The 72,089-nt window shown below is 41.4% G+C and overlaps 2 protein-coding genes across 2 annotated transcripts; one reads left to right on the top strand and one right to left on the bottom strand.

The window, feature by feature from the left end:
• Nucleotides 1-19,621: 19,621 nt before the first annotated feature.
• efhb (EF-hand domain family, member B) lies at nt 19,622-42,479 on the bottom strand. Its single transcript, XM_061956559.2, has 13 exons — nt 41,919-42,479; nt 41,426-41,485; nt 38,386-38,529; nt 38,137-38,314; nt 37,946-38,056; nt 37,702-37,831; nt 32,834-32,884; nt 32,705-32,772; nt 32,474-32,628; nt 32,153-32,360; nt 29,007-29,222; nt 28,761-28,942; nt 19,622-20,304 (listed from the first exon to the last, which is right to left on the bottom strand). The coding sequence occupies exons 1-13, from the start codon at nt 41,964-41,966 to the stop codon at nt 20,158-20,160; spliced, it is 1,698 nt and encodes a 565-aa protein (XP_061812543.2). The 5' UTR covers nt 41,967-42,479; the 3' UTR covers nt 19,622-20,157.
• Nucleotides 42,480-42,569: 90 nt separating this feature from the next.
• LOC133603386 (ras-related protein Rab-5A) lies at nt 42,570-69,215 on the top strand. The gene is made up of 6 exons (XM_061956569.2): nt 42,570-42,719; nt 50,565-50,761; nt 50,911-51,062; nt 54,617-54,739; nt 60,820-60,913; nt 68,120-69,215. The coding sequence occupies exons 2-6, from the start codon at nt 50,596-50,598 to the stop codon at nt 68,233-68,235; spliced, it is 651 nt and encodes a 216-aa protein (XP_061812553.1). The 5' UTR covers nt 42,570-42,719; nt 50,565-50,595; the 3' UTR covers nt 68,236-69,215.
• Nucleotides 69,216-72,089: the final 2,874 nt, after the last annotated feature.

Genomic DNA, 72,089 nt, shown 5'->3' with positions numbered 1-72,089 from the left:
CCCAGAGTGTCTACTGTGTAGTTAAAATTAGGAGGTCAGCCGTTACAGCCGACCTCCAGTCCCTATTGATGTGTGTACTGTAGCGTGAGTGAGATATGTATGCTTGTGGGAACTAATAATGCGATTAAAATTGGGGGACATCAAGGTCATGGTGGGTCCCAACCAAACCAAGCCCCCCAAATCCTAAGTGTCTAATATGCAGCTAAGATTGAGGGATGGACGAGCAGGGGACAAGACAGGAGGACTGGAGCCCCATTGGAGGCATCCTCAACCCCCCGCCATGCCTCCCCGCAGGACAATCCCCAAAGTCCTATATATGTGTGACTGTGTGCGCTATAAGTAGGAGGAGTAGAGGGCCCGGACATCCCCCCAGTCCACGCGGCCGACAACCAGGAACTACGGCCAGGAGGCCGCCACCCCCCGCCACAGCCCGTGACCCACACCAGACCACTTTAACGTGACGCCACGCGAGCCCCTCCCCCCGCCAAACAAAGCCAGCCCCCGCCCGCCCCAACCCAACCCTGCAGAGCCCATACCGGCAACCAAACGCAGAGAAACCGCACAGCCCCCACGCCCAATGCAAACACCGCATCCCGGCCATCCACACAGCAACGTGCCCATACGAGTCCCGGCCAGGGGAAGGAGCCCCCCAACGGGGGAAGAAGCCAATGCATCCCGTCCGCCCGCCAGCCCCCAAACCAGCCGGCAAGACAATGCCAGCCAGCCCCACAAGCGCACAGACACCAGCCACAGTCCCCCAACCACTCCAACCCAACACAGCGATGCCAACCGCTGGTATCACCGCAGCAACCATCACCACCACCGCCCGTCTGCAGCGTAAACACCCGCGGCCGCCGAAACCAAAACAAAAAAGCGACCGACCCCGTAAACCACAACAACGCACACCCCCGGCTACCACCGAGGCCACCAACCCACCTACCCCAACTCATCCACAGCCAGGCCAATTGAGCCACCGGACATCCACACCCATGCACACACCTACACATTCATATACACATACATACACACATACATATATGCATATACATATACATACACATACACACATATACACACGCATGCATATACATATAAACATACACATACACACATATATACACATTAATACACCCACACACATATACATAAGCCCACATATACACAAACACATACATACACAACACACACACACAAAAAATAAAATAAAATAAAATAAATAAATAAATAAATTAAAAATTAAAAAAAATAGAAAGAAAATAAAAAAATAAAAATAAAATAAAAATAAACCCTTTAAATAAAATAAAATAAATAAAAATAAACAAGAGGCCTGGTCGCCAACAGTGCCCAACGCCACCAAACCCCGCAGCCCCTCCCGCACGTCCAGGCCCCCCCCGCCCACCACCCACCACCCACCAGGCATCCCATCCGGCAAAAAGCCATAAGGGCCCAGCCCTGCGCCCACAGCCGGCATGCCACGGCACCTCAGCAGACCCGGCGCCGCGATCAGCAATGCACACCGGGGCAGCGACACATACATATGTACCTACATACATACACACAGATTTCACCATACATATATACAAACGTACACACACCCACATACACGCGTACCCATATATAATTTAACAGAATAAGTTAAATATATTAAATAGATTAAAAAAAATAAAATAAAAAAATAAATAATAATAATAATAATATATATATATATATATATATATATATACATACACACATACATATATATATATACACATACATACATACATTCATACATACATACATATATACATACATACATATACATATATACACATACATACATATATATATATATATATATATACACATAAAATAAATAAATAAAATTAATAAAAAAATAAGGGCAGAGTAAAACACAGGAGGGGGACTCCCGCAGGGCAGTCGGGCAGCACCGCCGGGGCCCCAACAAGGGAGGCAAGCAGTCCCCCCAACCCGGCACCAGGCAGGCCCACACAGCCGCAGCGCAGGGCGACCCCGCCCCGCGCCCCAGGGGAAGGAGGAAGCCCACGGACACCCGGAGCCAGAGGGGCACGAGCCGACCCCCGCCCGACAGCGGCAAGACCCCAGCCCCACGGGCGCAACCCCCCGCCCAACCACCCACGGGAGGGACAGCTCCCCCAACCAACCCAAGGCGGCCGCCCACAGCCCCACCCGCACCCCAACACCCGCCCAGGCACCTCCACCCACCCCCAGCCACCAGACCACCCACGGATCGGCCCGCCAGGCCGGAACCAGGAAACACACCCCAGGCCCACCCGACCCCGCGGCACACGGCCCCCCCGGCACCCAGGACCCCCCACCCACGGAGCAAGACCCCCGGGACAGAGCCCCAGCCCCGGCCCCCAAGGGAGTCAGGTCAGAAAATTAATTTGCGGTGCCCAAAGAGATCGGAATTCTGTCAGTTGTTGGTTTGATTCAGCAGACATTCTTTCCATAACTACATAATCTAATAAAATGTTTTTGTAAAGGTTTATACATAAATTATTTTTTGATTTCCAATTTATGAGAATAGTTTTCTTGGCGATGCCTAACGCATTTATAAGGAGGTATGTTTTGTTTATATCAAGATCAGTTGCGGAGAGATCACCCAACAGGCAGAGTGCGGGGGAGATGGGAATAGGAATCTCTAACGCTAATGATAGGTTCTCGCACACTCCAAGCCAAAAGTTACTCACGGGAGCACAGGACCACATTGAATGCAAGTAATTATCTATCTTATTATCTGAGCAGTGTACACAGATGTTAGAGTCAGCTAAACCCATTTTATACATTCTTAGACCGGTGTAATGTATTCTGTAAAGTATTTTGAGCTGAATCAGTCGTACATTTGGATTCTTAATCAAACGAGTAGTATTGAGGCATATTTGTTTCCAGAATTCTGGGTCACAGCTTGTTGATACGTCTGAGTGCCATTTAGAAGTTGGAATACTTATTGTGTTATCTATTTTTGATAAGAGAGCATATAATTTGGATAAAGCTTTGGGGGCAGATGTTTTGAAGAATTTAACGGTCGTAGGATTACTTTCCCATGTTGTTTTGTTGAATCTTGCGCTGATTACAGATTTGATTTGTATATATTCTAGAAATTTATTAGGATTGATTGCATATTGTGTTATTAAACTTTTAAAAGAGATAAAACTGTTTGCATTGATGATATCCCCAAGGCATCCGACTCCCTTATCATACCATGTTGGAAAGTTCAATGGCTTCTTGTTTAAAAGAAAATCAGGATTATTCCAAATAGGCGTAAATTGGCATGGAGTGAGCGGGGACCCAGTTATTTTCAAAAACTCCCACCAAGCTGTTAAGGTAGTGTGTATATTAATACTTTTAAAGCAGTTGTGTTTTCGGAGAATTTGGCTAATAAAGGGCAAGTTAGAAATTGGGATCTCCTGGCTAAGTGATTGTTCAATCTCTAACCATAAACTATCTAATAAAGTGGGATTGATCCATTTTAATATATATTGTAGTTTATTTGCAAGGAAATAATAGGAAAAGTTTGGGAGTTCTAGACCCCCATGTTCTTTGGGTTTTTGTAAAGTTTTAAGGCTGATTCGTGCTGGTTTACTCTTCCAAAGAAACTGATTGATGTGTGAGTCTAGTGACTTAAACCAGATTTGAGAAGGTTTGGTTGGAATCATTGAAAATAGATAATTAACCCTAGGCAAGACCATCATTTTCACGGTAGAAACCCTTCCCATAAGTGAGATTGGCAGTGTTTTCCAACGCGCCAGATCATCCTCAATCGATTTTAAGATTGGGGAGTAATTCAAGCGATTCAGATCTGACAATGTGGAGGAAATATTGATTCCCAGGTATTTAATGTTCCCTTTATGCAGTGGAATCGATGAGGTGCTCTGAAAGTCAAAATTAATTGGTAACACAGTAGATTTGGACCAGTTGATGGAGTAATCTGAAATAGAACTGAATTTATTGATAAGTGAGATTGTATCTTGAAGAGAAGAATGTGGATTTTGTAAGAAAAGTAATACATCATCAGCATAAAGGCTTATTTTATGATGAACGGTTGCGGTATGGATGCCTTTAATATTTGCATGCTGTCGAATAGCGGTTGCAAGAGGTTCAATAAATATAGCAAACAGTGACGGAGAAAGTGGACACCCTTGCCTTGTGCCCCTCATAAGATTAAACCTTGGAGATATTTGGCTGTTCGTTCTAACCGAAGCTGTAGGAAAACTATATAGGACCTTAATCCATTCTATAAATGAGTCTCCAAATCCAAATTTCTGTAGAGTAGCTAGAAGAAAATTCCAGTTCACTCTATCAAATGCTTTTTCAGCATCTAATGAAACAACAGCTGTTTTTAGATTATGAATAACAGAATAGTCTATCACATTGAGTAGACGGCGAACATTGTTGGACGATTGTCTCTCTTTGATGAAACCTGTTTGATCAGGATGTACTATATATGGAGTGACTTTTTCTAATCTTTGAGCTAATACTTTGCAGATAATTTTAAGATCAGCATTAATCAGGGAGATTGGCCGGTAACTGGATGGAAGTGTTGGGTCTTTATCAGGTTTTAGCAAGAGACTGATCGTGGCAGAGTTCATATTTGGAGGAAGGAATTAGTTTTCTTTAATCTCTAAAGCCATTTTCGTAAATATCGGAGCTAGCAGTGACCAGAATGTTTTGTAGAACTCCACAGGGAACCCATCAGGCCCTGGTGCTTTATTGTTTGGCATCTGTTGAAGAGCATCGTGTAGTTCGCCTACAGAAATAGCAAGATCTAAATTTGATACCTGCCTTGTATTCAATTTAGGTAAGTCTATACCATTGAGAAATGTCTCAATGTCTGAAAGAGATGGGTCAATCTGGGGTGTATACAAGTTTCTGTAAAAGTCTCTAAAGATGGAGTTAATTTCCTCAGGAACGTGTGTAATGTTCCCAGCTGAATCCTTGATGGATGGTATAGAGTTTTTTTCTTTGTTTAATTTTAGTTGGTTAGCCAAATATTTGCTTGGTTTATTGTCATGTTCAAATTTTTCTAAGCGTAACCTCTGGAGCAGGAATTGACTTTTCTTATCAATTATTTCTCTTAAATCTAATTTGAGTTTTCTCAGTTTGTTCAGAGTGTGATCATGTTGTGAATTCGCATAAGCTAATTCTAATATTTTTATTTCATTTTCAAGTTCCTGCTCTAGTAAACGTTCCTTTTTTTTCTTGTATGATGAATAAGAAATAATTTTTCCTCGCATAACTACTTTTGCCGTCTCCCAGAGAACGCACGCCGTGATTTCTGGTTGATCATTAAAATCTAAAAAATCTGTCCATTCTTTCTCAAAATAGTTTAGGAAGTCTGGGTCCTTTAGTAATGATGTATTAAGTCTCCATTGTTTGATAGGTGCAGTGATAGTTTTGTTGGTGAGGGAAAGTGAGACAGGTGCATGGTCACTGATGATGATAGGATGGATGTGAATGTTTGAGATGTCAGATAAAATTGAGCTACTAGTTAAAAAGTAATCAATGCGAGAGAATGGACAGGACTATTAATTTTAATGAAGTTAGCTTACCATGTTTACAGTATGATAATTGTGATAGAAATGTGAATTTTAGGCACAGAATATTTTTTACAATTGAACAAGGCAGTAGATTATACAAGCTTGGACAGAAAACTAATAATGACACCAATTTTTTTTTAAATGGAATTGTTTAGTACTGTTTTACCATTTGTTTACTGTAAAAGTGTTTATACTGTTTATACTTTCAATTAACAAATTGAAGTCTTGTGAGAGGTTGACAGGATAACTGGCATTAACTGTCAAAATAATTTCAAACTATTGAAGTTAGTTTACAGAATAAACATGTCAATCAACCCATATGATTTTTGCTGTAATATTTTTGTTATGAAAAGTCACTGTGACTGATAGAAAAGTGATGGTTTTAGCAACATTTTAACCTGTCTGAATGCTAATAATCATTTTGCGTCGGGGGGGTGAACCCCCCACCAGGACTTTGTCCTGGACCTACCTGGACCCTGGCTACTAGGTTTTTCTGATTTCAAAAGTTGGCAGGTATGTGGATGCATTAAACAATGTAACTTTACCATAAATTGATTAACGTGGACCCCGACTTAAACAGGTTGCAAAACTTATTGGGGTGTTACCATTTAGTGATCAATTGTACGGAATATGTACTGTACAGTGCAATCTACTAATACAAGTTTCAATCAATCAATCAAAAACAAGGTTTCAACTCCAGTTATGGAAAAAAATGCCAACAGGGCACTGCCATATTTATTATTGAAGTCACAAAGTACATTTTTTTTTTTTAACATGCCTCAAAACAGCAGCTTGGAATTTGGGACATGCTCTCCCTGAGATAATCCTGATACCCACTACAACTATGGGAAATACTATACTTTGACTTTTACAAAGTGCATTATTTTTTATTTTCTTTAAACATGCCTCAAAACGACAGCTACAAAAACAATGAAGGCACACAGTGTCATGTCTGTGCGATCACGTTTTGTTTTAGTCATGTTTTGTTTTGTTTGGTTATTGGACTCTTTAGTTTCTGTTTACGCTCCATTGTTTTTGTTTCCATGACTACCCATTAGTTTCCACCTGTCCTCGTCACGCACCTGTCTCACGCTTTGCACTCGCACACCTGTCACTAATCATGTCACTGCTATTTAAGCCTGTCTGTTTCTGTTGTTCGTCCTGGTGACATTACCTATCCATCCATGCTACTGCTACCCATGATATTCATGTCCACTATAGTTCATGCTTCATGCCATGCCACAGTAAGTGTTTTTGTTTCGTGTTCTTAGTTAATTGCCTTTGTGCTAGTCTTTTGGTTTCATAGTTTGTTCTCCGCCATTGTGCGCGCCTTTTGTTTGCTTCTTTTTTTGTAGTTTGTTAGTGTTAAAATAAAAGATGTCACTACCTTCACGCCATGTCCGATCCAAGTTCACTTGCATCTCGGGAAAACAACCACTCCATAGTCCACATTCTGACACACAGCTTCAGTCCAGAGTATACTAGAGCATACTTGCCAACCTTGAGACCTCCAAATTCGGGAGATGGAGAATAGGGCGGGGTTGAGGGGGTTGGGTGGTAGCGGGGGTGTATATTGTAGCGTCCCGGAAGAGTTAGTGCTGCAAGGGGTTCTGGGTATTTGTTCTGTTGTGTTTATGTTGTGTTACGGTGCGGATGTTCTCCCGAAATGTGTTTGTCATTCTTGTTTGGTGTGGGTTGACAGTGTGGCGCATATTTGTAACAGTGTTAAAGTTTTTTTATACGGCCACCCTCAGTGTGACCTGTATGGCTGTTGATCAAGTATGCTTGCATTCACTTATGTGTGTGTGAAAAGCCGCATATACAAACCCCGTATCCATATGAGTTGGGAAATTGTGTTAGATGTAAATATAAACGGAATACAATGATTTGCAAATAATTTTCAACCCATATTCAGTTGAATATGCAACAAGGACAAACTGAAGCATTTTTTTTTTTGCAAATAATCATTAACTTTAGAAATTGATGCCAGCAACACGTGACAAAGAAGTTGGGAAAGGTGGCAATAAATACTGATGAAGTTGAGGAATGCTCATCAAACACTTATTTGAAACATCCCACAGGCGAACAGGCAAATTGGGAACAGGTGGGTGCCATGATTGGGTATAAAAGTAGATTCCATGAAATGCTCAGTCATTCACAAACAAGGATGGGGCGAGGGTCACCACTTTGTCAACAAATGCGTGAGCAAATTGTTGAACAGTTTAAGAACAACATTTCTCAACCAGCTATTGCAAGGAAATTAGGGATTTCACCATATACGGTCCGTAATATCATCAAAGGGTTCAGAGAATCTGGAGAAATCACTGCACGTAAGCAGCTAAGCCCGTGACCTTCGATCCCTCAGGCTGTACTGCATCAACAAGCGACATCAGTGTGTAAAGGATATCACCACATGGGCTCAGGAACACTTCAGAAACCCACTGTCAGTAACTACAGTTGGTCGCTATATCTGTAAGTGCAAGTTAAAACTCTCCTATGCAAGGCAAAAACCGTTTATCAACAACACCCAGAAACGCCGTCGGCTTCGCTGGGCCTGAGCTCATCTAAGATGGACTGATACAAAGCGGAAAAGTGTTCTGTGGTCTGACGAATCCACATTTCAAATTGTTTTTGGAAACTGTGGACGTTGTGTCCTCCGGACCAAAGAGGAAAAGAACCATGCGGATTGTTATAGGCGCAAAGTTGAAAAGCCAGCATCTGTGATAGTATGGGGGTGTATTAGTGCCCAAGACATGGGTAACTTACACATCTGTGAAGGCGCCATTAATGCTGAAAGGTACATACAGAATTTGGAGCAACATATGTTGCCATCCAAGCAACGTTACCATGGACGCCCCTGCTTATTTCAGCAAGACAATGCCAAGCCACGTGTTACATCAACGTGGCTTCATAGCAAAAGAGTGCGGGTACTAGACTGGCCTGCCTGTAGTCCAGACCTGTCTCCCATTGAAAATGTGTGGCGCATTATGAAGCCTAAAATACCACAACGGAGACCCCCGGACTGTTGAACAACTTAAGCTGTACATCAAGCAAGAATGGGAAAGAATTCCACCTGAGAAGCTTAAAAAATGTGTCTCCTCAGTTCCCAAACGTTTACTGAGTGTTGTTAAAAGGAAAGGCCATGTAACACAGTGGTGAACATGCCCTTTCCCAACTACTTTGGCACGTGTTGCAGCCATGAAATTCTTAGTTAATTATTATTTGCAAAAAAAAATAAAGTTTCTGAGTTTGAACATCAAATATCTTGTCTTTGTAGTACATTCAATTGAATATGGGTTGAAAAAGATTTGCAAATCATTGTATTCCGTTTATATTTACAGCTAACACAATTTCCCAACTCATATGGAAATGGGGTTTGTATAATGTGACTGGGCCGGCACGCTCTTTTTATGGAGGAAAAGCGGACGTGACGACATGTTGTTGAGGACGCAAAAGGCAGTGCCTTTAAGGCACGCCCCCAATATTGTTGTCCGGGTGGAAATCGGGAGAATGGTTGCCCCGGGAGATTTTCGGGAGGGGCACTGAAATTCGGGGGTCTCCCGGGAATATCGGGAGGTTGAAACCGATACCGATAATTTCCGATATTACATTTTAAAGCATTTATCGGCCGTTATCGGACATCTCTAAAAAAAACTAAATATAAAAAAAAAAAATATTGAAGAAAAACACACATATGCTGGACATGAAATATTCCCATCGTAGCAAAGACAGTGAATGCAATCACTGCGTAGCCGACTCACAATTAGGGTTGCAAAGGGGTAGAAATTTACCAAGGGAAGTTAAGCTCGGGAACTTTGGAAATATTGACCATTTTTTGATTATTCAAAGTTGGACACCATCCATGGGAATGAATGGGAATATATGGGAATTAATGGGGAATTACAATAATGATATATTATTGGCCACTTGTCTATATGCTGCTGCATCTTTGTGGCATTTTTTACGTAGCCCTTTGCCCAGTATTTCCAAATGTACACAGCCTTTCCGCCTACATTGGTTGGGGTGAAATGTCTCCACACATCATACGTGGCATTATTCTGTTTGTATTTATTTATTCTAGTAAAACACTAATGCAATGCCACACACAGATATAAATAGTCAGCTAAGCAATTGGAGTAGTCTTTAAAAATATTTTACTGATGGACAAATGAATAAAAATAGGCTCGATGAATAAATGAACACTCAATCAGCATGCTAAATCAAACTATAACCTACATTCTTGTATGACAACAGAATGGCTAGCAGAACAGAAGGCAGAGGAAACTACACGTTTTGATTTAGTATTTGCTAGTTGAACTTTACAGATCACAAAAAAGGTAAATTTGGATCGCTAACGTTGTTAGCATAAATGAATGGGATTTAACATTGAGAAAATTAGCATCACGGCTAACGAAGAAGTACTTTCGGTTCATTATGAGACTGTGGTGGTAAATAAACCTAGCTAGCTAGAGATATTTGCTCCAAAATCATTTAACACATACAGAAACAGCTAGTGGAAGAGTGTAAGTCTGCTGGAGTAGTCTACAGTCATACAGTAAGAAGCAATTACACCTCTATTTAACTTAAATACCATAGATCAAATATATTTACCCCAGTAATATCATCAAAACTTACCTGACCGGATGAAGTCCTTGGGCTCAAATACTAGTGTGGCCTCAATATCCCTGCTGTAGTGTGTAGCATACTGGGAATTATCTGTGCTAGTGATGGAATAATGCATTGCACATGTGATGGAGGAATGCACAGTGGGGGGTTGAAATTCTACTGAATTTGCATTAAATCAGGTTGCTTTAGCTAATAATCATGCTGAAAGATCTAGCATGTTGCATTCAATGTTTAATCCCATTAATGTCCCATACATCCCTGTTAATTCCCATAGAAAGTTTCCTACTTTGAATATTCTGAGAATTTTGCAACCCTACCCACAATGCTATTGCTTTGTTGTGAAAGTGAGTAGCGCCATAGTAAAACTTTAAAGGCCTACTGAAACCCACTACTACCGACCACGCTGTCTGATAGTTTATATATCAATGATGAAATCTTAACATTGCAACACATGCCAATACGGCCGGGTTAGCTTACTAAAGTGCAATTTTAAATTTCGCGCGGAATATCCTGCTGAAAACGTCTCGGTATGATGACGTCAGCGCGTGACGTCACGGATTGTAGAGGACATTTTGGGACAGCATGATGGCCAGCTATTAAGTCGTCTGTTTTCATCGCAAAATTCCACAGTATTCTGGACATCTCTGTTGGTGAATCTTTTGCAATTTGTTCAATGAACAATGTAGACAGCAAAGAAGAAAGCTGTAGGTGGGAAGCGGTGTATTGCGGCCGACTGCAGCAACACAAACACGGCCGGTGTTTCATTGTTTACATTCCCGAAAGATGACAGTCGAGCTTTACCATTGGCCTGTGGAGAACTGGGACAACAAAGACTCTTACCAGGAGGACTTTGAGTTGGGTGCGCAGACGCAGTACCGTGAGTACGCATGCAGCTGCGGCTTCCAAACATTTGATCGCTTGCCCGTACGTGCGTGCCGCTATGTGCATGTCATGTACGTAACTTTGGGGACTTTGGGGAAATATATGTGCTGTATGAACTTTGGGGAGGTGAACAGTACTTTGGGCTGTGGGATTGAGTGTGTTGTGCAGGTGTTTGAGTTGTATTGGCGGATTATATGGACGGGAGGGGGGAGGTGTTTGTTATGCGGGATTAATTTGTGGCTTATTAAATATAAGCCTGGTTGTGTTGTGGCTAATAGAGTATATATATGTCTTGTGTTTATTTACTGTTTTAGTCATTCCCAGCTGAATATCAGGTCCCACCCGCCTCTCACAGCATCTCCCACTGCCCTCTAGTCCTTCACTCTCACTTTCCTCATCCACAAATCTTTCATCCTCGCTCAAATTAATGGGGAAATCGTCGCTTTCTCGGTCCGAATCGCTCTCGCTGCTGGTGGCCATGACTGTAAACAATGTGCAGATGTGAGGAGCTCCACAACCTGTGACGTCACGCGCATATTGTCTGCTACTTCCGGTACAGGCAAGGCTTTTTTATCAGAGACCAAAAGTTGCAAACTTTATCGTCGATGTTCTCTACTAAATATTTTCAGCAAAAATATGGCAATATCGCGAAATGATCAAGTATGACACATAGAATGGACCTGCTATCCCCGTTTAAATAAGAAAATCGCATTTCAGTTGGCCTTTAAACCGTGTCTCACGTCGACCCAAAAACGCAAAATAGACGATGAAAATCGATGTTTTTTATTCCGACTTGGACTGACTAAAAATACTTTTGTATTTTAGGGATAGGCGTTATGGCCTAATATCTATATGGCAATATACTGTACATTGTACTAGTGTACAGCTCCACTAATGGACATTGGAGTGTTACTTTAAAAGGCAAAATTAAATTATTGCTAGAAACATAATTTTATATGGGACTTTATTGTATTATATGTATAGTACATGTTCCAAAAAGAAAAAAAGCATAAAACACCACCAGAATTAGAGATATTACAAGTCAAAATGATGAAGCTTAGTGTTACGCTCATGACTTGGTGTAACTAAACATTACCCTATAAGATGAAGGCAACTGCATTTTATTGATATTTGAAATGTATTCAATGTTTATAAATGAATATTTAAATGTAGTGAATTATATTTATTTATATAGCGCTTTTCTCTAGTGACTCAAAGCGCTTTACATAGTGAAAACCCAATATGTAAGTTACATTTGAAAGTGTCTTGCCCAAGGACACAACGGCAGTGACTAGGATGGCGGAAGCGGGGATCGAACCTGGAACCCTCAGGTTGATGGCACGGCCACTCTACCAACCGAGCTATATCGCCCCCATGTAAAAAAGGGAATAAATATTCAAAATAAGATCATTAAATGAAATCTAGTTTGGTTACGCCATCATGAGCGCAACACAAGGTTGCAAAAGTTTCAACTACAATTCTAAATAAGATGTCAAAAGCAAACTGAAATCAAATACACACAGCTTAAAGATTGATCAATACCTATTTAAATTTATACATCCATCCATCCATTTTCTACCGCTTATTCCCTTTTGGGGCCACGGGGGGCGCTGGAGCCTATCTCAGCTACAATCGGGCGGAAGGCGGGGTACACCCTGGACAAGTCGCCAGCTCATCGCAGGGCCAACACAGATAGACAGACAACATTCACACACTAGGGCCAATTTTAGTGTTGCCAATCAACATATCCCCAGGTGCATGTCTTTGGAGGTGGGAGGAAGCCGGAGTACCCAGAGGGAACCCACGCAGTTACGGGGAGAACATGCAAACTCCACACAGAAAGATCCCGAGCCCGGGATTGAACCCAAGACTACTCAGGACCTTCGTATTGTGAGGCAGATGCACTAACCCCTCTCACACCGTGCTGCCCGAGCTCGGCAGAGTAACCATGTAATACTCTTCCATATCAGTAGGTGGCAGCAGGTAGCTAATTGCTTTGTAGATGTGGGAAACAGCGGGAGGCAGTGTGCAGGTAAAAAGATATCTAATGCGTAAACCAAAAATAAAAAAAAAGGTGAGTGCCCCTAAGAAAAGGCTTTGAAGCTTAGGGAAGGCTATGCAGAACGAAACTAAAACTGAACTGGCTACAAAGTAAACAAAAACAGGATGCAGGACAACAGCAAATACTCCTTTTTATTATCGTTGATTTTAAATGGTCAAACTAGTCCATATTATATATGCATGCCCTAGTAAACCAAAAAAAAAGTCATATTTATTTTGATTGTTACATTTTGAAGTACATTTGTGCAGGTGGGTGCGAATGTACCCATTACCAGAGCTGTACACAATAACAATATACATCACAATATATAAAAACATTTCAAAATAAGTTACAAAGGCTCCTAATTTAGCTGCTGACGTATGCAATACAATTATGGCATTAGGTCCGGTTGAATTATTTTCTCAAAACTATTAATAATCTACTAGTTACCGGAATTTACTGTTAATAACTGGTTACTTTCTGTTGTGACATGGTTCTATCTACACTTCTCTTAAAATGTAATAATGACTTATTCTTCTGTTGTTTGATGCTTTACATTTGTTTTGGACGATACTACAAATCTGGATATCGATCCAATACCAAGTAGTTACAGGAGCAGTATCGGTCATACCAACGTTGATACGTCAAATTTTCAGGATCATTGAATGTGTACATATTTTTGTCACAACTGCATTATTTATTTGTATCTATTCCTTATTTATTACATAAACAATTGCATCAAAATCAATAGTGCAAACATAACTAAACAAAAGCAAAAAAAAAAAATATTTTGTGATGGTAAAAATATTGATCTCTGTAGTTTTGACCATATAGGCCTTCTGATACTATACTATACTAGTTATCACTACTGTCGTTATTTGTATCGATCCACCCACCTGTTTCCCTCTCTGTTTACCTCACGTTCAAGAACTTAGCTATACTTTTTTGGTATCCTCCTAAAGTGTGTAAAAGCTATTTTTCGTCCTCTAGTCATCCAGTGATTGATTGAAACTTTTATTAGTAGATTGCACAGTAGAGTACATATTCCGTACAATTGACCACTAAATGGTAACACCCAAATAAGTTTTTCAACTTGTCCGCGTAAATCAATTCAGTGATAATGATACTTGTAGAAACGTTTTTTTCCCGCCATAGCGGCGTGGATTGGTAATCTAAAATCTTAGCCGCTAGCGTGGACACCTTCATTCGTTTTTCACCGTCAAATTTGCGAGACACAGCTAGAACCCGTTGTAACCATAGTATTAAAAGCTCTATCGGCGGACACATTTGTTTCATTTCAACATTTCTTAACCATAGTTGCAACGCTAGCGCCCCTTAGCGGGCCGCCAAAAAATATCTGTTCCTCAGCTGTGGTCCGTATGGGCCGCAGCCGTACTCGGTTGTAATACGCTTTTCCACCACTTGTGGCAGTAATGACAATATCAGACAAACAGAAGAAGTCTGGAGCTAAAGTCATGGAGAAGTTTCTTAAGCGCAAAAATGATGACTAAATAAGTGAAGCTTTAATTTCATTTTCACTTACATTTTATTGAAAGCTTATTATTATTTATTATTCGGTAAATTAGATTTATTTTAGCACTAATTAAGTATATTTTTCATCAGTTTTTATGAGTGCCTTCTTTTGCAGTACATTTGATTCGTATTTATTTTGTAATCAGTCTGACCTAAGCCTTGATAATAATCTTTGTGATTAACACATGCTTTCATATCATTTGACAAGGTGTATTCTGTTGAACTGTAAGTAGGTTACATGTAATTATTGAGTATGATTTAAATCAAGAGTAAGAATATTAATTCAGTGTTAATATTTGAGTGGGCCCCTCCGTAATGGAAAAGTTGGGCCCCGGGGTCCAAAAAATTAAGAACCCCAAATTGTGTATAAAATATGGTCAATATTGCGCAACCAGACACCAAAGCAATGTGTATAATTAGCAATGAGTGTGTTGCCGTACAAAAAGATCTCAACTTCCAGAGAATTTAAGAAACACCTGACTTTTAGACCTGGTTTTGAAATGTTTTATCCATTTATTTGAAAAGTAAAAAGTACTGCTATAACCTAATGTGCTGTTGGATTACAGCTGTTATTCTGTGTTAATATGCAGTCTTTGATATCCCTGTGTCAAATGTAAGCTCTTGGAGGTTAATTTGTGTCTTTATTTACTTATGCTGACATTTTAATTGGAAAAAAAGTGTGTTTAAAATTTCAGTGAAAAAAAAATTCACTGTATAAATTATTATGAGTTATGATGTGACACCGGGTGGCAGGTGCGAGTGTGTGTAACTGCACACCTGGTGGTCAGGTGCGAGTGTGTGTGACTGCACACCTGGTGGTCAGGTGCGAGTGTATCTGATGTAACACTTGGTCAGGTGCGAGTGCGTGACTGCACACCTGGTGGTCAGGTGCGAGTGTGTGTGACTGCACACCTGGTGGTCAAGTGCGAGTGTGTGTGACTCACACCTGGTGGTCAGGTGCGAGTGTGTGTGACTGCACACCTGGTGGTCAAGTGCGAGTGTGTGTGACTCACACCTGGTGGTCAGGTGCGAGTGTGTGTGACTGCACACCTGGTGGTCAGGTGCGAGTGTGTGTGACTGCACACCTGGTCGTCATGTGCGAGTGTGTGTGACTGCACACCTTGTGGTCAGGTGCTAGTGTGTGTGACTGCACACCTGGTGGTCAGGTGTTAGTGTATCTGATGTAGCAATTGGTGGTCAGGTGCGAGTGTGTGTGACTGCACACCTGGTGGTCAGGTGCGAGTGTGTGTGACTGCACACCTGGTCGTCACGTGCGAGTGTGTGTGACTGCACACCTTGTGGTCAGGTGCTAGTGTGTGTGACTGCACACCTGGTGGTCAGGTGCTAGTGTATCTGATGTAGCAATTGGTGGTCAGGTGCGAGTGTGTGTGAATGCACGCCTGGTGGTCAGGGGCTAGTGTATCTGATGTAACAATTGTTGGTCAGGTGCGAGTGTGTGTGACTGCACACCTGGTGGTCAGGTGCAAGTGTGTGTGACTGCGCACCTGGTGGTCAGGTGCGAGTGTATCTGATGTAACGCCTTGTGGTCAGGTGCTAGTGTGTGTGACTGCACACCTGGTGGTCAGGTGCGAGTGTGTGTGACTGCACACCGGTGCGAGTGTGTGTGACTGCACACCTGGTGGTCAGGTGCGAGTGTGTGTGACTGAACACCTGGTGGTCAGGTGCGAGTGTGTGTGACTGCACACCTGGTGGTCAGGTGCAAGAGTGTGTTACTGCGCACCTGGTTGTCAGGTGCGAGTGTATCTGATGTAACGCCTTGTGGTCAGGTGCTAGTGTGTGTGACTGCACACCTGGTGGTCAGGTGCAAGTGTGTGTGACTGCACACCTGGTGGTCAGGTGCGAGTGCGTGTGACTCCACACCTGGTGGTCAGGTGCGAGTGCGTGTGACTGCACACCTGGTGGTCAGGTGCGAGTGTGTGTGACTGCACACCTGGTGGTCAGGTGCTAGTGTATCTGATGTAACACTTGGTGGTCAGGTTCTAGTGTGTGTGACTGCACACCTGGTGGTCAGGTGCAAGTGTGTGTGACTGCACACCTGGTGGTCAGGTGCGAGTGCGTGTGACTGCACACCTGGTGGTCATATGCGAGTGCGTGTGACTGCACACCTGGTGGTCAGGTGCGAGTGTGTGTGACTGCACACCTGGTGGTCAGGTGCGAGTGTGTGTGACTGCACACCTGGTGGTCAGGTGCGAGTGCGTGTGACTGCGCACCTGGTGGTCAGGTGCGAGTGCGTGTGACTGCGCACCTGGTGGTCAGGTGCGAGTGCGTGTGACTGCACACCTGGTGGTCAAGTGCGAGTGCGTGTGACTTCACACCTGGTGGTCAGGTGCGAGTGCGTGTGACTTCACACCTGGTGGTCAGGTGCGAGTGTGTGTGACTGCACACCTGGTGGTCAGGTGCGAGTGTGTGTGACTGCACACCTGGTGGTCAGGTGCTAGTGTATCTGATGTAACAATTGGTGGTCAGGTGCGAGTGTGTGTGAATGCACACCTGGTGGTCATATGCGAGTGCGTGTGACTGCACACCTGGTGGTCAGGTGCGAGTGCGTGTGACTGCACACCTGGTGGTCAGGTGCGAGTGCGTGTGACTGCACACCTGGTGGTCAGGTGCGAGTGCGTGTGACTGCACACCTGGTGGTCAGGTGCGAGTGCGTGTGACTGCACACCTGGTGGTCAGGTGCGAGTGCGTGTGACTGCACACCTGGTGGTCAGGTGCGAGTGCGTGTGACTGCACACCTGGTGGTCAGGTGCGAGTGTGTGTGACTGCAAACCTGGTGGTCAGGTGCGAGTGCGTGTGACTGCGCACCTGGTGGTCAGGTGCGAGTGCGTGTGACTGCGCACCTGGTGGTCAGGTGCGAGTGCGTGTGACTGCACACCTGGTGGTCAAGTGCGAGTGCGTGTGACTGCACACCTGGTGGTCAGGTGCGAGTGCGTGTGACTTCACACCTGGTGGTCAGGTGCGAGTGTGTGTGACTGCACACCTGGTGGTCAGGTGCGAGTGCGTGTGACTTCACACCTGGTGGTCAGGTGCGAGTGTGTGTGACTGCACACCTGGTGGTCAGGTGCGAGTGTGTGTGACTGCACACCTGGTGGTCAGGTGCTAGTGTGTGTGACTCCACCCCTGGTGGTCAGGTGCGAGTGCGTGTGACTGCACACCTGGTGGTCAGGTGCGAGTGTGTGTGACTGCACACCTGGTGGTCAGGTGCTAGTGTATCTGATGTAACAATTGGTGGTCAGGTGCGAGTGTGTGTGAATGCACACCTGGTGGTCAGACTTCAAACTTGACACCTTATGGGCTGGTTCTGAGACAGGATCGATTGCTTCAGCCATAATTTACCCAAAGTGGGTTTTGCTGTTTTGAAGCAGCAAATTTTTATACACTGAATTTTTTTACACTGAATTTTATTACATCAAATTTTTATAGCCTAAATTTTATTACACTGAATTTTAAAACTGATTTTTTTTTCAATGAAATTTGATGTAATAAAATTCAGTTCACAAAATTCAAACGCAAAACATGTCTAAAAATACATTCATAATAAAGACACAAATTAACCTCCATATAAGCTACATTAAAGGGGAAACAATGAATAGGTGTTGGTATTATCATCACATTAAATTGTTTGCATGTTTTATTTATCAGTGTTTTTTAAATGCTGATTGCCAGAAATGTCAAGCATTATTGTTTTCACCATTCTGGCTCACCCAAATGTGTAATTAAATAGCCATGATCTAGAGAAAGTACCAGGAAACGTCGTAACAAGTTTTATGTTAGTGAACCTGAAAAAGGATCATTACCATTGCCAGAGGGTAGCAGTGAGGAAAACTTCCTGCCGCAGCAGCGCACCAGATCCAATCTTGGGCGAGTCCCACCAGGGCCGATGCGTGCGTTGGTACAGTGTGATACGTGTCAGATAGGGGGCTCCGGCCCCGTGTCCCATCTAGAGACATCCTCTCAACACCATTTGCTGTACGCAGAGGGACCTCAGGTACTCAACTGTGGGTTCAATGTCCAACGATTCGACTGTGAAGTCTGAATGGAGTAGTGGACTATTCTAAGACACACCTAGATAAAATGTTTGATTTAGTGACATTTTAACTTAAAGGGGAACATTATCACAATTTCAAAAGGGTTAAGACCATTAAAAATCAGTTCCCAGTGGCTTATTTTATTTTTCAAAGTTTTTTTCAAAATTTTACCTATCACGCAATATCCCTAAAAAAAGCTTCTAAGTGCCTGATTTTAACCACCCGTCCATTTTCCTGTGACGTCACATAGTGATGCCAACACAAACAAACATGGCGGATAGAACAGCAAGCTATAACGACATAAGCTCGGATTCAGACTCGGATTTCATCGGTTTAAGCGATTCAACAGATTACGAATGTATTGAAACGGATGGTTGTAGTGTGGAGGCAGGTAGCGAAAACGAAATTGAAGAAGAAACTGAAGCTATTGAGCCATATCGGTTTGAACCGTATGCAAGCGAAACCGACGAAAACGACACGACAGCCAGCGACACGGGAGAAAGCGAGGACGAATTCGGCGATCGCCTTCTAACCAACGATTGGTATGTGTTTGTTTGGCATTAAAGGAAACTAACAACTATGAACTAAGTTTACAGCATATGTAATACATTTGGCAACAACATGCACTTTGAGAGTGCAGACAGCCCAATTTTCATCAATTAATATATTCTGTAGACATACCCTCATCCGCTCTCTTTTCCTGAAAGCTGATCTGTCCAGTTTTGGAGTTGATGTCAGCAGGCCAGGGAAGCTAGGGTCGATATTCTTCTCTTGATCATCTTCGGTGGCATAAGGGACGGTGTGAGCCAAGACATCCAGGGGGTTTAGCTCGCTCATCTGCGGGAACAAACTGCCGCCATTGCTTGCCGTGCTACCGAGGACCTTTGTCCCTGAATTGCTCACACACTCCGGCAGATTCAATGGGGGTCTGGCGGCAGATTTCTTTGACTTTATCGTTGGAAATGCATCTGCTTTGAGTGTCACAGGATATCCACACATTCTTGCCATCTCTGTCGTAGCATAGCTTTCGTCAGTAAAGTGTGCGGAACAAACGTCCAATTTCTTGCCACTTTCGCATCTTTGGGCCACTGGTGCAACTTGAATCCGTCCCTGTTCGTGTTGTTACACCCTCCGACAACACACCGACGAGGCATGATGTCTCCAAGGTACGGAAAACAGTCGAAAAAACGGAAAATAACAGAGCTGATTTGACTCGGTGTTTGAGAAAATGGCGGATTGCTTCCCGATGTAACGTCACGTTGTGACGTCATCGCTCCGAGAGCGAATAATAGAAAGGCGTTTAATTCGCCAAAATTCACCCATTTAGAGTTCGGAAATCGGTTAAAAAAATATATGGTCTTTTTTCTGCAACATCAAGGTATATATTGACGCTTACATAGGTCTGGTGATAATGTTCCCCTTTAAAGGTTTTCTGACAGAGCAGTAAAAAACACAAATATTCTGGTTACAAAGCTTGTATCTCCTTGAGGGCCGCACGGAAAGAGTCCACACTGACGCTCCCATAGGGATGCCTGGTGGACGCCAGCTTCCAGGCCTCTTCAAACGTCTCCTCAGAAATATCCTCGCCCAAATTCCTGTAGACCTCCGCAATCTGCGAACGACAGGTTGGAAACATAAAAGATAAAGCGATGATTGGCTCACGCAGAAAGAGCACGGCAGGGAAAAGAGCTGATTGGCTGTCACAGAAGGGACTTGGACATGGCTGGCAGTGAGAGACGACTGCACCTGTTTATTGACCATTCAGGTACATTGTTCTGAATAATTCAAAGAATGTGAATTACCAAACTACTTCCCAAAATAATTTCAACAGCTGAGTCTGATGCTTTGCTATGTTGTTTTGAACCGAGCTGGAGTTCAACACGTGGGTCATTCTCCAACTGTTTGTCAACAAACATCGATAATACATTTGTGGATTACGTCATTGCTCATGTTTTCCTCGGACGGAAACAAACATTCGCGGTTAAGAGCGACCGGCAGCAACAGGAAGAGAACAATGGCTGTGGCCACTGGCAACAACACAACGGGTGAAAACATGGAAAGTATGCAAACGTTTAGCCCGAAAACACGTCAAAGTAGAGCTGGGCGATATATCGATATACACGATATATCGCGGGTTTGTCTCTGTGCGATATAGAAAATGACTATATCGTGATATCGAGTATACGTTCTCACGCAGTTGATTTTAGCAGCGGGCATTACTCGACAGGCTCTCCTCCTCTTTCCAGTCTCTCCTTCTCACAGACAGCAAGCGCACCTTCTTACACACGTCACATACTGTCACGTCATACGTCACATACGTATACGCCATACCCGAGCAGAGAGGTAGCAGCATGGCTAACGTTAGCTGTGATGCTAGCGGAGTGGTGCGAGCGCGAATACAAGAGAAAGAAGGTGCGAATCTGGTAACAAATGGAGGAATAATTAATTCCCCCCCAAAAACAGCAGGGGGTCCATCGTCTGGCGGTGGTTTGGCTTCAAGTAAGATGTCGAACAGACAACCGTAATTTGTCAAGTGTGGGGCAAAAGCGTTGCTATAAAAAGTAGCATTACTGCTGTAACAAACAGTTCAGGGTGTCCCAAGTTACCGGAGTGTGTTAGGTAAGGAGGAGGAGTTGCCGTAAGGCTGTGACGTAGGGTGTGTGTGGTTGTGGAAGGAGGTGTGTTATGTTGACATTAAAGAAGCGGTGGCTACCGAACCTGCTCTAATGTCTCCCGTTTATTATTTTATTAGATAAGTACACTGTATAAGCGAACCCAGGACACTTGGCTACACTGCTAGTATGTAGCATCATTTGAAAAGTCACCCACTAGACAATGAAGAGTGCTTACTCCGCACGTCAATATCTCCGTTTGGTGCCACACGCCCACACCATCAAAATGCCGAGGCAAACATTTCCAGATCAACACCGTATGAAAAAAATAGTGATTTTTTTTTAGTTGTGATTTCCTTTTTTGCATGAAAGTTTAAAAGTAGCATGTATTAATGCAGTATGAAGAATAATGTTTTAATGTAGACACATAGAATCATCATACTGCTGTGATTATATGCAGGCCCGGCCCTAATCAATCTGGCGCCCTAGGCAAGATTTTAGGTGGCGCCCCCCCCACCCCCACATCGGCAGTGAAGTGTATATACTCACAAGAACCCGAATAGCTTTGTCTTTGACCTTTTTTTTTTACTTACAACTATACCTAATATATAAAGGGGTGGAAATGTGACTATTACCTGCAGGGAAAACATTAGCTAACCAGAAGGCAATAATGTAAACAAAAAACACCTGCTTAAAAGATCTAATACAAATGTCCCTGAGGAATGTAAGGTGCATGGAGTACTGTAATTACCTAACGTTACATTATTATTTTCCATAACAATTTAGCCCCCTCCACAATATTAACCCGACGTTAAAACAGAACTAGCTATTTATTGATTAGCAATTGCCGAGTCATGTAACATTAGCTTAATGCTAAAAAGCCAGGTTACTATCACATTCTGTAACAGATAAATAATTTCATGTAGGCTAACGTTACCTACCTGCTACCTGTCTTTTCTCGTTTCTCCTCTTCTTCTTTTCTCTTTTTTCTTCCCTGGGCACCTGACAGTTTTGGCCGTTTTGACATCTTGTGTTGATTTTTTGATGTGGTGACGTCCAAAAAGAGTCATGATACGGGAAGGGAGGGGGCGCACCGTGCGGGGGGAGGAGGGGGGGCGTAATGTTGTAACAAATAATATTTCTATTAAATAGGCTTTACTTTGCATTTTAATTAACGTGAGATTATTTTTTGTATTTAGAAATAATAGTAACAACTTTTTCTTTTTTTTTTTCTCCAACATTTGTGGCACTGGCATGGCGCCCCCTGATGGACGGCGCCCTTAGCATTTGCCTATACGGCCTATGCCACGGGCCGGCCCTGATTATATGCATCAAGTGTTCATTCAAGGCTAAGGCAAAATATCGAGATATAAATCGTGTATCGCGATATGGCCTTAAAATAACGCGATATTAAAAAAAGGTAATATCGCCCAGCCCTACGTCAAAGACACAAATAATTTGCTCAATTTACAAAGCGGACAGTCCTTTTCATGGCAGTATGTCTGTAATGCGGGAGAATTTAAAGCAGAGTGTTGTCGGGACATCTGGAGGATGCTGTCTTTGAGATATATATATATATATATACTGTATATATATATATATATATATATATATATATATATATATATATATATATATATATATATATATAAATACAATTTGAGACAAAGTCCAGCAGCAAAATGTTTTCTATACATCTGTGTGCATCTTTTTTCTAAACCCGTCATCACAAAATACTAAATTTGCTTTTTTTACTGTTATTGCGAGTTGCTATTTTGACTGTCTTTTGTTTACCTACAAATCGACACTGCCTGTCCTTGTTTTAAAATTGTAAAAAGTTTAAAAGACTTACTATTTTTAGGCATGTTCCAATCGGGTTTTTATGCCAACGATTCCCACACGATCAATACTTATCACATGTATTAATTGTAAATGTTTCCATTTATTTATAATGAGTATTATTGACAGTGTAACAATACCAACACACTACTTAACCAATTGCTAATTCTCTTTTATTACATGCACTTGTTTGATCAAAACCAAGTCAATAGTACACAATAACTAAACAAGACAAAAAGTACTATTATTCATTTAAATGCTTTGGTTTTTGCCCTCAAAGTGTTCCAGTGGCCAGGTAATTATTCTTGAAGTTTGTCAACGTTGAGGAAACAAATTAAAGATTTTGAGAAAATATAATCTCTCGTTCATTATGTCTCCTTGTTAATATACTTTTAACACATTTTCTAGTCAGATAATGTTTTTGGTGCATAGGTAGGAAAAATTCAATTTATTGTAAGAAAAAAAATGTAAAAGTATAATCATTCTAGTATCAATCATATAGTGATTGGTACCAATTTATGGATCGATTTGCTCTTCTCTTACGTTTTCGTGATAATGCTGACACAATATATTATCATCTTTCTATACTCTTAATAATCTACTTTTTAATTTCCTGTTAATAGCTGATTACTTTCTCCCGTAACGCAGTTCCTTCTTCACTTCTTAAACTTTACTCGGCACTTATTTCTTGTGTTGTTTCAAGCTATCTCAGCGGTTAGCTTTGCTATTAGCATGCCAGCTCCTGGCTTGTTCTTGGGGTGTAACATGTGTAGCTCCGTTCGCCCGTAACATATGATACTTAAAATACTAAGGAATGTAGAATATTTGCCGCAGTCGAGGCTTTTATTATTAACTTAGTGAAGCGACTCCACACTGTGTATGAAGACACATAGTTAGCAGCTAGCCACTTGTCAGCCGGGGGACTAAAAATATAAAGTGTTAGCCAGAAGTGTGATCAACATTAAAAGGCATTAATTGCAAGTTGCAATCATGTCCTTTTCACGAAAATGTAACGATACTGATCAACGGCCTATTGATTGGCAAGCCATTTTTTATTTTTGTAACAGCCTAATGAGCAGCACAGTGACGGTATAAAAAAAAATCTGAATGAAGTACTCATCTTTGTTACTTAAATTGGCGCCTCTGAATGCTTCACAATCCGATTAGTCGACTAATCGACAATGAAAATAGTCCTTAGCTGCAGCTTTGTTCTACAAAATCTCCCCTTTTTTGGCGGTCCCTCTATGCCTTGAAGAACATTCTAGTGGTCGACAGAAAAGCAAAGAAACTAAACAGTCAAACAAGACTGTTGTCATTCACGTGTTGGGGGCAAACGTGTTTAATTTGATGTACCGTATTTTTCGTACTAAGTCGCAGTTTTTTTCATAGTTTGGCCGGGGGTGCGACTTATACTCAGGAGCGACTTATGTGTGAAATTATTAACACATTACCGTAAAATATCCATCCATCCATCCATCCATCTTCTTCCGCTAATCCGAGGTCGGGTCGCCGGGGCAGCAGCCTAAGCAGGGAAGCCCAGACTTCCCTCTCCCCAGCCACTTCGTACAGCTCCTCCCGGGCGAACCCGAGGCGTTCCCAGGCCAGCCGGGATATATAGTCTTCCCAACGTGTCCTGGGTCTTCCCCGTGGCCTCCTACCGGTCGGACGTGCCCTAAACACCTCCTTAGGGAGACGTTCGGGTGACATCCTGACCAGATGCCCGAACCACCTCATCTGGCTCCTCTCGATGTGGAGGAGCAGCGGCTTTACTTTGAGCTCCTCCCGGATGACAGAGCTTCTCACCCTATCTCTAAGGGAGAGCCCCGCCACCCGGCGGAGGAAACTCATTTCGGCCGCTTGTACCCGTGATCTTGTCCTTTCGGTCATGACCCAAAGCTCATGACCATAGGTGAGGATGGAACGTAGATCGACCGGTAAATCGAGAGCTTTGCCTTCCGGCTCAGCTCCTTCTTCACCACAACGGATCGATACAGCGTCCGCATTACTGAAGACGCCGCACCGATCCGCATGTCGATCTCACGATCCACTCTTCCCTCACTCGTGAACAAGACTCTGAGGTACTTGAACTCCTCCACTTGGGGCAAGATCCCCTCCCCAACCCGGAGATGGCACTCCACCCTTTTCCGGGCGAGAACCATGGACTGGGACTTGGAGGTGCTGATTCCCATCCCAGTCGCTTCACACTCGGCTGCGAACCGATCCAGTGAGAGCTGAAGATCTTGGCCAGATGAAGCCATCAGGACCACATCATCTGCAAAAAGCAGAGACCTAATCCTGCAGCCACCAAACCAGATACCCTCAACGCCCTGACTGCGCCTAGAAATTCTGTCCATAAAGGTTATGAACAGAATCGGTGACAAAGGGCAGCCCTGGCGGAGGCCAACCCTCACTGGAAACGGGTCCGACTTACTGCCGGCAATGCGGACCAAGCTCTGACACTGATTATACAGGGAGCGAACCGCCACAATAAGACAGTCCGTTACCCCATACTCTCTGAGCACTCCCCACAGGACTTCCCGGGGTACACGGTCGAATGCCTTCTCCAAGTCCACAAAGCACATGTAGACTGGTTGGGCAAACTCCCATACACCCTCAAGGACCCTGCCGAGAGTATAGAGCTGGTCCACAGTTCCACGACCAGGACGAAAACCACACTGTTCCTCCTGAATCCGAGGTTCGACTATCCAGCGTAGCCTCCTCTCCAGTACACCTGAATAGACCTTACCGGGAAGGCTGAGGAGTGTGATCCCACGATAGTTGGAACACACCCTCTGGTTCCCCTTCTTAAAGAGAGGAACCACCACCCCGGTCTGCCAATCCAGAGGTACCGCCCCCGATGTCCACGCGATGTTGCAGAGTCTTGTCAACCAAGACAGCCCCACAACATCCAGAGCCCTAAGGAACTCTGGGCGGATCTCATCCACCCCCGGGGCCTTGCCACCGAGGAGCTTTTTAACTACCTCGGCAACCTCAGCCCCAGAAATAGGAGAGCCCACCACAGATTCACCAGGCCCTGCTTCCTCATAGGAAGACGTGTTGGTGGGATTGAGGAGGTCTTCGAAGTATTCCCTCCACCGATCCACAACATCCGCAGTCAAGGTCAGCAGAACACCATCCTCACCATACACGGTGTTGACATTGCACTGCTTCCCCTTCCTGAGGCGGCGGATGGTGGTCCAGAATCGCTTCGAAGCTGTCCGGAAGTCGTTTTCCATGGCTTCCCCGTAAAATATCAAATAATATTATTTAGCTCATTCACGTAAGAGACTAGACGTATAAGATTTCATGGGATTTAGCGATTAGGAGTGACAGATTGTTTGGTAAACGTATAGCATGTTGTAGAGCAGTGGTTCTCAACCTTTTTTCAGTGATGTACCCCCTGTGAACATTTTTTTAATTCAAGTACCCCCTAATCAGAGCAACGCATTTTTGGTTGAAAAAAAGAGATAAAGAAGTAAAATACAGCACTATGTCATCAGTTTCTGATTTATTAAATTGTATAACAGTGCAAAATATTGCTCATTTGTAGTGGTCTTTCTTGAACTATTTGGAAAAAAAGATATAAAAATAACTAAAAACTTGTTGAAAAATAAACAAGTGATTCAATTATAAATAAAGATTTCTACACATAGAAGTAATCATCTACTTAAAGTGCTCTCTTTGGGGATTGTAATAGAGATCCATCTGGATCCATGAACTTAATTCTAAACATTTCTTCACAAAAAAAGAAATCTTTAACATCAATATTTATGGAACATGTCCACAAAACATCTAGCTGTCAACACTGAATATTGCATTGTTGCATTTATTTTCACAGTTCTTTTTGACAGACATTTTAGTGAGGGTCAAACCCTCATGGCATGGGGGAAACTGGGTTTATGGTAATGAATGGAATAGCCTACTTGATTTGATGTTCAGTTTATGAACTTACATTCATATTTTGTTGAAGTATTATTCAATAAATATATTTATAAAGGATTTTTGAATTGTTGCTATTTTTAGAATATTAAAAAAAAAATCTCACATACCCCTTGGCATACCTTCAAGTACCCCCAGGGGTACGCGTACCCCCATTTGAGAACCACTGTTCTATATGTTATAGTTATTTGAATGACTCTTACCATAATATGTTACGTTAACATACCAGGCACGTTCTCAGTTGGTTATTTATGCCTCATATAACGTACACTTATTCAGCCTGTTGCTCACTATTCTTTATTTATTTTGAATTGCCTTTCAAATGTCTATTCTTGGTGTTGGCTTTTATCAAATAAATTTCCCCAAAAAATGCGACTTATACAAACCCCGTTTCCATATGAGTTGGGAAATTGTGTTAGATGTAAATATAAACGGAATACAATGATTTGCAAATCATTTTCAACCCATATTCAATTGAATATGCTCCAAAGACAAGATATTTGATGTACAAACTGATGTTAAAAGGAAAGGCCATGTAACACAGTGGTGAACATGCCCTTTCCCAACTACTTTGGCACGTCTTGCAGCCATGAAATTCTAAGTTAATTATTATTTGCAAAAAAAAAAAAAAAAGTTTATGGGTTTGAACATCAAATATGTTCATACTTGCCAACCTTGAGACCTCCGATTTCGGGAGGTGGGGGAGGGGCGTGGTTGGGGGCGTGGCTAAGAGGGGAGGAGTATATTTACAGCTAGAATTCACCAAGTCAAGTATTCCATATATATATATATATATATATATATATATATATATATAAGAAATACTTGACTTTCAGTGAATTTTAGCTATAAATATATATTTCTGTTATTGTATGTATGTATATATATATATATATATATATATATATATAAAATAAATACTTGAATTTCAGTGTTAATTTATTTACACATATACTTGTTGAGTTAAGGGTTGAATTGTCCATCCTTGTTCTATTTTCTGTCACTATTTTTCTAACCATGCTGAACACCCTCTCTGATGATGCATTGCTGTGTGGCACGCACAAAAGTGCTTTCATCAAATGCACCAGATGGCAGTATTGTCCTGTTTAAGAGTGTCACAACGTTGCTGTTTACGGCAGACCAAAACGTGACTGCTGTTGTTGTGTGTTGTTACAGCGCTGGGAGGACGTTAATGAAACTGCCTAACAATAAACCCACATAAGGAACCAAGAACTCGCCCTCGATCATTCTACAGTTATAACGTCATTGGGCAGGCACACTGTTTATATTGTGGGAAATGCGGACCTGAGTCCGCCTGAATTTCGGGAGATTTTCGGGAGATAATTTGTCCCGGGAGGTTTTCGGGAGAGGCGCTGAATTTCGGGAGTCTCCCGGAAAATCCGGGAGGGTTGGCAAGTATGGATATGTTGTCTTTGTAGTGCATTCAATTGAATATGGGTTGAAAAGGATTTGCAAATCATTGTATTCCGTTTATATTTACATCTAACACAATTTCCCAACTCATATGGAAACGGGGTTTGTATATGTTTTTTTCCTTCTTTATTGTGCATTTTCGGCCGGTGCGACTTATACTCCGTAGCGACTTAAACTCCGTAGCGACTTAAACTCAGAAAAATACGGTACTTGAATGTTATTTTGAGCGGTCATCAGGGTGTACCTCTTTCTTGGAGCATGGACTGAAGAAGTGGTCATGGTAGACGCCATTGCTGCAGTACACTGATGGCACCAGCAGATCTGCCGCTGTTGTCATATCGCCGTAATTAATAAGGTTGCTGATTCTCCTGTTGCGTGTGATCGAAACGTCAGTGCGGACCGACGGGAGCCCATACGTGCGAGTCTCTACACAAAAAAGAGAAAGACGGGAGGACTTTGACATCATCAATTGTTGGTAACAATTTCTTACTTGATGACTGCAGCCCCCCTCTGCCTGACCCGATGAACGAGGCGGAGGTAACGTAGTGATTCGGCGTCGCATCGGGTCGTCTGATCGTCCTCACATTCTTGTTTGAGCTGCCCCGCTTGAAGAGTTCCAGGTCTTCAGGTTTTAACAAAGCATGGGAAGAAGGGGGCCGAGTCAATACTGATGCAGGATCGCCATCTAAGCTGGTCGGATACAGGGCTGGACACAACAGAAACAGGCTATAATGGTTATATGCTATGAATTTTCTCATTCATCCAGGTCTTCAATGCTCAGGGCATTGAATTAGTCACGGCTGGACTGCTCATCCGAACAGACTTTTATCTGTTCATGCTCAAGGACTACATCTAGTCTGAGGGGAGGGTGTTGGATCCAAGCATTTAACCTCTAAGGTGGAGGCAACACCACTCAAGAATGGTTTCACTTAGGGCTGGGCGATATGGCCTTTTATTAATATCTCGATATTTTTAGGCCATGTCACGATACACGATATATATATCTCGATATTTTGCCTTAGCCTTGAATGAACACTTGATGCATATAATCACAGCAGTATGATGATTCTGTGTCTCCGTTAAAACATTCTTCTTCATACTGCATTAATATATGCTAATTTTAAAGGGGAACATTATCACAATTTCAGAAGGGTTAAAACCATTAAAAATCAGTTCCCAGTGGCTTATTTTATTTTTCAAAGTTTTTTTCAAAATTGTACCCATCCCGCAATATCCCTAAAAAAAAGCTTCAAAGTGCCTGATTTTAACCATCGTTATAAACACCCGTCCATTTTCCTGTGACGTCACACAGTGATGCCAATACAAACAAACATGGCGGATAGAACAGCAAGCTATAGCGACATTAGCTCGGATTCAGACTCGGATTTCAGCGGCTTAAGCGATTCAACAGATTACGCATGTATTGAAACGGATGGTTGTAGTGTGGAGGCAGGTAGCGAAAACGAAATTGAAGAAGAAACTGAAGCTATTGAGCCATATCGGTTTGAACCGTATGCAAGCGAAAACGACACGACAGCCAGCGACACGGGAGAAAGCGAGGACGAATTCGGCGATCGCCTTCTAACCAACGATTGGTATGTGTTTGTTTGGCATTAAAGGAAACTAACAACTATGAACTAGGTTTACAACATATGAAATACATTTGGCAACAACATGCACTTTGAGAGTGCAGACAGCCCAATTTTCATCAATTAATATATTCTGTAGACATACCCTCATCCACGTTCTTTTCCTGAAAGCTGATCTGTCCAGTTTTGGAGTTGATGTCAGCAGGCCAGGGAAGCTAGATATTCTTCTCTTGATCATCTTCGGTGGCATAAGGGACGGTGTGAGCCAAGACATCCAGGGGGTTTAGCTCGCTCGTCTGCGGGAACCAACTGCCGCCATTGCTTGCCATGCTACTGAGGTCCTTTGTCCCTGAATTGCTCACACACTCCGGCAGATTCAATGGGGGTCTGGCGGCAGATTTCTTTGACTTTATCGTTGGAAATGCATCTGCTTTGAGTGTCGCAGGATATCCACACATTCTTGCCATCTCTGTCGTAGCATAGCTTTCGTCGGTAAAGTGTGCGGAACAAACGTCCAATTTCTTGCCACTTTCGCATCTTTGGGCCACTGGTGCAACTTGAATCCGTCCCTGTTCGTGTTGTTACACCCTCCGACAACACACCGACGAGGCATGATGTCTCCAAGGTACGGAAAACAGTCGAAAAAACGGAAAATAACAGAGCTGATTTGACTCGGTGTTTGAGAAAATGGCGGATTGCTTCCCGATGTGACGTCACGTTGTGACATCATCGCTCAGAGAGCGAATATTAGAAAGGCGTTTAATTCGCCAAAATTCACCCATTTAGAGTTCGGAAATCGGTTCAAAAAATATATGGTCTTTTTTTCTGCAACATCAAGGTATATATTGACGCTTACATAGGTCTGGTGATAATGTTCCCTTTTAAACTTTCATGCAGAGAGGGAAATCACAACTAAGTCAATTTAGCAAAAGTGTATTTATTAAACAGTTATTAAGCAGTGGCACAAACATTCATGTCATTTCCAAAACAGAAAGTGCAAGATTGTCAGAGACATTTTAAAACAAGCTATGAGTGCACTTTTGAGCATGATGTCCCCAAGATGACATATCAAAACAACACTAAATTAAAGTGCACTTTTTGTACAGAACGCCACTACATAAGTTTAAAACAAAAAGTGCACTTTTGTGCATGATGTCACACTAGATATTTCAATAACTGTCAAATAAAAATGAGCTGCATAATAGGAAATCAAATAGTGTATGTCCTTCGCTATGTGGTAGGTTCCTGCGAACGCTATCTCCTTCTGTTGGCTATTTTTTTCATACAGTGTTGATGTGGGAATGGTTGCTTCGGCATTTTGTTGGTGTGGCACCGAACGGAGATGTTGACATGCGGAGTTTCAAGCACTCCTTATTCTCTAGCGGGTGACTTTTCAAATGATGCTACATTAGCAGTGCTGCTACTTTTTGTAGAAACGCTTTTGCCGCATAATTGTTCAACATCTTCCCACTTGAAGCCAAACCACCGCCAGACGATGGACCCCGTGCTGTTTTTCTTGGGAATTAATTCTTCCTTCATTTGTTACCAGATTCGCACCTTCTCTCTCTCGTATTACGCACCGTTAGCATCACAGCTAACGTTACCATGTCGCTACCCGTCTGCTCCGCGGGAGCGTGTGACGTTGTATGTAAGAAGGTGCGCTTGTTTAAAGTCTCTGTGAGAAGGAGAGACAAGAAGGAGTGGGAAATGCATGCAGTCTGATGCCCGCAGCTAAAAGCAACTGCGTGAGAACGTATACCGTATTTTTCAGAGTATAAGTCGCACCGGAGTATAAGTCGCACCTGCCGAAAATGCATAATAAAGAAGGAAAAAACATATATAAATCGCACTGGAGCCCTATGAAAAAAACTGCGACTTATAGTCCGAAAAATACGGTACTCGAATATCACGATATAGTCATTTTCTAGACAAATCCGCGATATATCGAGTATATCGATATATCGCCCAGCCCTAGTTTCACTCGACTAGAATTGTTATGCAAACAGGTTGGTAGTTCTAGAAACATCCAAGAACAACTGCAGCTCACCATTCACAACCAGTGTCTGGTCCTTTTTGTTAAGAGGCATCTTGTCCTTCCAGGTGAGGTAGTTGGCAAACTCCAGGAAGTCAATAAACCCGTTTTTGTACGTGTCGCAGTATTGGAGCAGTTCGCACAGGACCGAATCTCTCACCCCCAGCTTGAAGTGACGGCACACTTCTTTAAGGTCCTCCTTGTCGACCTGCCCGTTGCCTTTCTGGAGACAAATGTTGTTCTTGTCAGTGACAACTGCCATGAGGGGAGTAAGTCACCAAGGTTTTACTGAAACCATTCATAATCCCAATCCCAACCAGGTAGGTCTACATGTACCTTGTCATAGTACCTGAAGGCCTCCACGATAGAAGAAAAGTTCTGGAAGTTAATAATCTTGAGGCGGTGTCGCAACGCGCCAGATAAACTACGGTGACGCTCTACTGGTCGAACGCTCTCGTCCGGGTCCATGCAGTGGATCAATTCTCCGAGGCCTGCGGGAGGAAACACGGAAAATGACGCCATCGGATCGTCCCGGCTCAGATGGCCAGCTAGGATAAGAAAACTCACCAAATTCGTCCTCAGGTTTGACCATTCCGAAACTGTGGTGTGGTGACACCTTCAAGCCGCCCCCTTTCCTGGGATAAAGACAAGTCCAACTTGGAAATGTGGTTTTAAAGTTTTTTTTTTAAATCTCACCTTTGTGACTTTCCAAAGCAGCCAGTTGAGTCAGGCTCTGGATTGTAGAACCTTCAGGAAAAGAACAATGCCACAATGGAAGTAAGTAAGTACATTTTATTTATGAAGCGCTTTTCACATATAAAATCACAAAGCGCTGTACAAAACATAGGTGAAGTAAAACAACAATTCAATTAAAACAACAGGGGCAACATCATTAAAATAATACAAAGTGGATTAAAATTGATAGTTAGAAGGTGCATTAACTAAAGGCTTTACTAAAAACAGAAGTTTTCAAATGTTTCTTATAAGTGTCAAGATCACAGAGGGACTGGTGCAATTGTTCCAGAGTCTGGGAGCTATAGCCTGGAATGCCAGGTCTCCACGGGTTTTAAAACAAGTTTTTGGGATCTTGAGAAGACCCTGCGCTCTGAAGAATAGGGGCATAGCAAGTCAGTGAAGTACTGAGGGGCCCCACCATGTCAGGACTAAAATTTTAAACTCAATGCGGAATTTAACTGGAAGCCAAACGGGGGTAATATGGGCTGTTCTGGGTGAACCGGTCAAAAGTCTGGCAGCCGCATTTTGTACAGTCTGAAAGTTGAAAAGAGTGAAAAGAGAATTGCAATAGTCAATACGAGGCGAAATGAACGCGTGAATGATCATTTCGAGATCCAATTTTGACAACAAATTTCTCACTTTTAGAAATATTTCTGAGATAGTGAATGGTTTGCTGTATTATTGTGTTATATATGTTTATTGTATGTACCGTATTTTCCGCACTGCAAGGCGCACCTAAAAACTTCCAATTTTGTCAAAAGCTGACAGTGCGCCTTATAACCCGGTGCGCCTTATATATGGACCAATATTGAGCCTCCAACAGGTAAAAGTTTCAATCAATCACAACTACGGTAAGCAGCCGCCGACTTCATTTTCCCCCGTTTTCATTTTCCCCCGTAGTAGTAGAAGAAGCGCACGGTGCATGCTGGGATATATGACTGCGCGAGGTGTGCCGTTTCATTTCCATTTGTTTGTTTATGTAAAGACCCCAAAATGGCTCCTATTAAGAGACACGCTTACAACGCAGAGTTTAAACTTAAGACGATCAGTCACGCAGTAGCACACGGGAATAGAGCAGCAGCGACACTGACTGGATTAATGACGACTTCAACGAAACTGTTTAATTTGGACACTGAAGAAGAAGAATTTGAGGAATTCGTGGATGAGGAATAACTTCTTAAAGTGAGCTTTACATGTTTATTTTGTGTGTCGGGTTGTGTGACATTAAAGGCCTACTGAAATGCGATTTTCTTATTCAAACGGGGATAGCAGGTCCATTCTATGTGTCATACTTGATCATTTCGCGATATTGCCATATTTTTGCTGAAAGGATTTAGTAGAGAACATCGACGATAAAGTTTGCAACTTTTGGTCGCTGATAAAAAAGCCTTGCCTGTACCGGAAGTAGCAGACGAGTAGCGTGACGTCACAGGTTGTGGAGCTCCTCACATCCGCACATTGTTTACAATCATGGCCACCAGCAGCGAGAGCGATTCGGACCGAGAAAGCGCCGATTTCCCTATTAATTTGAGCGAGCATGAAAGATTCGTGGATGAGGAAAGTGAGAGTGAAGGACTAGAGGGCAGTGGGAGCGATTCAGATAGGGAAGATGCTGTGAGAGGCGGGTGGGACCTGATATTCAGCTGGGAATGACTAAAACAGTAAATAAACACAAGACATATATATACTCTATTAGCCACAACACAACCAGGCTTATATTTAATATGCCACAAATTAATCCCGCCTAACAAACACCTCCCCCCGCCCGTCCATATAACCCGCCAATACAACTCAAACACCTGCACAACACACTAGGGATGTCCCGATCCGATATTTGGATCGGATCGGCTGTCGATATTTGCCAAAAATTGCGTATTGGCAAAGCATGGGAAAATGCCGATCCAGATACAGTTTAAAAAAAAACTCCGGTCCATGTTTTCCAACGCACCGATTTAAATAATACATTCCACTTTTCTGCTGCTCCCTAATTTCTGTTCCGCATTTTCAAGCACACCTTCAACACATCCACAGGTCTGTGAATTGTCACGCAGTTGCTTTTAGCTGCTGGCAGTACATGACAGGCTCTTCTCACTCTTTCCTGTGTCTCCCTCTCACAGACAGCAAGTGCACCTTCTTACACACGTCACATACTGTCACGACATACGTCACATACGTATACGTCCTCTCCCAGCAGATAGGTAGCAGCATGGCTAACGTTAGCTGTGATGCTAGCGCAGCCGTGCGAGCAACGCTCCCTCTAAGGTGCGCGCCTGTGCAATTGCGCACTGTTTAAGCTTCCTCTGCGCGTAGCAAATCTATGCCACGCACAAAATCAAATAAAAAAATAAGCGCATAACAATTTTCGACACACGGACACGACAGAGAAAACAGTTTTCGTCATCATTGTTCAAATATTGTGACGTCTGTCGAGACGCTTATCTCCATTCCGTGCCACACGCCCACACCATCAAAATGCCGAGGCAAAAATGTCCACATCAAGACCGTATGAAAAAATTAGTGATTTTTTTAGTTGTGATTTCCTTCTCTGCATGAAAGTTTAAAAGTAGCATATATTAATGCAGTATGAAGAAGAATGTTTTAATGTAGACATGCAAGCCTTGAAAGAAAATGTTGAAAATCAAGACTACATTTCCTGCAAATGGGTGCATTTCTACCCTATATTTTAACTTTAGATTTATTCTCATATCAAACTCTTTTGGCTGTCTTTTTGACACTTACATCCGGCGCCCCCCTCCACACCCTGGATTATAAATAATGTAAATAATTCAATGTGATTATCTTGTGTGATGACTGTATTATGATGATAGTATATATCTGATAGTATATATCTGTATCATGAATCAATTTAAGTGGACCCCGACTTAAACAAGTTGAAAAACTTATTCGGGTGTTACCATTTAGTGGTCAATTGTACGGAATATGTACTTCACTGTGCAACCTACTAATAAAAGTCTCAATCAATCAATCAAAACACATAAAATCATCATACTGCTGTGATTATATGCATCAAGTGTTCATTCAAGGCTAAGGCAAAATATCCACATATATATCGTGTATCGCAATATGGCCTTAAAATATCGCAATATTAAAAAAAGGCCATATTGCCCAGCCCTAGTTTCAATGATGCCATTTCTGTTTGTCATGTATAATTTTGTCTATTTTGTGTTTATCCTTGAATAAACAGGTCAGTTTCTTGTTACCAACCATTGTGTATTATTCAAACTCCCCTAATTCAGCTGGCTAGTTGTTATCAAGAGTACTAAAACCCTTTTCAACATGATTCTGACAACTAAGTAGGCTAAATAACTTTAAACTTTAATACATGCTCGGATGTATCGGTATCGGATCGGAAATGCAAAAACAATATCGGTATCGGATCGGAAGTGCAAAAACCTGGATCGGGACATCTCTACAACACACTCAATCCCACAGCCCAAAGTACCGTTAACCTCCCCAAAGTTCATACAGCACATATATTTCCCCAAAGTCCCCAAAGTTACGTACGTGACATGCACATAGCGGCACACACATACGGGCAAGCGATCAAATGTTTGGAAGCCGCAGCTGCATTTCCAACTCAAAGTCCTCCTGGTAAGAGTCTCTGTTGTCCCAGATCTCCACAGGCCAATGGTAAAGCTTGACTGTCATCTTTCGGGAATGTAAACAATGAAACACCGGCTGTGTTATCCGGCACAACAGTCAGGGGGTGCATTCTACGGCGGGGGTGCGTTATCCGGCACAACACCTGCCGCAATACACCGCTTCCCACCTACAGCTTTCTTCTTTGCTGTCTCCATTGTTCATTGAACAAATTGCAAAAGATTCACCAACACAGATGTCCAGAATACTGTGGAATTTTGCGATGAAAACAGACGACTTAATAGCTGGCCACCATGCTGTCCCAAAATGTCTGCGAAATTTAAAATTGCATGTGTTGCAATGTTAAGATTTCATTATTGATATACAAACTATCAGACTGCGTGGTCGGTAGTAGTGGGTTTCAGTAGGCCTTTAATGTTTGAGCAATGTTGAGTTATTGATATATTGTTATTGCTCTGCACTATTTGGAGTGTTACTACTGTATATTGTGATTGCACTAACGTTTGATTTACCGTAACAGTATCACTGTTTTTTACCTGTTTATTGAATCAGGGAAAAGTTCCCCTCCACTATGAGATATAAATATTGCACTACATGTTGTACCTTGCTGTTGTTAAAAGATAAACAAAACATCACGTCACTGACTTTACCTCGGGGGAAATAATAAAACAGCTGTTTATTCATTTTGGGAGTGAACAGAGTTGCCAGAACACTGGTTTGTAATCTATTAATAAAGTTTGACTGACCTATCTGACTGTTTTATTGACATTCCCTTTAGCGCAGCTCCATCTAATGGATGCATAACGTAACCCCAGGCTCTATTGTAGCGTCTATTCTATGCGCCTTATAATGCGGTGCGCCTTATATATGAACAAAGTTTTAAACTATGCCATTCATTGAAGGTGCGCCTTATAATCCGGTGCGCCTTATAGTGTGGAAAATACGGTAAGCTTTCTTTGTTTGCTGCTTCTCGTTCTTGTATTTGTCATTTTATTATGGATGACTGTGTATTAATCAATGTTTTTTTTGGGCCGACATTCAGTTATCATTGATAAATTATAAGTGATTGGCTCTGAATTAATGGAAGCTGTGTTTCCTGGCAACAATCGCTCTGAGGCAACCCCACTACTAGATCTGGGCCTTGTTAAGACTAGGCTAATGGTGGGACGAGGCTCAGTTGATGCCGCCTTAATTAAGTCCCGGCTCACCCGGTGGGCTCGTCCAGCCATCGTAAACTTCGGCCAACCCTGCGTCCCTCGTTGCAATGAGGTGTCGGCTTGCCAAAGCATCTTTCTTTATTGTAGTGATCCGTGTCGTACTTCCGGTTTATTCGCTCGCCTGGAATACGAGAGACAGGATCACTGAGGACTGGCAGGATACACTTGAGGTACACAATCTAACGAAATTCAGTACAAGGGCTGTATCCATATTCAGCATTTCCAGAATACTCACCGACAAAATAGCTGTTGTGACTCCGGACGTAAGCCTCGTGTGACCCCTGAATCTCATTGTTCAACTCCTCTGCCGTTTTAGGAGGATGAATAACATCCCGAACGTCCACCTCTGCACAAAAAGAAACCCTGATTAGGAATGAGACACCAAGCAGACTAGTAAGGGTTTATTTTACTTGGCGTCACACGTACCTCTCACATTTCTATGTCCAAAAGTGGTTTCGTTGTTGTACCAGCTGGGAAGTCCAAGGCGTTGGTCGGGCACACGTGCCAGCGGCGTCTTCCTTTGGGATGCGTAGATGGCCTCACTGAAGCCTTGAAGATTATGCTGGAACCTGCTGCACACAGGGGGGTTGAGGGAATCTGCCGCCTGTTTGACAAAAAATCATTATCAGATCAGTACCATCAACCTTTGGCTTCTGGGGTGAGAGAGTTGTTCACCGTCAAGGAAGACTTGATACTCTTGCCGTGGACGATTGTGTCTGCAATTTTGGGATCATTGGCCTTCCCGTGGTGCACTCGGATCACGCCAGGCATGGGTCGGTTACTGTCGTGGTACTTCTTCACCATAGGTGGGGTTAGAGGCTGGTAAAAAACAATGACTACTATTAAGAGTGTATGTGTATTGCATCCCACCATTGGAATTTATATTTTATTTTTATTTGGAACATGTTCACTTTACATGCCTTTTACACCAGTACTTGAAATGGATGTCCATTGTCCATTGGGTTACATTGTGGTCATCTAAAAGTGCGTATGACTGGTTTACAACTACAAAAACGCCATTTACAAAGATGAAAGATTCAAACAAAAAAGGCATGGATTACGGTCTCAAAGTGCTTTTTATAGAAAACAATGTTCACCTTTGCTAGGAGTTTAAATACAAACCCCGTTTCCATATGAGTTGGGAAATTGTGTTAGATGTAAATATAAACGGAATACAATGATTTGCAAATCATTTTCAACCCATATTCAGTTGAATATGCTACAAAGACAACATATTTGATGTTCAAACTGATAAACTTTTTTTTTTTTTTGCAAATAATCATTAACTTTAGAATTTGATGCCAGCAACACGTGACAAAGAAGTTGGGAAAGGTGGCAATAAATACTGATCAAGTTGAGGAATGCTCATCAAACACTTATTTGGAACATCCCACAGGTGAACAGGCAAATTGGTAACAGGTGGGTGCCATGATTGGGCATAAAAGTAGATTCCATGAAATGCTCAGTCATTCACAAACAAGGATGGGGTGAGGGTCACCACTTTGTCAACAAATGCGTGAGCAAATTGTTGAACAGTTTAAGAAAAACCTTTCTCAACCAGCTATTGCAACAGGGAATTTAGGGATTTCACCATCTACGGTCCGTAATATCATCAAAGGGTTCAGAGAATCTGGAGAAATCACTGCACGTAAGCAGCTAAGCCTGTGACCTTCGATCCCTCAGGCTGTACTGCATCAACAAGCGACATCAGTGCGTAAAGGATATCACCACATGGGCTCAGGAACACTTCAGAAACTCACTGTCAGTAACTACAGTTGGTCGCTACATCTGTAAGTGCAAGTTAAAACTCTCCTATGCAAGGCGAAAACCGTTTATCAACAACACCCAGAAACGCTTCGCTGGGCCTGAGATCATCTAAGATGGACTGATACAAAGTGGAAAAGTGTTCTGTGGTCTGACGAGTCCACATTTCAAATTGTTTTTGGAAACTGTGGACGTCATGTCCTCCGGACCAAAGAGGAAAAGAACCATCCGGATTGTTATAGGCGCAAAGTTGAAAAGCCAGCATCTGTGATGGTATGGGGGTGTATTAGTGCCCAAGACATGGGTAACTTACACATCTGTGAAGGCGCCATTAATGCTGAAAGGTACATACAGCTTTTGGAGCAACATATGTTGCCATCCAAGCAACGTTACCATGAACGCCCCTGCTTATTTCAGCAAGACAATGCCAAGCCATGTGTTACATCAACGTGGCTTTATAGTAAAAGAGTGCGGATACTAGACTGGCCTGCCTGTAGTCCAGACCTGTCTCCCATTGAAAATGTGTGGCGCATTATGAAGCCCAAAATACCACAACGGAGACCCCCGGACTGTTGAACAACTTAAGCTGTACATCAAGCAAGAATGGGAAAGAATTCCACCTGAGAAGCTTAAAAAATGTGTCTCCTCAGTTCCCAAACGTTTACAGAGTGTTGTTTAAAGGAAAGGCCATGTAACACAGTGGTGAACATGCCCTTTCCCAACTACTTTGGCACGTGTTGCAGCCATGAAATTCTAAGTTAATTATCCATCCATCCATTTTCTACCGCTTATTGCCTTCGGGGTCGCGGGGGGCGCTGGAGCCTATCTCAGCTACAATCGGGCAGAAGGCGAGGTACACCCTGGACAAGTCACCACCTCATCGCAGGGCCAACACAGATAGACAGACAACATTCACACTCACATTCACACACTAGGGCCAATTTAGTGTTGCCAATCAACCTATCTCCAGGTGCATGTCTTTGGAGGTGGGAGGAAGCCGGAGTACCCGGAGGGAACCCACACAGTCACGGGGAGGACATGCAAACTCCACAGCGTTCCCAGGCCAGCCGGGAGACATAGTCTTCCCAACGTGTCCTGGGTCTTCCTCGTGGCCTCCTACAGGTCGGACGTGCCCTAAACACCTCCCTAGGGAGGCGCTCGGGTGGCATCCTGACCAGATGCCCGAACCACCTCATCTGGCTCCTCTCGATGTGGAGGAGCAGCGGCTTTACTTTGAGCTCCTCCCGGATGACAGAGCTTCTCATCCTATCTCTAAGGGAGAGCCCCGCCAGCCGGCGGAGGAAACTCATTTCGGCCGCTTGTACCCGTGATCTTGTCCTTTCGGTCATAACCCAAAGCTCATGACCATAGGTGAGGATGGGAACGTAGATCGACCGGTAAATTGAGAGCTTTGCCTTCCGGCTCAGCTCCTTCTTCACCACAACGGATCGATACAGCGTCCGCATTACTGAAGACGCCGCACCGATCCGCCTGTCGATCTCACGATCCACTCTTCCCTCACTCGTGAACAAGACTCAGAGGTACTTGAACTCCTCCACTTGGGGCAAGATCTCCTCCCCAACCCGGAGATGGCACTCCACCCTTTTCTTTTGTATTGATATATATTGATATATAATGTAGGAACCAGAATATTAATAACAGAAAGAAACAACCCTTTTGTGTGAATGAGTGTGAATGGGGGAGGGATATTTTTTGGGTTGGTGCACTAATTGTAAGTGTATCTTGTGTTTTTTATGTTGATTTAATAAATAAATAAATTAAAAAAACGATACCGATAATAAAAAATAAAAAAACGATACCGATAATTTCCGGTATTACATTTTAAAGCATTTATCGACATCTCTAGTTTTTTCATTAGCCGAGGGCCACAGATGGCCCCCGGGCCGCACTTTGGACACCACTGGCTTGTTCGATATTTGTAAAAACGTACCCTTTCCACTTCTCGTAAGCAAGCCTCTGCTCTGTCCCCAACAGGATATCGTTTTCCAGCCTGGATTAAAAAATAAAAATGATAGTAATTATTGAATTTATTATTTATTAGCCTTTATTTAACCAGGTAAAATCCCATTGAGATCAAAGATCTATTTTCCAAGGGAGACCTGGCCAAGAGGGCAGCAGCAAGGTTACATTAAAAACAGTAAACAAATACATAAAACATCACATTTACAACATTAAAACTTGCTCACATGACACATGTGCATACAGACAAGGTAGACTGCAATCCTTTCACAGAAGCTTTAAACTCATTCAACGTAACTAAGGTTTGAAGTTTAATGTTCGATTGTAGGTTATTCCAAGCCTTCGGTGCTGAAAACCTAAATGCTTTCTTTTAAGATGAAGTTAGCATTCAGCGTTTATATACAACTATCAAAGAAAGCCACAAGCTAGCGAATGTTGCTTATCGAGTCAACACTTGAACTTACCGTCGGCATTTGTGTCAACATGTCCGCCAGCTTCATTCCGTCGGACATTTCTCCACATTCTTGAATATTTACAAAAAAGTATAAAACGGCGTTCCCTGCCGGGGAGGAAACATATGAGGGCTAGATAGCTAACAGTGTGCCGTTGCTTAGCAACATGTCCATTAAAGCACCGACATATATTGCTGTTACTTTTCATTAGAACTCAAAAGGACGGGAGGATGTGAATAAAAGTGACATTAGAAAATGAATATGAAGAAAGATTGACGAAACTAAGCATTTTCTACGGTATCGTTAGATATATGTCCGGGTGTTGTCTTGTACTATTTCTGTACTTGTTGTGATTATTATTATTTGTTGGTTGTATTTAAATGTTGCATATTATAAATAAATGTTTTAAAATAAAATAAAAAATAGAATAAATGAAAAAAAAAATGTTGGGGGAAAAAAACAAAAAAAATCCGGGCGTTGTCTCATAAATGTCTTGTCGTAGCATGCAATGTTGAAAACATTTTAAAAAGAGATAAATGTGGATAGTGTGTGTTATGATTGGCGGTGCTCGGCCGGACGTAGGAGGATTGTGAGCCGCAAGTCATACGATCTGTCATCATCGCTCGTACGTACAAAGCCAACCGGGAAGTTAAAGTGGCGGAGCCTGCTGGAGAATAATCGGTTGCTTCATTAGCTCGCCCGACCTCGGCGCACAGCAAGACGGCTTGAAGTGTTCATTTTTTTTAATTTTTTTTTATTTTTTTTACTGCGGAGACATTGTAATCACACCCAGCGGCTTCGTTTCTTGGCCGGGTGAGTACAGCGAGCATTAGCATTAGCCGCTTCCAGCTAGCCGGGTGTCGGCTCCGCTTAAGTGCCGTCGACACTGGAAGGGCTAAATTCGCCGGCATGACGACTTGGGCGGTTCCGAGTGTCATTCGTTATGTTCGAATAACAAAACATGCAAAATGAACATTTTCACCACCATTTAGTCGGGTCAGTTCGTAGTGACAGCTAGCCTAGCTATCTGTCACTAGCCGCGTACACACCCAAACACATAACTTACGCCACATTTACAATTCCTTCGCCAAAGCGCGCACAATTCTCACGCCACTATGTGTAGGTGGGTCCAAATGACACGACACGACGCGTAGTGGACTTAATAGCTGGGGGGGATAAAAATGAGTCTTGGGGAAATACGTTCCGAACTTTCGTCAGTTAGCCGCGCTGCTAACGCTAGCACGCTGCTAATTCGTGCTAAGTCAACAATAACAAGAGGACAGGTTGCGTAAACTTGTCAATTTCAGGGATGTAACGGTATCAAAATATCACGGGTACGATATGGTCACGGTGTTAAGGCCACGGTACGATGTTATTGTGGTATTGTCCACAAAAACAAAACAAAAAGGTTTGGTAAAACTGCCATTGTGTGTCAAATGAAGTGGCAGGAATGTTTAGGATAAACACACTTACTGTAAATAAACGCTCAAATATACTAATCACATTTTCTTTACTACGAACATGTATTTTTAGGTGCAAAGAATCATGTGGAAACATGCACTGTTTCAAGCAACAACAACAAAAAAAGCGTAAATCAAAAAAGTTAAAGTACCAATGATTGTCACACACTAGGTATGCTGAAATTACTCTGCATTTCACCCATTCCCAAATGTCGTTCTTATTTGTACTGTAAAGTTCAAATTTGAATGACAATAAAAAGGAAGTCTAAGTCTAAATTCCAACCCTTGATCGGTACGATTGTCCAAAAAAAACGTTTGGTAAAACTGCCATTGTGTGGAAAACGAAGTGGCAGGAATGTTTAGGATAAACACACTTACTGTAAATAAACGCTCAAATATACTAATCACATTTTCTTTACTACAAACATGTATTTTTAGGTGCAAAGAATCATGTGGAAACGTGCACTGTTTCAAGCAACAACAACAAAAAAGTGTAAAACAATAAAGTTAAAGTTGAAATACCACTGATAGTCTCACACACACACTAGGTGTGGTGAAATTATTCTCTGCATTTGACCCATCCCCCTGGGAGGTGAGGGGAGCAGTGAGCAGCAGCGGTGGCCGTGCTCGGGAATCATTTTCGGTGATTCCAACCCTTAATTGGTACGATATTATTGTTGTGTCGTCCAAAAAAAACGCTTGGTAAAGCTGCCATTGTGTGGGAAAATGAAGTGGCAGGAATGTTTAGGATGAACAATGTTGTCTGTCTATCTGTGTTGGCCCTGCGATGAGGTGGCGACTTGTCCAGGGTGTACGCCGCCTTCTGCCTGAATGCAGCTGAGATAGGCTCCAGCACCCCCCGCGACCCCAAAAGAGACAAGCGGTAGTAAATGGATTGATGGACACTTACTGTAAATAAACACAAACATAACGCTCAAATTTACTTATCACATTTTCTTTACTACAAACATGTATTTTTAGGTTCAAAAAATCTTGTGGAAACATGCCTTGTTTCAAGCAACAACAACAAAAAAGGGTATAACAATAAAGTTAAAGTTGAAATACCACTGATAGTCTCACACACACCCTAGGTTTGGTGTAATTACTCTCTGCATTTGACCCATCCCCCTGGGAGGTGAGGGGAGCAGTGACCAGCAGCGGTGGCCGCGCTCAGGGATAATTTTTGGTGATTTAACCCCCAATTCCAACCCTTGATCGGTACGATATTATTGTGGTATTGTCCAAAAACAGACGTTTGGTAAAACTGCCATTGTGTGGGAAATGAAGTGGCAGGAATGTTTAGGATAAACGCACTTATGATGAGGTGGCGACTTGTCCAGGGTGTACCCCGCCTTCTGCCCGAATGCAGCTGATATAGGCTGCAGCGACCCCGAAAGGGACAAGCGGTAGAAAATGGATGGATGGACACTTACTGTAAATAAACTAAACATAACGCTCAAATATACCAATCACATTTTCTTTACTACAAACATGTGTTTTTAGGTGCAAAGAAACATGCATGATTTCAAGCAACAACAAAAAAGCGTAAATCAAAAAAGTTAAAGTACCAATGATTGTCACACACACACTAGGTGTGGTGAAATGACTCTCTGCATTTGACCCATTCCCCTGGAAGGTTAGGGGAGCAGTGAGCAGCAGCGGTGGCCGCGCTCTGTAACAATTTTTGGTGATTTAACCCCCAATTCCAACCCCGGATCGGTACGATATTATTGTGGTATTGTCCCCCTCCAAAAAAAGGTTTGGTAAAACTCCCATTATGTGGAAAATGAAGTGGCAGGAATGTTTAGAATAAACACACTTACTGTAAATAAACACAAACATAACGCTCAAATATACTTATCACATTTTCTTTACTACAAACATGTATTTTTAGGTGCAAAGAATCATGTGGAAACGTTTGGTAAAACTGCCATTGTGTGTAAAATGAAGTGGCAGGGATGTTTAGGATAAACACACTTACTGTAATTAAACACAAACACAATGCTCAAATGTACTAATCATATTCACTTTACTACATACATGTATTTTTCGCACTGTTTCAAGCAACAACAGCAACACAAAATACATTTGAGTGTCTTTTAAGTGGCAGTTTGAACATCAAAAAAACAATGTTTAACATTTACTTTCTAAGAAGCAGTGTCCAATGTTGTATCTGTTTGGAAAATGCTGTTTCTCTGAAAAGTTAAATGACTTTTTAACTTTTAATAATGCAAATACCTCAAAAATGTGTATATGTATGGTTTTGCTGGCTTCAAATATATTATTACGGGTGATGGTTCATCAAGTAGCTTCTTATTTCCCGCGGAGTGCAATGTCCGCGCTCCCACCGCGGAAGTGTCGCCTTTAGAATTGCTGGAGACGAAGGTAGCGCTTTAGTACGCAGACTTTATTACCTACGCCAAAGAGGTTGTTTTTGCCAGGGTTTGTTTATCTGTTTGTTAGCAACATAACTCAAACAGTTATGGAGAGATTTTGAGGAAATGTTCCCCCCCCCAAATTTTTCTTATCTACAACAAACACTCTTCTCCCTTTATTGCTGCCTCCTTTTATCCCTTTTACGGTGTTTCACGCCCCTATCTTGCCGGTCTCGCACTGCGCAGGGGATGATGGGAGATGTAGTTAATTTGAAGTCCGGCCAACACAAAAGCGCCAGATAAAAACTACACTCACCAAGTTTTTTGTTTTGACGCCATCACACGTAAATGGCATTATTGGGGGATTTTTGAAACGGCAACACCGCGGTATCTACAATTCCGGTACATCCCTAGTCAATTCCGAAACAAAATAACCGCAAATGCAGCTGAGATAGGCTCCAGTGCCCCCTGCAACCCCAAAAGGGACAAGTGGTAGAAAATGGGTGGATGGATGGATATCATTTCATCAAGCTGTGAGACGGGTTGTATGATGGTTAAATACATGTTGTTGCGGAATGTATTAAGTAGCCTAAATATTCCCACACTACTCCAGATGTGTGCTCCCCTTTTTTTTAATATATCTATTAATGTACATATATGAAAGTCAATATACTAAAATATGTATCCTCATATGGTGATTGTTGCCATGGACGGACACACCTTATTCGTTCAGTTTGTCAAGCAACCATCGTTTGTTTGTTTTTTGTGTGACCTGCAATACAATACTACTGGTGACTCATGTCAGCGTGACGCATTACATTACTGTTGATGCTTCATTTACTGTGGACTCACGACAAAATAACATTATTACAGTGAAGATGGAAATTACCTTAAAAATGGCCCCTTAAAGAGAAACTGCTCTTTTTTTGGGAATTTTGTCGATTATTCACAATCCTTATGTGAGGCAAGCACAAGTTTTTGTTTTTTTCATGTATTCTAACTCGTAAATAAATGTTAGCCAAAGTCAGCTAACAAAGTAGCCAAATAGAGTCACTGTATTCCGTCCCTAAACACCTCCATCAGTGTTTTATATACATGCTGTAAGTATTAATGTAATGCAGAAACAAGCACATTTATAATAACCTGTAATATTTATGTTTGCTTTTCCCTTCAACAACACTACTAATCATGACAGACTTCATGAAAGCCATCAAAGACGACTTTGGTACAAATGATGATCCAGAACCAGAACCTTTTTTATATTTTTGAGCCTGAATATAAGGAGGATGATCTACAAATTTTAGACGCTGCGTGCTAAACCGATCCAATGTTAGTGGAACACTAAGCATCTCGTAGCAGTATTGCTAAGTGCTAAACAAGATATATATACATAATACAACAATCACTTACTGTACACTGTCTGCTCTCACTGGGATGCCGGCTGATGGGATGTTCAAATCTTTCTGTTTAGATGAAGATATACCATATTTTTTTGGAGTATAAGTCGCACTGGAGTATAAGTCGCACCTGCCGAAATTGCATAATAAAAAAGGAATAAAACAAACTATGAAAAAAAAACTGCGACTTATAGTCCGAAAAATACGGTAATCATATTTCACATGAAGGGTTGAAAAAAGTGCGGCAAACAACCGCCTTTTTTTGTTTTTCTTGCCATCTCTGTGTATAAGTTGAATGTCAAAGTTGACCAACTTTTCGGGTTATGACCACAACCTTCTACTGTCCAGGTGAGAGGCATGATTTAGACTTAGACTTAGACTTCCTTTTTATTGTCATTCAAATTTGAACTTTACAGCACAGATAAGAATGACATTTTGTTACATTAGCTCATGGTAGTGCAGGATAAAAAAGCAATAAGGTGCATATATAAATAAATAAATATATATAAACAATATAATGTATATATGTATAAATATATATAAATAAATAAATAGATTACTGTACAGATATATATATATATATATATATATATATATATATATATATATATATATATATATTGCACTTTTTCACATGCGTCTACGTTTATGGATGTATGTTATATTGTCTTTTTTATTCCAGCGAGTTAATCCATTTTGGGGGGAATTGAGGGGATAATTTAATTTAATTATGATGCGTTCAAGAGTCTTACGGCCTGAGGGAAGACGCTGTTACAGAACCTGGAGGTTCTGCTTCGGAGGCTGTGGAAACGCTTTCTAGAGTCCAGCAGTGAAAACAGTCCTTGGTGGGGGTGGGAGGAGTCTTTGCAGATTTTCTGAGCCCTGGTCAGGCAGCGGCTTTTTGCGATCTCCTGGATAGGAGGAAGAGGAGTCCTGATGATCTTTTCCACCGTCCTCACCACTCTCTGGACAGACTTCCAGTCTGAGGCACTGCAGGCTTCAGTCCAGACAGAGATGCTGTTGGTCAGCAGGCTCTCTATAGTGCCTCTGTAGAATGTGCTGAGAATGGGGGGAGGGAGCTGTGCTCTTTTCATTCGACGCAAAAAGTGCATGCGCAGCTGAGCTCTTTTTACAAGAGCTCCGGTGTGTAGGGACCAGGTTATATTGTCAGTTATCTGCACCCCCAGGAACTTGGTGCTGCTTACTATCTCCACCGCTGTGCCGTTGATGTAGAGTGGAGCGTGTTTGGACTGGTGCTTCCTGAAGTCAACGATGATCTCCTTGGTCTTGTTGACATTCAGGACCAGGTTGTTGGTTCTGCACCAGTCAACCAGATGTTTCACCTCCTCCCTGTAGTCCATGTCGTTGTTGTCACGGATGAGGCCCACTACTGTCGTGTTGTCCGCATACTTCACAATTTATAATCTCGACTTAACTGTCACCAACTCCGACACGATGTAGCAGTTCACACGCTCAATATGTCAATATAGTAGCATAAGCAAATTAGCTCTCTGTGATCACGGAGCGGCTAAAAAATGTTTTTCTGCGTTTGCAATTACTATAATATCGCTAATGCTTGGTTAATATTCAGGTCAGGAGATGTACATGGACTATTGTTGGCAGTTTTTGGGATGTTTTTTGCAATGTATTTGCCATATTTTACGAATTAGAATACATAAAAAAAAGAAAAAACATTTGTGTTCTTGTCTCACATAAGGATTGTGAATGATAGGAACAATTCCCCCAAAAGTGCAGTTCCCCTTTTAAGACAAACATTATTCATGGACTTCTTGCGATGTTTTACGTCACACTCTTAGTTGTCAACGTGTCAAAATATGCGAGGCAGTTAAGTCACTTTACAATGGCTGACTTTGCAATTTACGTCTGTCAACTTCTTGTCACTTAAGCTGCTGTGTAATGAGTAGACCGGACTGGCGGTATGTTGCTTTGACTGTTCTATGGTCATCACCACACTTTTCCTCACACATTGAATTTCTACCCGCTCATCAAGTACATACCAAAATGTTAGAATCGCCTGATGATGTAGAGTTAGTTGTTTGTACAAGTGCAATAATAATCATATTCAATAGGTGTGTGAATCTTTGGGCACCTTACGATACAATCTGATTCTGATTCCTGTGGTGACGATTCCATTCAGAATCGATTCTCAATTCAAACCAATTCTTGCAATATATTATTTGGAATATTAATTATAGAGATGTCCGATAATATCGGACTGCCGATATTATCGGCCGATAAATGCTTTAAAATGTGATATCGGAAATTATTGGTATCGGTTTTTAAAAGTAAAATGTATTACTTTTTAAAACGCCACTGTGTACACGGACGTAGGGAGAAGTACAGAGCGCCAATAAACCTTAAAGGCACTGCCTTTGCGTGCCGGCCCAATGACATAATATCTACAACTTTTTCACAAACTAGTGAATGCAACGCATACTTGGTCAACAACCATACAGGTCACACTGAGGGTGGCCGTATAAACAACTTTAACACTGTTACAAATATGCGCCACACTGTGAACCCACACCAAACAAGAATGACAAACAAATTTCGGGAGAACATCCGCACCGTAACACAACATAAACACAACAGAACAAATACCCAGAACCCTTTGCAGCACTAACTCTTCCGGGACGCCACAATATACACCCCCCCTCGCCCACCTCAACCCCGCCCTCCCCAACCCCGCCCACCTCAACTTCCTCATGCTCTCCCAGGGAGACGTGTCCCAAATTCCAAGCTGCTGTTTTGAGGTGTGTTACAAAAAAAATTAATGCACTTTGTGACTTCAATAATAAATATGGCAGTGCCATGTTGGCATTTTTTTTCCATAACTTGAGTTGATTTATTTTGGAAAACCTTGATTGATTGATTGATTAATGCATCCAGCGGGGTATCACAACAAAATTAGGCATTATAATATGTTAATTCCACAACTGTATGTATCGGTTGATATCGGAACCGGTAACTAAGAGTTAGACAATATCGGATTATCGGATATCGGCAAAAAAGCCATTATCGGACATCTCTAATTAATTATAATGACTTTTTTTTTACTTGCATAGAGATGGCCTCAAAACAGTTATTCTGAAATATATTTTCAAAATATTTTTTTAACCGATTTAAAAAAAAATGTAAAAAAAAAAATCGATTTTTTTGTTTTTGTTGGCCCTGCGATTATGTGGCGACTTGTCCAGGGTGTACCCCGCCTCCCGCCCGATTGTAGCTGAGATAGGCCCTAGCGCCCCCCGTGACCCCGAAGGGAATAAGCGGTAGAAAATGGATGGATGGATGGATGTAACGATTTAGAATCAGTTTGAATAAGAATCGCGATTGAAATATGAATATATATTTTTTTGTGTACACCCCTAACATTCAATGTCTTTTTTTCTAAATGTTTCCCAGCATCCGAAAGGAAACGTCCAGAGAAAGTGACATGGCAAGTAGAGGCGGAGCTACCCGACCCAATGGGCCCAACGGCGGCAACAAGATCTGCCAGTTTAAGCTGGTCCTTCTGGGGGAGTCGGCGGTGGGAAAGTCCAGTCTGGTGCTCCGCTTCGTCAAGGGCCAGTTTCACGAATTCCAGGAGAGCACGATTGGAGGTCTGGCCCTCGAATGAATTAATCTTTCCGTACATTACATGTGTAAACCGCGATGCGAAGACCGACCGCCAACAGGTTGTCATAGCAACGTAGTATTCCACTGCTTGATGGAACCAATCTGTGCTTTTGTTTCCCGCCAACCCACGCAGCCGCCTTCCTGACCCAAACGGTATGTTTGGACGACACGACAGTCAAGTTCGAAATTTGGGACACGGCCGGCCAGGAGCGCTACCACAGCCTGGCTCCTATGTACTACCGAGGCGCTCAGGCCGCTATTGTGGTCTACGACATCACCAATGAGGTGAGGTCAAAACATCTGACGTGCAAGTGTAAAAAGAAGAGAACCACTGTCGACAGTAAAACGTTGTGGGATGCGGTGTGGCCAGCGCTGTCTGTAGGAGTAAAAGTCACTGCCGCTGTCCGTGGTGATGAGGGCAAGCGCCATGGGGCAGGGGCGGGGCATGTGCTGACGGCGAGACACAGCTGGCAGGTGATTAGATTTCACAGGTGGTACGTGTTAATCAAATCATCCGTTGTCTTTAAGAGTGAGCGGCCAGGTGCAGGAGAGGAGGGGGAAGTTTGGAGAGAGACTTGGAGAACATGAGACAAAAGAGGACTGAAAGGTTGTGTGTCATGCAAGTGCTTGATGACAAAATAAAACCAGCTGTTAAATCAGAACACCGGTATCCAGCTGACGTGAGTAATTCACCCACCAAACTAGAAGGAGACTTCTACAAACGTCAAAACAATAAAACAGTCAGTAAACGGACTTGAAAGGGCGCTTACCGCCCTCAGTAATCGCCATCTTGGCTGGGAGGTGGAGGGGGAGGAACAACCTAATTTGATATTTTTTCCAAATATTAGCCACACCGGACTATTAGACGCAGATATAAACGTTGTGAAATGAGTTATATACACAGAAATCATTTGTAAATATTTACATACTTTTATTTCTCACACGGCAGTAAAACGACTGATCAAACAAAACAGAAGTCATCGTCATGGACCCGCTAGCTGCAGGAGCTAGCTCTCCAATCAGCTAAACAGACTCAATAACTCCACTGTGACGTTTTGGTGAATTTACTGAGGAATTTCTGAAACTGAAACCATACAAAAAGAAAGTATCATTACCTTACAATGACAAAAATAGACACTCGTAAACATGTTAGCATATTACCATGAATTGATTTACGTGGACCCCGACTTAAACAAGTTGAAAAACTTATTCGGGTGTCACCATTTAGTGGTCAATTGTACGGAATATATACTGTACTGTGCAATCTACTAATAAAAGTTTCAATCAATCAATAGCTAATGCTATCAACGCTAGCTTGATTTCATTACAATGGCATGTATAAATATGCGTTAAAAACACTCCTACAGACATCACACATGGGACGGTTCCTGAGATCGGTAGGTTGTGTGTTCAAACCCCGGCCGAGTCATACCAAAGACTATAACAATGGGACCCATTACCTCCCTGCTTGACACTCTGCATCAAGGGTTGGAATTGGGGGTTAAATCACTAAAAATGATTCTCGGGCACGGCCACCGCTGCTGCTCACTGCTCCCCTCACCTCCCAGGGGAGGGGTCAAGGGTGATGGGTCAAATGCAGAGAATAATTTCGCCACACCTCGTGTGTGTGTGACAATCAGTGGTACTTTAACTTTAGTAAGTAAGAATTGTTTTCGTTATATTGTCAAACTTACAAACGTTGATTGGAATGATAAATGAAGAATCAATACGAGTAGCAACGCTATGGACGGCTAGAATATGGAACTTTCAGTTGAAGGTTCAGTCTAAATTGAAGGGCAATGCGGCGCTGCAGCACCTGTAGTGAACAAACTCGTCCAAAAGATGGCGCCATGGCACAAACAAAAACACACCTATTCAGTGTGTTTGCTCTGTATTTTTTAATAAAACTTGCATTATGACCGTCAACGAAGAAAAATCCATGAATTAGCCGCACCGTTTTATAAGCCGCAGGGTTCAAAGCCTAGGAAAAAAAGTAGTGCCTTATAATCCGGAATTTACGGTACATTTTAAATTATATTGAGGGGCTGGTGGGTGGAAACCTGGCAGACATTTTATCAGGGGATCAAAATGTTGGTGATAATGCTCTAATAAGTGGTTGAAATTCACAGTTTAAAAAACATTTTGATCATCTTTTCCCATAATTGTGTGGGACTGTAAACTGGCAACATTTGCACACTTAGAAATTAAATACACACTGTAGTCTACACATTATGCTTACTGTATTGAAGTGTACTGATGGGAGTTTCTCATTTGACTCTCTTGTTGATAATAAAGATGTAATGTGGAGCTCATGGCACAGTGTTAAGTTTAAAAAGAAATAAAGCTGTACTAGAAGTGCAACATTGTAGCTAACAAGTAAGTTAATGTATGGCGTCTCGTAAAGGAGACTTATTATTTACATTCATCTTTTCTTACCTACTGGTACCTGTTTTTGTGTGCATGCACATGCATCTTTCGATGTTGTCATTTATAATACAAGATAGCGTATAGTCCCTGAAGAGACGGTCAGAAAGCGGCTTTAAGACGGTCTGTAAAACAATCATTGCACATTTTTTTACCAAACCACCACCATTTCATGCTATGTTGACCACAAAGAAGAGTTTTGAATGTAGAAAACATCATAATATACTGCTTTGAATGCGAGCATAGACATGATGGCAGTAAACGGGATGTTGCATCAGCTACAGGGCCCCAACTGACCTTTTTTTATGGCTGAGTGAACATGTTTGTAGATCTTTTCAAAAATGAAAGTAAAAAAATGCACATTAGTACATTTTTCATGTCAGCGAATACAAGCAAGTTATTCTATCATAAAAGTCTTACATCCATGTAAAAGTGACATGTATGAACTTGTTAGCTAAAGCTTATACAGTCATCCAAACAGAAGCCTGTTTGATTTGACGTTACTCTAAGACGACAGAAAAAGAAATTGCTTTTGCCCAATCTGCTCTATTGCTAATAAAGCAACAAAAGACTGGAATAAGCTTCTCACAGACCTTAAAAATGTAACTAATATTTTTAATTTTTGTTTTTTGCAAACGATTGGTTCTTAATGATCAACCAGTGTTGCCAACATTGACAGGATTAGTATTTGAATATGAAATACAGTAAATATCATAGTTAGTTTAACATTAAAAGACTAGTATGTTTTACCTGTGTGTTGATTTAGTGTAGCCTTCAAATATCTTACTAACTGTATAAATTAAAGCTTCTTAGCATGCGTTTTATAGACGGTAAATTGTTGCTGTGTATTGTGGTGTGGTCTGTAAAAATTCAAAGACTTTTAAAGTAGGTGTTTTTTAATTTATGCATTGTATATTTGGGGTATTTTATAAATTGTAGGCCTCTCTGTACAGGCACTTTATTGACTTAAACTTCCCAGCATATGCATTTTATAAATGGACAATTGTATACAGTAGGTCTCTTTTTGAATAATGGGGGATTGTGAGAGGAGTGTAGATATGTTAGGGCGCACATGTGTTTTTAAACATGTACATAGGGTAAATACATAAATCAATTAGCCATTTGCATTGGCTTGAAAAATCTTCAGACACACTTTTTAGAATCTTGCTTGTCATTGACCTGAGTCTGCTTACGTTACATAACTTCCTGTCTTCATTGTTCTTTTCTTCCCACCTTCTTCTAACACCTCGTTGAAGCTCGCCCTTCTCTTGAAAAAGCAACTTTGTATTCTGAACTGGTTGACATGTTTTGAAGCAGATCGTCCAGTATTACTTGCTGTCCGGCCTGGAGAGGCATCATAGGTAACTCTGTTTCCTCCCCGGAATATTCCACTGACACAGTCTTCCTGTGCGCAGGAGTCGTTTGTACGGGCGAAGAACTGGGTGAAGGAGCTCCAGAGACAAGCCAGTCCGAACATCGTCATCGCCTTAGCGGGAAACAAAGCCGACCTGGCCAACAAGCGAGCGCTCGACTTCCAGGTTAGTCAATTTACTGTGTCCGCAACGACGCGTCAAGATCACTGAAAAAAGTCAGTGTTCAAAAACAAGAAAAAAAATACAAAAACGAGGGGTATTTTATTTGAACTAAGCAAAATTATCTGCCAATAGAACAAGAACATTTGGTTTGTCAAGACTTTCCAAAACAAATACAATTAGCTAAACTCAATGAACCCAAAAATACCTTAAAATAAGTATATTCTCACTAATAACAAGTGCACTTTTCTTGGTAGAAAAAAAAACATGAGACCTTTTTTCTCAATATGTTGAAAAATATTCTTAAATTAAGTAAACGCTAGTGCCATTATCTTGACATAATGATATGCGCTCGGCATTACATTTCTTGAAACCAGCAAACTTATACTAAAAACTAATTTATTGTTCTTAATGGAAAGGTAAAAAGGCAACCGCTTGTTACTCTCGGGGTCTCCTCGCCGCTCAGGCAAATCATATTGTCTAAAAATGCATTTTCCCATTGATAACATGACATCATCGCACCAAGTGCGTGCTCTTTCAGTCAATTAGTGCGCATATATACAGCCCGGCCCCCGGCCAAAAAAATTTTTATTGTAATTTTTAAGAATTCATCTGAATGTGCATGAACTATTTTTGTTTGAAATGTTAAATGTTTAAATATTAACTGTCAGTTTACTGTACTGTGCCAACTGTACTACCATATGAGTACGTATTTTCTATTGTTTCATTGCAAGTAAAACAGCAAAGTCTATTTGGCTGTCATCTGTTTTAATTATGAGACACAATTGTGTCACAAAGTCATGATTTCTTTTTGTTCATGCTTGAAATAAGAAATGATTACCGTATTTTTTCGGAGTATAAGTCGCACCGGAGTATAAGTCGCACCTGCCGAAAATGCATAATAAAAAAGGAAAAAAACATACAAGTCGCACCGGCCAAACTATGAAAAAAACTGCGACTTATAGTCCGAAAAATACGGTACTTTAAAAAAGTAGTTTTATACCTGAGTGTTGATAACACAGTTTTGCAACAGTTGATATTCTAGTTTCAAGCATGTTTTACTCAATATAGGCCATAGAATCTCAGCAACAAGTAATTTAGGACCAAAACCCTTAAAACAAGTAAAACACTAACATAAAATCTGCTTAGTGAGAAGAATTATCTTATCAGACAGAAAATAAGCAAATATCACCCTTACTTGCGATATTTAATCTTACTTAGATTTCAGTTTTCGCAGTGTATTACCGCATTTGACCGTTACTGAGCAAGTGTGGATGTTTTGTTAAGAAAGCTTAGCATTCTGACATACAGTGGCTTGCTTCCAGCATCTTTAATGCACAAAATACTTCTAGGTGGCCCCAACATCTTTGAATTTTTCTGACTGCAGTTATTTTGTACACCTTTGCCTTGAAGCACCAAATAGTTTGATGGGTCTGTGATACATTTTTGAACCCCTATGAAAGATTTCTCACACCCTCAGTCATAACACAAAAACAGATATGCTCCCATTCAATATGTGCCCAATTTTATTTTTTTTGGTTTGCTTGCTTTTGATTGTGATTTTTAAAAATCACTTGGATCACAGTACAGCAGGTATACCTAATGGTGTGTCCTGGGAGCGCAGGTTATCAAAGTGGATGTACTGTGGTACCTGTTTTTGTCAGTAGTCCAAACGACCTAATGAAAACTGAAGCACTGTTTTCTTCAATAACTAATGTAAATATGAGCAATCTGTTACAGGCACCCACAAATATGAACACATTTATTTTATAGAGAATGCAGATTTACACGTAGAAAACAAAGTTAAATACATATAAATGATGGATAAAATGTCTAAATCGGGGACTTGGGTTTTGTTGGCTCGCAAGGCTATTGTTAAATAAAATTAAACAAAGAATGTAACAATGCAAGAAAAAAATAGCAAAAAGACAATGCAAATATGAACACATTTATTTTATAGAGAATGCAGATTTACACGTAGAAAACAAAGTTAAATACATATAAATGATGGATAAAATGTCTAAATCGGGGACTTGGGTTTTGTTGGCTCGCAAGGCTATTGTTAAATAAAATTAAACAAAGAATGTAACAATGCAAGAAAAAAATAGCAAAAAGACAATGCAGTGAGAAAAAGCTTAAATTTGGATATTAATAACTAGGGTTGCAAAGAGGAGGAAAGTTTCCAGAAACTTTCCGGAAATTTACCACAGGAAGTTAAGCTCTGGAAGTTTGGAAATATTGGCCATTTTTTTATTATTTAAAGTTGGACACCATCCATGGGAATTAATGGGGAATTACAATAATTATATATTATTGGGCACTTGTCTATATGCTGCTGCATCTTTGTGGCATTTTTGACACAGCTCTTTGCACAGTATTTGCAAATGTACACAGCCTTTCCGCCTACATTTGTTGGGGTGAAATGTCTCCACACATCAGATGGTGTACATTATTCTGTTGGTATTTATTTATTCTAGTAAAACACTAATGCAATGCCACACACAGATGTAAATAGTCAGCTAAACAATTGGAGTAGTCTTTAAAAATATTTTACTGATGGACAAATGAATAGAAATAGGCTAGATGAATAAATGAACACTCAATCAGCATGCTAAATCAAACTATAACCTACATTCTTGTATGACAACAGAATGACTAGCAGAACATAAGGCAGAGGAAACTACACATTTTGATTTAGTATTTGCTAGTTGAACTTTACAGATCACAAAAAAGGTAAATTCGGATCGCTAACGTTGTCAGCATAAATGAATGGGATTTAACATTGAGAAAATTAGCATCACGGCTAACGGAGAAATATTTTCCGTTCATTATGAGACTGTGGTGGTACATAAACCTAGCTAGCTAGAGACATTGGCCCCAAAATCATTGAACAAGTACAGGAACAGCTAGCTAGCTTGAGTGGAAGTCTGCTGGAGTAGTCTACAGTCATACAGTAACAAGCAATTACACCTCTATTTAACTGAAATACCATAGATCAAATATATTTACCCCAGTAATATCATCAAAACTTACCTGACCGGATGAAGTCCTTGGGCTCAAATACTAGTGTGGCCTCAATATCCCTGCTGTAGTGTGTAGCATGCTGGGAATTATCTGTGCATGTGATGGAAGAATGCACTGCACATGTGATGCAGGAATGCACAGTGCAGGGTTGAAATTCTCCTGAATTTGCATTAAATCAGGCTGTTTTAGCTAATAATCATGCTGCAAGATCTAGCATGTTGCATTCAATGTTTATTCCAATTAGTTTCCCATTAATTCCCGTTAATTCCCATGGAAAGTTTCCAACTTTGAATATTCCCGGAATTTTGCAACCCTATTCATAACTAGGGGTGTCCCAATAAGATGGCAAAATAACAAGTATCGGATTAGCCCAATCTTGGTATACATAATAAATCGAGGTGGGCATCTTTGGGCACCTCCAAGATTCAGGAGCTATTCTATTCAAAATCGATTATTGATGCATCTTTAATTTATGTATATTGATGCAGTTTTATAATTATTTTCGTTTCATTAAGTAACGAAAATTAAAAAAAAAACCAATTTGTTTGAAATAATAAAATTAATTCCCATCACATTTATGAAATTAATGGAAATGTGTGTAAAACTTGACCATACGTGCCCAAAAGTAAAGGAGCTGGTCTGATCTCCCGGTGAGGTGTCTCGTTGCACTCAGCCAAATTTTAGAACTGTCTGCATTATTTATAATAAATAAATTGATTATCGATTAGTGACGTTCACTAATCGATTCTATAATCCGTGTATATGTCTGAATTGCAATGCATCTAAAAATCGATTATTTCCCCCACCTTTAATAAGTGTCCTTAATTTAGCAATAATGCAGTCTGAAACAGCACATTTGTCAATACAAACAAGTATAAAATATTATGCACAGATTCAAAGTCTACGAGGAAGCAGCATATTCAAATTCGATTAAAACACAGTGACATCTTTTTCTACGTGTGCGGCCACCTTTTCCCGACGCACTGATGCAAGGTACATTACATCTACTTAGTAGACGAATCGTCCCAGCCCAAGTCAAGTCATTTAAAAAGGTAAACATGTTGTATACTGTAGGAGCTAGCAGCTACACGACAGCTAAGCACACAATAGCACACATGCTAGACATACTTAATAGGTGTCCTTAATTGAACAATATTTTAGTCTAAAACAGCACATTTGATACATAGACAGGTATCAAATAAGCATAGTTGCATATTACTTAAAATATACAAAGTCTCCAAGGCAAATGCATATTAGAAACAAACATGTCCGCATCGTTCCACTTACTACACCGTGACCGTATTGAATTATTGTACCAACTAGGTGTGCCAAAAACAATTATCACTTCACTTTACCCAAAGACAGCATACGTCCGTTCTAGACGGTTGATAATAAATATTTTAGTGTTTTTCTATACCTTTTTATACACTTGATCAAACTTTTTCTAACATTCCACACTACTAAACAAAAGTATATAATTTGTACTGATATCGTATTGGATTAATGTCGTTATTGGCCAATACTCAAGGTTCCGATATCATATAAGAATAATAATGCCACTTCTAACACAAAGTGACATTATTAAAGTAGACATTGAAAGGGTAAAAGAAACCAGATTTTTGGGAGTATTAATAGATGATAAAATGACCTGGAAATCTCATATACAAAATATACAACATAAGGTGGAAAAAAACATTTCAATAATGAGTAAAGCAAAATACGTCCTGGGCCAAAAATCACTTCATATTCTCTACTGCTCGCTAGTGTTACCATATCTGAGTTATTGTGCAGAAATATGGGGAAATAACTACAAATGTGCGCTACATTTGTTCACCGTGTTACAAAAAAGATCAATTAGAATGATACATAATGTTGGATATAGAGAACATACAAACCCTTTATTTATTGAGTCAAAAATATTAAAGTTCGATGATTTGGTAAAATTGCAAACAGCTAAAATGATGTACAAAGCAAACTATAACCTGCTACCAAAGAATGTACAACAATTCTTCTCAACTAAAGAGGAGAAATATAACCTTAGAGGAAAATCTAATTTAAGACATTTGTATGCATGTACAACACTTAGAACCTTTAGCATATCAGTATGTGGAATTCAATTATGGAATGGATTAAGTAAAGAAGTTAAACAATGTACTGACATGATCCAGTTTAAGAGGTTGTTCAAATTAATAGTGCTTACAAAGTACAAAGAAGAAGAATTATAAGAAATACTTTCAATCTTATTGAAAATAAGATATTCTTCATCTCAGTATGTTAATAATGACTGACTTAATTAATTACATATTACAAAACTGTTGTATTACTCATTCACGGATGTCATTTTACTATAAATGAATGTATATATTTGTTAACGCTCTGAAATAGGATTAAATAAGCTTTGCTTCTTCCTACTCCTTTTCGGACATGATGTAAAGAGAAATGTTATGAAATTGTGTGTTGTATTATGCTGTAAGTGTGTTCATGTTCGAAATAAACGAAAAGAAAGAAAGAAAGCTGTCTCAAAGTTCTATCTTTAAATATGTGTAATTTCTGTTTTTAGCATTCTTTACAGAATAAAAATATATTAAAAATGGTAGAAAAAGTTTGGAGACCCTTGGTTTAAATGGTATTAAAGATTCTTGTTGGCAGAGAGAAAGGACACGCTTTTTGTACTTTGCTGGAATTTATTTGGGTTTCTCATCTTCTTTATCAAAGTGCTGGTACTCGCAACTTTCTTTGGCCCTATGATGGATTACTTTGCAGTCGTACTCCGTAAAAGAAATACACAGAATGAATCACCAGCACGTGAATTGTTAGTTTGGACACTGAATTATGTGAAATGATACGCGGGCTAGCGGACAAGTTTGTTACGTGGAATGTTTGGCCGTACGATAACCGAGATGGTATACGACCCCTGGGGGAAAGTCTTGTGCAAAAGATTGTGTTAAAGAACTGAATCATACAAAAAGTGGGTCATAGGACAAGTGATTGCTCTTTAGCAAATGTTTGACGTTGATTTTGTTCACAAAAATACGTTGACAATGTTGTTCTTACGTTGACAGGACGCACAGTCGTACGCCGACGACAACAGCCTGCTCTTCATGGAGACGTCGGCAAAGACCTCCATGAACGTCAACGAGATATTCATGGCCATTGGTATGTGTCTCCTCAAACACATTATTCCACTAGACCTGGGCCGATATAGGATAAAATTAACTAACCGAACGATAAATGAAAATTAACTTTTAATACAATCAAATAATAATTTTTTCATTAAATAAGATATTAAACATACCAGACAAGTTCTCTTTTAGCAGTAAGTAAGCAAATAAAGGCTCTTAATTTGTCTGCTGACGTATGCAGTAACATATTGTGTCGTTTCCCATTCTATTATTTTGTCAAAATGATGAGGGACAAACAGTAGAAAACAGATAATTAATCTACTTATTATTCTTGATACTTCGCATTAGTTTTGGGTGATACTACACATTTGGGGATCACCAATCATACATTGGTCATGATTAAGGTTCTCCTGTGTCCAGGGATGTATTTCCTGGGTTTATAAACAATAAAAAGACAAAAGACTTTGTGATAATAAAAAATATCGATGTAATCATTGTAGTATCGACTATGCACGGCTCTTGTACTTGGTATCGTTACAGTCTATGTCTGTGTATGTAGACCCACCCATAGAATTTGTTTTCATTCAGGAGCGTTACATTGCTGTGTGTGTAGTGAAGCATGTTTAGCTATTGCCCGTCTTGCAGGAATAATACTTGTAAGAAACGTACTTTATTTGTCGTCATGGTGGCGAGGATTAGTGAGTTAGAAGTACACTATATTGCCAAAAGTATTTGGCTACCTGCCTTTACTGACATATGAATTTGAAGTGCCATCCCATGGAATTGTCCAAAAATGTTTTGGTATCCTGGAGCATTCAAAGTTCCTTTCACTGGAACTAAGGGGCCAATCCCAACTCCTGAAAAACAACCCCGCACCATAATTCCTCCTCCACCAAATTTCACACTAGGCACAATGCAAGGGACGGCGTGGCGCAGTGGGAGAGTGGCCGTGCGCGACCCGAGGGTCCCTGGTTCAATCCCCACCTAGTACCAACCTCGTCATGTCCGTTGTGTCCTGAGCAAGACACTTCACCCTTGCTCCTGATGGGTGCTGGTTAGCGCCTTGCATGGCAGCTCCCTCCATCAGTGTGTGAATGTGTGTGTGAATGGGTAAATGTGGAAGTAGTGTCAAAGCGCTTTGAGTACCTTGAAGGTAGAAAAGCGCTATACAAGTACAACCCATTTATCATTTATTAATGCAATCCGAAATGTAGCATTCTCCTGGCAACGTCCAAACCCAGACTGGTCCATCAGATTGTCAGATGGAAAAGCGTGATTCATCACTCCAAAGAAGGCGTCTCCACTGCTCTAGAGTCCAGTGGCGACATGCTTTACACCAGTGGTCCCCAACCACCGGGCAGCGGCCCGGTACCGGTCCGTGGATCGATTGGTACCGGGCCGCACAAGAAATAAATAAAAAATATATATATATTTTTTTATTTTTATTAAATCAACATAAAAAACACAAGATACACTTACAATTAGTGCACCAACCCAAAAAACCTCCCTCCCCCATTTACACTCATTCACACTCATTCTCCCAAAAGGGATGTTTCTTTCTGTTATTAATATTTCTGGTTCCTACATTATATATCAATATATATCAATACAGTCTGCAAGGGATACAGTCCGTAAGCACGCATGATTGTATTTTTTTATGACAAAAAAATATATAAAAAATACCATACCCTGCCCCCCGGTCCGTGGGACAAATTTTCAAGCGTTGACCGGTCCGCAGTTAAAAAAAGGTTGGGGACCACTGCATCCCACGCTTTGCATTGGACTTGGTGATGTATGGCTTAGACACAGCTGCTCGGCCATGGAAACCCATTCCATGAAGCTCTCTGCGTACTGTACGTGGGCTAATTGGAAGGTCACATGAAGTTTGGAGCTCTGTAGCAACTGACTGTGCAGAAAGTCTGTGCAGAAAGTCTTGACCCCTCTCTGTCAGTTTACGTGGCCTACCACTTGGTGGCTGAGTTGCTGCTGTTCCCAAACTCTTCCATTTTCTTATAAAGTTGACTTCGGAATATTTAGGAGCGAGGAAATTTCACGAGTGGATTTGTTGCAGTTTGTTCAGTTCCACGCTGGAAATCACTGAGAGCGGCCCATTCTTTCACAAACGTTTGTAGAAACAGTCTCCATGCATAAGTGCTTGATTTTATACACCGGGCCAAGTGATTGGGGCACCTGATTCTCATCATTTGGATGGGTGGCCAAATACTTTTGGCAATATAGTGTAGCTAAAACTCTACCGACTGCAAATGGACATTAGCCGCTAGCTAGCTAACGGCTAACAAGAGCAATAGCTAAGCACCTCTTGCAGAGCGGCGCTTCAACTTTATAGTTAGTTTTTAAGCCAAAATGCGTCCATTCTTCCTTTTCTATTTTCGCGCTGTTTCTGTGTGCGTTGCTTAACATGTGCCTCTGCTCGTTTTACCAGCAATGTCACGACGAAAAATGTACCGGTATTTTTCAGAAGCAGTATAGTATGGTTTTTTATAGGCTCCAGCACCCCCCGCGACCCCGAAAGGGACAAGCGGTAGAAAATGGATGGATGGATAGTACCGCGGTACTTTATTAGTATACTCTACGAGGTAGCTTAAATGCTAACATGAAAACAATAGACATTAATGTCCTTCCCCGTTACCTTAGTCTAAACTTGTATAAACACATTGTTGTCTAAACAACCAAGATATACTATTCACATTGAATGTAAAGGCTGTGCTGCCTTTGACCAAAGTGATCGATATAAACTAAACAGTTCCGAGTAGAAACAGATTTCGTCAACAGGAAGTGAACTCGTGTGATGTCACATAAACGGGGCGTGAAAAAATGGTTGCTTAATTTGCATTCATTAGAAAACATTCTAAAACCTTTCCAAATGCAAACCCAAGAAGATAAACATATTTAAACACACAAATAAAAATAATTTGGCTCTTCTGTAGCCGGAACAATATTTAATGTTTCCTCTGCCAAGAAAGCATTTTGTGTGTCTATTAATTTTAGGTTTAAAAAATAAAAAACTACAACTTGGTTAACATATTTCAGTGTGAGTATAAGTACTTTTTGAGCATATTCAACAATATCGGGATTCTTTTGGTCACAATAACTTTAATTAGCTATTTTATTTATTGCTTTGGTTGTGTATGTTTAAAGGTCCTCCACCTTTATAGACATAGCCTATTTTATTGCTTTTGGTTGTGTTAAAGTTAAAGTACCAATGATTGTCACACACACTAGGTGTGGTGAAATTTGTCCTCTGCATTTGACCCATCCCCTTGATCACCCCCTGGGAGGTGAGGGGAGCAGTGGGCAGCAGCGGTGCCGCGCCCGGGAATCATTTTTGGTGATTTAACCCCCAATTCCAACCCTTGATGCTGAGTGCCAAGCAGGGAGGTAATGAGTCCCATGTTTATAGTCTTTGGTATGACTCGGCCGGGGTTTGAACTCACAACCTACCGATCTCAGGGCGGACACTCTAACCACTAGGCCACTGAGTACCGTATTTTCCGCACCATAAGGCGCCCTGGGTTATAAGCCGCGCCTTCAATGAACGGCATATTTCAAAACTTTGTCCACCCATAAGCCGCCCCGTGTTGTAAGCCGCATCTAACTGCGCTAAAGGAATGTCAAAAAAACAGTCATGGAATCGTATATCAACATGGACGGAGCTGCTGAAAAAAGCCACCCGGCCTCTTCGCGTAAACTTAAACTTACCTTAACCACTCGCTCATCTTTTCTTCATCCATCCCTTCGAGTTAGCTTTTATGATGACGCCGGCTGGAAAGGTCTCTTTTGGCAAGGTCTTCCTTTTGAATATCACCATGGGTGGAAGTTTCTGGCCATTAGCATGGCAAGCTAGAACCACAGTGAAGGATGACTTCTCATTCCCTGTGGTGCGAATATTCACCGTACGTGCTCCCGTTGTATCCACAGTGCGGTTCACAGGAATATCAGTTGCTGTGAAATACTAATCCGTGTGCGGATGGAGAGATTGCGTCTTTTCATGAACCGGATCCCTGTCACTTGGTAGGAGCCATTTTGTGGTCTTTACAGATGTAAACACACAAAGGAAATGAAACGTACGGTATATCCGCGCGCTTTTTCTTCTTCTACGCGGGCGGGTGGTTGCTTACAGTAGAAGAAGAAGCGCTTCCTGTTCTATGGGGGCAGGTGCTTACCTTGGCGGTTGCCTGCGTAGAAGAAGAAGCGCTTCCTGTTCTACCGGGAAAAAAGATGGCGGCTGTTTACCGAAGTTGCGAGACCGAAACTTTATGAAAATGAATCTTAATATTTATCCATATATAAAGCGCACCGGGTTATAAGGCGCACTGTTAGCTTTTGAGAAAATTTGTGGTTTTTAGGTGCGCCTTATAGTGCGGAAAATACGGTAGGTGGCCTAGTAGTAGTGTATATTTGGAGGTCTTCCACCCCACCTTAACAGATAGACATAATCTATTTTATTGCTTTTGGTTGTGATTTTTAATCAAGTGCAAACTTTTGCTAACAGTATATTTTATTTTTATAATTTGTTTCAAAGTTTGCATTCCAATTACAATGCAGCCCCTCAAGGCACTTGAGATTAAGGGCTGTACAGATAAACGTTGATTAATTGAGTGACAATGTGAAAATATACGAGAAATACAAATGTATTGCATTGGAGAGAGTATACCGTATTTTTCGGACTATAAATCGCTCCGGAGTATAAGTCGCACCGGCCGGAAATGCACAATAAAGAAGAAAAAAAACACATATGTCGCACTGGAATATAAGTCGCATTTTTGGGGGAAATTTATTTGATAAAACCCAACACCAAGAATAGACAATAATAGGCAATTTAAGATAAATACAGAATAGTGAACAACAGGCTGAATAAGTGTACGCCATATGACGCACAAATAACCAACTGAGAACGTGCCTGGTATGTTAACCAACACATCATGGTAAGAGTCATTCAAATAACTGTAACACATAGAACATGCTATACGTTTACCAAACAATCTGTCACTACTAATCGCTAAATCCCATGAAATCTTCCTCCTCGGTGTCGCTCCTGGTATGCCCCGCTAGCGTCCATTCTTTCTGCTGCTCGATCGCCGTTTTCTGGTGCATATTTCACTATGTCCAGCTCGTAATCTGCAGTATATGATTTCCTTTTCGGTGCCATTTTAGTTCAGTCCTTCTCGGTTTTTATAAGTTACCGCGATTGTTGATGTGATCCATTTTCATAGCTCCGGCAGTAGCGTATAGCAGTTAGCATTCCAAAACCCACAATGCACTTCTGCCATGACCCGCCCCCGCCGTATTGTTATTGGTTGGCGTGTGAGTGACGATTGCTGACGTGTGTGTGACGATTGCGGACATTTGCTTCTTCGCTCACGCGAACGAGATAAATAATATTATTTGATATTTTACGGTAATATGTTAATAATTTCACACATAAGTCGCTCCGGAGTTTACGTCGCACCCACGGCCAAACTATGAAAAAAACGTCGACTTATAGTCCGAAAAATACGGTACTTGAATTATTATGTCTATTTAATCCATCCATCCATTTTTGACCGCTTTGTCCCTGTCGGGGTCGCGCGGGGGGTGCTGGTGCCTATCTCAGCTGCATTTCGGGCGGAAGGCGGGGTACACCCTGGTCAAGTCGCCACCTCGTCGCAGGGCCAATAATTTCTTACTAAATGTATTTGTTCTTTACATTTTGACATTAAAAACACATTTACTGCATATCGTTTAAACTTTAATATCTACTAATATTCATACCGACAGCCATCAGACTGTATAATGCATATGTTCCTTTTTGACGGGACTTAAATGTATAATTTAATTATATTATTCACATGTGAATAATTCTGTATAATAGACTGTATTTATATTATTCACATGTGAATAATGCTGTATAATAGACTGTATTTATATTATTCACGTGTAAATAATAATAAAGGGCAGCACGGTGGAACAGGGGTTAGTGCTGAGTAGTCCTGGGTTCAATCCCAGGCTCGGGATCTTTCTGTGTGGAGTTTGCATGTTCTCCCTGTGACTGCGTGGGTTCCCTCCGGGTAGTCCGGCTTCCTCCCACCTCCAAAGACATGCACCTGGGGATAGGTTGATTGGCAACGCTAAATTGGCCCTAGTGTGTGAATGTGAGTGTGAATGTTGTCTGTCTATCTGTGTTGGGCCTGTGATGAGGTGGCGACTTGTCCAGGGTGTACCCTGCCTTCCGCCCGATTGTAGCTGAGATAGGCTCCAGCGCCCCCCGCAACCCAGAAGGGAATAAGCGGTAGAAAATGGATGGATGGACGTGTAAATAATGCTGTATAATAGACTGTATTTATATTATTCACATGTGAATAATGCTGTATAATAGACTGTATTTATATTATTCACATGTGAATAATGCTGAATAATAGACTGTATTTATATTATGCACATGTGAATAATGCTGTAAAATATACTACATTATTCACATGTGAATAATGCTGTATAATAGACTGTATTTATGTTATTCACATGTGAATAATGCTGTATAATAGACTGTATTTATATTATTCACATGTGAATAATGCTGTATAAAAGACTGTATTTATATTATTCACATGTGAATAATGCTGAATAATAGACTGTATTTATATTATGCACATGTGAATAATGCTGTAAAATAGACTATATTATTCACATGTGAATAATGCTGTATAATAGACTGTATTTATGTTATTCACATGTGAATAATGATGTATAATAGACTGTATTTATATTATTCACATGTGAATAATGCTGCATAATAGACTGTATTTATATTATTCACATGTGAACAATGCTGTATAATAGACTATTTATATTATTCACATGTGAATAATCCTGTATAATTTGGTGTCAAAATAATGTTGACAATAAAATCGTTGATCAGCAACAATTGGTAGGTCAACATATGGTCAAGCAAAGTTTATCAGCCCAGGCTTATGTAACTATCTCACATGTGAGCGTGGTATTTTGTTAATAAATGTTTTTGGTAAAGGGTTCACGAAAGTGTAATTTAGCAACCTCGCCACTGGGTGGAGCAACTCCACCGTTAATCTTCCTTCATCCATTTGTGAATTGGCACCATTGGGAACATCCAGGGTACATTGTGGTCATCGACGGTGCCTTGCCGCCTTTTTATTAAGTGGAGGGAGACCCATCCTGACAAAACAGACGCATGGAGGTAAACGCATGTGTGATGATGTCATCGCAGCCAAGAAGCTCCCCAAGAACGAGCCACAAGCGGCCGGCGCCAGCGGCGGGCGGAACCGGGGCGTGGACCTGACGGAGACGAACCAGGCCAACAGCCGCAAGTGCTGCAGTAACTAAGAAGACCCCCTTCCGCCCCCAACACGCACTCACACACACACACACACACACACACACACACACACAAGAAAACACACACTCACACACATTGGGTTTCTCAAATTCCCGACGTCAAACCTTGTCCTCACCCCACCCTTGTGGATAGCGAAAGACTTTGTATAGCTGCATTTCTAAAACCTTTTTGTTTGTTCTTAATGTACTTTTTTTTTTTTTTAAACAAACTTTTTTTTAAGAAGAATATAAAAGATGCATGTTATCACTACAACGCCTGAACAACAACAACAACTAACCCCCACATTGAAGCGAGACCAGCCTGCCAGCGTGAAAAGGGGGCCTCGTTAGCCACACCCACCCTTGGATGCACTGTGAGCGCGCTCCTTTCAGCGACTAACCCCAACAAAAGCGGTTCTTCTTCTTCTGTGGAAATAAATGTTGCAACGATGAGGCCTCCGCGCGTCCACCAGATGCTTCCCGTTGCGCTTCGTCAGTGTCGCCCACGGAAGAGAAGATGTGGAACGTCCCGCTCCGTGACGTCAGTGTCCGTCAGTCCGGGGGGTGGGGTAAGAGACCTGGATTTGGGACTGTGGACAAAACAACCACGAGGCTCGCTAAGAGATTCCGAACAATTGTACAGTCTTGAGGGTCTTTGTTGCTTTTTGGTTTTATTTCATATTCTCTTCTCGTCTCCAAACTGGTCAAAGCGTAAAGCTGTGGTGGTCTTTTTTTTTTAAATGAATTCTATAATTACTATTAGCTCTGTGTAGTGTTATTAACAACAACATAAACCAGCCCTCTGCGGCGCCACGATGGACAGGAACGTTGCATCGCAGTGTTGATCATCATGTCTTCATTTTATACGAGCGATGTTGTGAGCCACTAACTCTCAGCTCCGTTACAGCAAAGTGTATTTTAACAATGAAAAGACACGACTATGATGATGGACTGATCACCTACAACTTAATAAATTCAATTAAGAAGCTTCTTGTGCGCCTTTTTGCTCTCGCCGGACCACCCGCCATTCCCAGTGACGGCCACATGGGGGCGGTAGTGGACTTTCATTGCTAAATCACAGGTTGGACTTTATTATTATAACAATATAATCTAATAATGAATTAATGTTACACCTAAAGTGTTTCTATTTCACACGTCCTGACAAAACGCAGGCTTTGACCTCGAAAGGTCAACACGACTGCCACATCCACCGGTGTGTTGCCACGGTGACAGCCTCATTACGGCGGCTACTCCGCCTGTCTGCAAGCATTCCCTGCCGCGCTCCCTCAAGGAGGGTTGCGGACTCCCGACAAACTTTCCACGCTGACACACGAGCCGCGGGCTCAAGGAGGCGGTGGCCACGGCGACGGAACACAGCTGCCTGAAGATACCGGTTTTATCAGGATGTGTGCGTGACTGCCAAAATGACCCAGTGACCCCTAACAAGTTCTCTGAATCACGTTTACCAGGACGCAGCAGGAAAGAAGTATTATTACTATGGCAGTTAGTACTCTTGGAAGTGTTTTCAAAAGGGATGGGCGATTTTGTCTAAAATGTACAGTCGTGGTCAAAAATTTACATACACTTGTAAAGAACATAATGTTATGGGTGTCTTGAATTTCCAATAGTTTCTTAAACTCTTATTTTTTTGTGATAAAGTGATTGGAGCACATACTTATTGGTCCCAAAAAACATTCATGCAGTTTAGTTCTTTTATGAATTTATTAGGGGTCTACTGAAAATGTGACATACAGCAATGTTAATATTTGGTTACATGTCCCCTTGGCAAGTTTCACTGCAATAAGGTGCTTTTGGTAGCCATCCACAAGCTTATGGTTGAATTTTTGACCACTCTGCTTGACAAAATTGGTGCAGTTCAGCTAAATTTGTTGGTTTTCTGTCATGGACTTGTTTCTTCAGCATAGCTTTGAGTGATATTACAAGTAGCCCATAATACAACCCCTGGCAAAAATCATGGAATCGGCAGACTGAGATAATGTTTATTCAGTTGTTAAGAAAATAAACGGTGGTAGTCTGCAACCGTTTCTTTTTTGGACATTTATGGAATCACTCAATTCTGAGGGAGAAAAAAAAATGCAATCACCCTAAAATGTTCTTTCCAAAGCTAACACCTGCATCACATTAAATCTCTTCATTAATTTGCAGTTGTGTAGCTGCTAGGTCCTAGTGGTCTATAACCTACCGTGTTATCCTGCAAGGAAGAGATCAGAACTGCTTCTGGAACATTCTATTAGGAGATAGAAATCTTGCAGCTACTCCGCCACCCCATGACTCACCAGTCCACGTAAATGCAAGACATCTTCTACCGGTGACATCGTCCTTTATGATCGTTAACTTTAACTTTACAAGCAGCACATTTAAGACAATAACAACATGATGTTTCTGTTTACTTTCGAGTAATCGCAGCAGAATTTCTGTGCGTACCCAAAAAAACATTTGGAGACTGAGCGAGAGGACAGAAAGCATCTGCTCACTTTGGATCTCGCTCTTAAATGGGAACTGCAGTATTCTTTTTTTATTTTGTCTATCATTCACAATCCTTATGAGATTTGTTCTATTCTGCCTTCAAAGCACTCTAAACACCCCAAAACCTCGGTTTCATGTACATACTGTATGTAATAACAGGCACATGCATAATAACATGTAATATTTATGTATTTTGCAGTACTGCTTGTCAGGTTCAAACACTGATGACATCTATTAAACAAGACAAGAGGCAAAGAATTAAACAGAGACATAATTCAATTTGGGCTCAATATTGAGCAGAGTCGTCTGTACACTGTACCATTGTACAGTAACTCAGCACGCTCTGCCAAAAGATTGCACGCCTCCTTCTTTTATTTTGGACCCTCCCCGACCAAATGGCCACCACTGTTTCCAAAGGACAAAGGTCGCAAAAAGTTCACAGAAAAGGTCAGTTGAAAAAGAGTTTGTAAAAAGTTCCAAAAGAGGTCCATAAAATTGTTCAAAAAGACGTTCGTAAAATACTTCTAAAAGAGGTCGTCTGGAAATTGGGCAGATCCTGTCTTCTCTCCGCTTTGAAGCCCTTGATTTAGAACAATATCTTTCTGTTGATTACTATACATGAAAGAACACGGGAACACCTTCATCTTGCTTCCCCCACCCACCCTACACAGTGGAGTTTTACAAGCCTTACTCTTGGTAGGTTTCAAAGACAGCTTTTGTCTTCTTGCCTGGAATTCATTTCAACACAAAGTTTTTTTGTGATAACTTAGAAACAATTATTCTAACACTGCTAAGTGCTGAACAAGAAATAGAGACTATAAATATAATAAAACAATAATTTACTGTACAATGTCTGCTCTCACTGAGATGCCGACTGATGGGATGTTTGTATCTTCCCATTTAAATGAAGAACTAATCAAAATCCTCACGCATGTAAAAAAAAAAAAAAAAAAAACGTGGGCGCAAAAGTTGGATGTCAAAGATGAACAACTTCTCGGTTATAATCTATAATTAATCTTGACCTGCTCAGAGGCGATGCAGCAGCTCACCGGCCCAATATGTCAATTACTTGTATTCCATCACGTGACTTCTTGGAAGTGAAAACCAGTGGTGGTCAACCAAACCATGATGGCGAGTACGCAAAAGGCTTAGATGTTCCTGCAAAAAACAGATAGGAGCAACACATTTCAACCATGCAATGGAATAGATACCTACACGTTATCAAACAAAGGTTTGTCGAGTGATATCAAGGATTATCTGTCGGTGGAGTTCCCAGACATGTCGAACTGCATGTCCATTTAACAAACTAACAATTACTGAATCATCACAATATTAGATTTTTGTCCTGATGCCACATTTGTGTACAAAATTAACAA

Source organism: Nerophis lumbriciformis, linkage group LG04 (assembly GCF_033978685.3).
Source record: "Nerophis lumbriciformis linkage group LG04, RoL_Nlum_v2.1, whole genome shotgun sequence".
NCBI lineage: Eukaryota > Metazoa > Chordata > Actinopteri > Syngnathiformes > Syngnathidae > Nerophis > Nerophis lumbriciformis.
This window is presented reverse-complemented; position numbering and strand designations above follow the sequence as displayed.

Coding starts and splice junctions, on each gene's coding strand:
- LOC133603386 (XM_061956569.2), top strand. CDS start 50,596: ATGGCAAGTAGAGGCGGAGCTACCCGACCCAATGGGCCCAACGGCGGC. Junction 51,063..54,616: donor TCTACGACATCACCAATGAG/GTGAGGTCAAAA, acceptor TCCTGTGCGCAG/GAGTCGTTTGTACGGGCGAA. Junction 60,914..68,119: donor CGAGATATTCATGGCCATTG/GTATGTGTCTCC, acceptor ATGTCATCGCAG/CCAAGAAGCTCCCCAAGAAC.
- efhb (XM_061956559.2), bottom strand. CDS start 41,966: ATGTCCGACGGAATGAAGCTGGCGGACATGTTGACACAAATGCCGACG. Junction 38,315..38,385: donor GTATCAAGTCTTCCTTGACG/GTGAACAACTCT, acceptor TTTGTCAAACAG/GCGGCAGATTCCCTCAACCC. Junction 28,943..29,006: donor AGGGGGGCTGCAGTCATCAA/GTAAGAAATTGT, acceptor TTTTTTGTGTAG/AGACTCGCACGTATGGGCTC.